The following is a 72089-nucleotide window of genomic DNA, read 5'->3' as shown; positions in this document are numbered from 1 at the left end:
TTGTCACCAACATTGAACACCTTCCGCTCTATTTTCCGGTCATGGAACTCCTTAGATCGGGACTTGTATAGGTTCGCACTGTCATATGCGTCCATTCGAAGCTCCTCCAATTCATGAAGGTCCAACATCCGTTGCTCTCCCGCGCTTGCTAGATCAAAATTTATCTTCTTGATAGCCCATTGAGCGCGGTGCTGTAGTTTGACCGGGAGGTGACATGATTTCCCGTAGATCAAACGGTATGGGGTGGTGCCTATTGGGGTCTTGAAAGCAGTCCGGTATGCCCAAAGTGCATCATCAAGCTTATCGGACCAATCTTTCCTATTCTTCGCCACTGTCTTCTCAAGGATGGACTTTATCTGTCGATTGGAGACTTCCGCTTGCCCACTAGATTGAGGGTGATAGGTTGTCCCGAACCTTTGATGTACTCCATTCTTTCGAAGCATCCTTTGAAAGGCCCCATGCACAAAGTGTGACCCGCTGTCACTTATAACCGCCCTAGGAACCCCGAACCTTGGAAATATAATCTTCTTGAAGAGTTGTACAACCACCTTGTGATCATTTGTAGGGGAGGCAATTGCTTCCACCCACTTAGACACGTAATCCACAGCCACAAGTATGTATTGGTTCCCACGGGAGGAAGAGAAGGGTCCCATAAAGTCAATGCCCCACACATCAAAGATCTCAAGTTCAAGTATGGGTTTTTGAGGCATTTCATTCTTCTTGGAAATGTTTCCACTCCGTTGGCAAGCATCGCAAGTCTTCACAAATGCCCACGCGTCCCTAAAGATATGGGGCCACCATAGCCCACATTGCAAAACCTTTTGGGCTGTCTTATTAGCCCCCATGTGACCTCCGCAAGGGTCGGAGTGGCACATTTTCAGCACACTATGAACTTCTTCCTCTGGAACGCACCTTCTTAGGAGACCATCTACACCTCTCTTGAACAAAATTGGATCATCCCATATGTAATGCCTTGCATCTCTCCTAATCTTCTTCCGTTGGTGCTTGGAGTAATCGGGGGGAAACTCCGCACAAGCTAAGTAGTTTACCAAATCCGCAAACCATGGTAGAATCTTCTCTTTGAGGAGGTATAAAACATCATCCTTCAACTCATCACAAATGGGCAGCCCATCATCTTCTTGTTGCTCCCTCTCCATGCGCGAAAGGTGATCCGCAACCACATTCTCGGCTCCCTTCTTGTCCCGGATCTCCACATGAAATTGTTGTAAAGAGAGGACCCATCGGAGGAGGCGTGGTTTGGATTCCTTCTTCGAAAATAGGTACTTAATGGCAGCATGGTCGGTATAAACAATCGTTTTGGAACCAATGAGGTAGTCCCAAAATTTCTCAAATGCATGAACAATGGCTAGGAACTCTTTCTCTGTAGTGGTGTAGTTCCTTTGTGGTTCATTTAAGGTCTTGGACATGTAATAGATCACGTGAACCCTCTTCTCAACTCGTTGCCCAAGAACACCTCCAATAGCCGTGTCACTAGCATCGCACATCAACTCAAAAGGTAGATCCCACCGTGGTCCTTGCACAATCGGTGCCGAAATCAAAGATTTCTTAAGTGTGTTAAAAGCTTGAAGGCACTCTTTGTCGAACTTGAAGTCGACTTCCTTTTGCAATAAGGCAGTCAAAGGCTTGGCTATAAGAGAGAAATCTTTTATGAATCGCCGGTAGAACCCCGCATGCCCTAGGAATTGTCTTACCCCTTTTGCATTGACCGGTGGTGGTAGCTTTGCTATAACTTCAACCTTTGCTTTGTCCACCTCTATGCCTGCATTTGAGATCTTGTGACCGAGAACAATACCTTCTTCAACCATGAAGTGACACTTCTCCCAGTTCAGGACTAAATTCACTCTCTCACACCGTTGTAGGCACTTCCCCAAGTTCACTAGGCAATCATCAAAGGAGGCTCCCCCAACAGAAAAATCGTCCATGAAAACCTCCATCTCGGCCTCCAACATGTCCCCAAAAATGCTCATCATACACCGTTGAAAGGTGCCCGGTGCATTGTAAAGTCCAAAAGGCATTCTCCTGTAGGCAAAAGTACCATATGGACAAGTAAAAGTCGTCTTCTCTTGGTCATCCGGGTTTATAGGTATTTGGAAAAACCCCGAATAACCGTCAAGAAAGCAATAATACTTGTGCCTAGTTAGTCTTTCGAGCATTTGATCAATAAAAGGGAGGGGAAAATGGTCCTTTTTGGTAGATGCGTTTAGACGTCTATAGTCTATGCACATCCGCCAGCCGGTCACCGTTCTAGTTGAGATGAGCTCACCATTCTCATTCTCAACTACAGTCATTCCCCCATTCTTAGGGACAACATGCACAGGGGAAACCCATCTAGAGCTTGAAATGGGGAAGATGATACCTGCATCAAGAAGTTTGGTGATCTCTTTCTTCACCACCTCCCCCATTTGAGGATTGAGTTTCCTCTGCCTCTCAATAGAAGGCCTCGCACCATCCTCGAGAGTTTTGTGATGCATACATATAGCGGGGCTAATACCCTTGAGGTTATCAATGGTATAACCTATGGCACTTTGATGCTCTCTCAATACATCACACAACTTCCGAGTTTGATCCGCATCTAAAGAAGTATTCACAATGACAGGATAAGTTGAATCAGGGCCAAGAAATTCGTACCTTAGATGTAATGGTAGAGGTTTCAATTCTATTTTAGGGGCCTCGTTTACCTCTTTTGTGGTGGCCTCAGCAAGTGCATACATGGGTGTAATTTCCTTGAAACCGTTATCACCATCATCTTCCTCTAGCATTTGCTCCTCTATGTACCTGCTCTCATCGGTATCACTTGGCTCGAGATCATGGTTAGTAGAAAGCAATAGTGTATGCATACTAGAGACAATCGAATCAATAGTGTCAATCATCATGCAGTTTTCGGAAGTAGACAAAGGATATTGCATGCTTTTGTTCAGATCAAATTCAAGGACCTCCTCTCCTACCTTTAAAGAAATATTGGCACTCTTCGCATCAATGAGAGCACCAGAGGTAGCTAGGAAAGGTCGCCCAAGAATAATAGGTATATGATTATCTTCATCCATTTCCAAAACTACAAAATCCACAGATATCACAAATTTCCCAACTCGTAGGGGAACATCTTCTACCTTACCCTTAGGAAATTTGATCGAACGATCAGCTAACTGTAGGGTAATGTTGGTAGGATGAAGTTCTCCTACCCCTAATCTTTGATATACAGAATATGGCATAAGACTAACACTAGCCCCAAGATCACATAATGAATTATCAATTTTCATTTTATTAATAGCACAAGGGATTGAGAAATTACCTGGGTCTCCCAATTTGGGAGGCATCTTGTTCATGATTATTGCACTACAATTCGCGGTGAGGTTAACAGTTTCCACCCCATCACAATTCCTCCTGCCACTCAAAATATCTTTCAAAAACCTAGCATAGTTAGGCATTTGTTTTATAGCGTTGGTGAATGGTATGGAAAGGTGAATTTGCTTCAAAGTATCTAAAAACTTACCGAATTGAACATCCAACTTATGTCTCACAAACTTATGGGGGTAAGGAAGTTTTTGCAATAGATTGGGCTCTTTGACTTGTGTTACTTCCTTTTCATTTAAGACCTCTACAGTTTTATCATTCTCTCCGGTCCTCTCCTCCTCACTCTCTATAACAGTATCAGTGGTAGGTGTAGTCACAGATTGACTCCTAGGGGGTACTACTTCATCGCTCCCCCTCAATGTCTTTCCACTCCTACTGGTGATAGCATTTACAGAGTTTTTAGGGTCAATACCTTAAGGTGGGAGTTTTGACACTCCAACCCCATCCTTTATAGCACTAGCCAACTGAGAAATCTGGGTTTCAAGCATTTTATTATGTGTCATCACTTCATTAAACTTTTTGTCACTGGTGGCCATGAAAGTGTTGAACATTTTGGTATGTGCTTCCATCATCTCCTCCAAACTAGTCCTTTGCGATGGTCCTTGAGCATTGTAGTTGTCATTAGAGGCTCGGGAGCCACGCGCATTAGACTGTTGGGGATTTTGATTTTGGAAGTTGTTCCTGTTACCATTGTTATTTCAATTTCCCCTGTTATTGGCATTCATGCTCTGATTGTATTGCCCTTGATTACCTGCATTTTGTTGGTAATTATTCTGATTACCAAAATTACCATGTTGATTATAAGACCCTTGGGGATTTTGGTCCCTTTGGTTCCTGTTTCCCCACTGGTTTTGCTGTTGGTAGTCAGAATTATTACCCTGTTGATTATAATTGTTCCCTCTTTGATTAGGTGGTAAATATTTGTTATTGTCATTCCTAGGTCTATTATCATAAGACAAGGCATTGACTTGTTCATTATCCCACTCATTACCATCATTATAGTTGGATTGAAATTGGGAATCTACGTTACAGGCAGAGGTATCATGGTCATAAGACCCACAGTTTTCACAGAATATACATCCAGCAGGCATATTATTAGAGTTAGAGTGCATACCTGCTCCCTTAGAATAGGATGGAAGATTTTGATGCGGTGGATCGTTGAGCTTCTCTTTGATAATTGACATTTCCTTACCTAGATTTACAATTTGCGATGTCAAATTCCCGATTGCATTAAGATGGTCTACCGAATAGACCGCTCCTCCACTCTTGCTCATGGCCTCTCGCTCTCCATCTTGCCAATCCATGTGGTGTCGTACCACATCTTCTATGATATCAATGACTTCTTCTTCGGTTTTGTTCATAATGGGGCCACCTGCTCCCGCATCCAAACTGGTCTTCCCTTGAGGACTCAATCCTCCATAGAAAATCTGTAAAACTTGATATGTTGGGATTCCGTGGTGTGGGCACTCTCTTTGATACACCTTGTACCTTTCCCAGGCTTCGTAGATTGACACCCCACTCCTTTGCCGAAATCCCTGGATCAAAGCTCTAGCATCGGCCGTCTTCTTTTGGGAATAAAATCTTCCCAAGAATGCTGTCGTGACATCATCCCAAGTGTGTAGAGAGTTCGGCTTCACCTCCTTCTCTAACCATTCGAGAGCTCTCCCAATAAGTGAAAAGGGGAAAAGCTTCAATCTCACGAACTCTTGATTCACCCCATTAACCTTGATGGTATTGCAGTACTTCTCAAATTCGTTCAAATGAGCCAAAGGGCTCTCATGCTTGGCACCACTAAACTGCCTTCTCTCGATGAGGGTGATCATAGCCGGCCGGATCTCGAAATCATTGACCTCAGTAGTGGGTGGAGCAATCCCACTTGAAGCTCTATACGCCCCAGGAGTTCCCAACTCCTTAAGGGGTCGTGGTGCTGGCCGATTGGGTTGGCGCGGTATGTCTGCCATTGGAACCTGTTGTGTGTTGTGTTCCTTTCCTTGAGAGTTTGATGACGTCAATCGAGATTTACGATTGCTGTTCAAAGTTCTTTCGATTTCTGGATCGAAGGGTATTAATTCTCTCTTTTTAGACCTGCGCATACACACTAACCAAACCAATTAAATAGCAGGGCTACAAGTGTAGCCAAAAGGGAAAAATCTTTTTGTGATTTTTACGATGAACTAGACTCAAGAAATCAAAAAGCAATTAACAAACACCGTTCCCCAGCAACGGCGCCATTTTGACAAGGGTTAAATCGGTCGCTACAATCTAAATCTCAATCAAACAATACTTATACGAACACCCTATAACCAAGTACAATGGCAAATAAAGGTTCGGTCCACGAGGAACGAGAGTAATTGCAAATCAATCTTAAACCTAAGCTAGTTCGAAATCAATGAAAAATGGTGTTCTAAAATACTACTAATAAGATGGAATAAATCAATAAACTAAGACACTAGGGAGAACGGGAATCCGCCTAACCATTGGTAACTAAGCAACAAGGAATCACAGAGACAAACGGGATATGCAAAGACTATAAGTCTGATCAATATCATGTGATAGGAAGACAGCGGGCAATACTAAGCTTGGATTTCTCATGCACTTAACATTACTCGATACATAATCAAACCACATTCAATAATGAAATACTCAATTCACAATCTCTTGTTCATATCAAGAATATCATGCAATCAAATTCAAGATTCTAGGTTAGCTACTCCTATTATAATGAATTGACATGCAATCGCATATAATCAATTTAATCACAATCCGTTTATCAAAATCAATCCTCAATTACATAGATTACCTAGGCCGGGTTTCATCCCGAAACCCTAGCTAGGAGACTACTCACACATATTCATAATCAAAGCAATAATGAATTCCAAAAGCATAATAGATATAAACATGAATTCTGATTAAGGAATAATAAAGCTTGATTAATAAAAAAGAATGAATAATACCAATTTTATTGATGCGAATCAATGGAAAAGTTCAGAACTTTGATATCCGTCGTCAATGAATAATACAAAGAACCTTCGCAAATCTTGCTTCAAATCAATCCAAGAAAACTAAAATCTCTAGGAAATTCTCTAAGAAAACTTATGAATCTCTAATACTAAGAACGTTCTCCAATAACTCTCTACAAAGGCTCTCAAAACTATCTCTAAAAACTGTCTTTTAATCCTCTTAAAGTCGGGCCTTATATACGTCTTCTAATTCGGAGAAGTCAAGCGCGCAGTTAACCCTGGATCAGCACGGCCGTGCTGTATTTGGCACGGCCGTGCTAGCTTGTTTGTAAGTAAACCGGGTTTCTTCTTCAAATTGGCACGGTCGTGCTATATATGGCACGGCCGTGCAGCTTCCTGGCACGGCCGTGCTAAAAATGACACGGCCGTGCTGAATATGCTCTAGCACGGGGCTCATACTGAAGCTGACACGGGCACGGGCAACATCTGGCACGGCCGTGCTAATGGCCTTCACGGCCGTGCGGGTGCGTGGATACTGACACGGCCGTGCTATTGGCTTGCACGGCCGTGCTTCCTTGCCTGGGGTTGCTTGCTTATAGGCCAGCACGGGTGTGCCTATGGTAACACGGCCGTGCTGCCTGTGCTATGTAATCAATGCACGGCACTTGAACTTCCTTAACTCCTCGGACTCCGGTCAAGGCTAGCTTGGTTACGCATCAAGGGCTCGGGATCCGATTAAACTCGGTTGATATTACCTGAAAACACATCAAAAACAAACCAAAAACCCGTGAAGCACGTAATATGGGGAACGTAAGCATAACAAGGTAATAATCGGCCAAAGCGGCCCCAAATACATCCAAAATCATCCCAAAATATGCTCTAAAGCGCGCCCTAAAGTGCGCTTGTCAACGCAACCTTGTCAACCGGGGAGACAATAAAAGTCCCCAAGAACTGGATCCCTAAGAGCGCCTGGTTCAGGGATGAGTGTTTCTTAGCCGCCTGCGTGCTAGGAAACATGTTTACCAAACGTATGCGCCTGAGTTCACATTTACCTGTAGTACTTTTGTATCAAAATTGCTTGATGATATATTGATAAAATTTTTTCTTTTTGCAGAAGAAGCTTTGAACATGTTGCCAACTGAGAAGACACCCAAGTGGTCCTCTAAAACCATCCGCAAGGAGCTTGCAGAAAAACAGGTGGTCGCGCTCAGGGCCAAGGTAAAAAACTCTTGACTCTTTCTTAGGTTGGCCTCAAAATTTACTTTCTCCGGATGCTAACTTAAACATGGTTATTTTCACAGGGAGAAGAGGTAGGGAATGTTGGGTTTTGGTGAGTCCGACTCACCGTGGAAACAACCCCAACCCAAGGAACCACTCGTAATTAATAAAATCATAAAGCATAAATAAATAATCACAAGAAAAGGAAGAACGAATCATACCCTTGAAGCGAGCTTCGCCCTCTCAAAACGGGATCTTACTTGAAAGCCTTTAGCACCACAAATGTCGTGCCTCCAACGGTATCCACCCACAAAGGACGAACATGACTTTTTAGGTCCGCTACCATGGAGTTAGAAAGGTCCGACCAAAACCCAAGTGTTAAAGGAGTTTAAGAGTTTTTCCCAAAATATGGAATGCTCTTTCTAACTCCCACTCAAGCAAAGAATTTTCAAGCCATGCCATGACTATTGATAAGGAAGTATGCTTTGTGAATTCCACTCATCTTTCAATGTGGGACTTTTCACAAAAAGATCCCACATGGAAAGATTGGTGAATTCAACCCTTAGTTAAATAAACCAAGGAACAAGTAACAAGTGTCACATGGTTAGGAGTGGACCACTTTCTCACTTGGTCCCCAAGGCATTTCACATGCAATGTGAACTAACCATGTGTCACCCAACCTTGAGCCCCAAGTTAGGTTCGGCTGGGCCATTTTATTTTAGCGCTTGACCATGACACTTCACCCCGGGTCCACGACCCCTTGCCACTTGTGACGCCTACGTGGCGCACCGCTACCATGGCGCGCTGCCACGTGGCATGCTGCCACTTGGTGGCTGCCACTTGTCGTTTTGGAAACGTGTTACTTTCCAGAAAGACATTATGTTCTCAATTAGGATGTGGAGGTAATGCCCGTAGTCTCACTTGAATGCTTACAAAGAGACATGTATATTGTCTTTGGGTAAAAGTTCGTTGTGAAACAAATAGTTAGCTCCCACTTGAGCTATCTTTAGTCTTTATTTAGCCATTGAGCTCCCATTGAGCCACCTAGCTCCCACTGAGCAACTTAGCTCCCACTGAGCTAGTGAACTCCCACTGAGACTAAGAGCCTTAGACATATACTTGAAAAGACTTTTAGAAGTTATTTCTATCCATAACTGGATATGGCGTCCTTTCTTAGCTTCGACATATTGTTTAGTGTATTATTAGTCATTTGTGCAAATCTTTAAGAACTTTATAGGAAGGGTTGTGAACCATCATCGTTTGAGTCATTTTCCAATGACATCGAGGTCTCCGTGAGGACACACTATGTTCTTTGTGGAGTTCTTTATGAAAATTTCCATTCATAATTTTGAGATGGTCACGCTTGGCTCAAGCAAACATTGCTCGATCTAATCTAGAAGTTTTGATATCTTGCCAAGTCGATTCTGTACTTCACTGGACTCTTGAGCTACTCAGGTCAAGATTTTCACATTTGATGAATGTAGTCATATCCTTTCAAATTCTTTGTGAAACGTTGAAGTAATTGATTCCTCTTTAGCCTTCGGAGTCAATTCTCTATACCAAGAACAATAGCCCTCTGCTTTGTCGGTTTCAACAACTAAGACTTTCTTGTCTTAGAATGATTCCAAATCCAGCAACTATCAAGAGCCTATCTAATAGAATCTTGAGTACGTTCTTGTCAATATGACATTGCTAAAGATGTTTGGAACGCAAATCAAGCCCATGACTTGAACTTAGTGAGTTAATCATCTTAGGGAAATGTTTGTTTATAATCAAGCATTTTTGACTCAACGCTTGGATAACCATGCCATTAAAATAAATCTCGCAACTATTGCTCATTACTTTGAATGTGAGTCTTTCCGTGTGTAAACGGATCAATTGCTGATTATGGAACATAATAACCATTATTTGTTCCAACCTTTGTCTTAAAAGGTCTTTAAACAAAACATACGACCTTAAAACTGATGTAGCTCTTCTTGCTTCATTCTAGGCTTGTAAGTCGATAACTTAGCTTAACTTCAATAGTTTGAGATCACTATCATAGTGGAACACTCAAGCAGTATCCGATACTTGTGAAGATAATGAATTGCTAAGTTAACAACAATAACATGAACTCATGAGTTGAAATGGAATCTAATTCCTTTTCTTTGTTCCTTCTTTCCTATATTTCTTATCATACAATATCTCATAATCTTAATTTAAGAATTATTTCTTTAAGTACCTTGACTCTTATACTTTGTTAGGAATAATCAAGCACCTAGTGCGCCGTAAAATAAAGTTCCATCTTTTCCATTAATTCTTACTCGAATTACTACATCAATGAGTCCTACTTAATTATGTATGATACGAAAAGATACATTGGTTGTCAAATATTGACAATCTTGATTTTGCAACTCAATACCTCATGTTTTATAAAAACTACCTAGTATTTTGAATACATGATGTCCAACCGTCCTTTCGGACTTAGTTATAAAAGTCATTTATGAGAATTGTATTTTAGAAATGATTTTCCTGTCTTTTAGAACTATTCTCAAGGATTTCCTTTACCAATCATGGAAACAATATTATTTGATTTAGAATACTATAAATATAAGTGCAAAGTATAACCATTTATCAAGAACATAATAAGTTTGAAATTTAATAGCATTCATGCAAACTTCAATCTTATTAAACGTCTTATTTACGCATAAAAATTGTCCCTATTTGGCGAAAATAAGGCGATTCCAAGTTCCGAAGAAACAAAGAGTGGTTTAGCATGCTTTGACTTGTCCTAACACTCAATCTTCTAAGGTAAGCATTGCCTTGCTAATGGCTCTAAACCACTCTTGGTTAGATAATCGTCGCATCTAATGCATCTTTGATGATGTATCTCTTTTGCCACGGTATGTGAGGACTCCTCACTCATACCGATGAGTTCAACCAAAACCAACGTGCACACCCGATGTGCCTTATGAGCCTTGGAGTAGTGATGGCACCTCGCTTTGGCATAGCCTACCATCACACTCGTTCGGTTGGTAAGTGTTGTTTTGGAAAGGCAAATTTGACTCAATATTATTAGGGACCTAGGATTTCTATGTTGGTTGATTTAAGTGAACTTAACTAATCATCGCAACATAAAGAAAACCTAAACATGCATCTAACGAATAATTCACATGTATATAAGCATAAAATATAAAGCGAAATAATAGATGCATATTGGCAACTAGCATGACCCCTTGAATACTTCAAGTCTTCAAAAGGTCTTCATTTGCAATTCAAGGCTTTGTCTTCCAAGATACGCCGTCTTCAAAACTTAACCAAACTATGCAAATACTAGTGTCTACGACTAGCAATAATCTAAATATTAAGGTACAAAACTACTTAACGGTGCACCGACCGTATTTGGATTTACAAAAATACATAACAACACGTAGTCCGTATTTTCTATCCTAATCGGGTCCCACTAGTTGCCATTTCATGAAACCTGTGAGAGAGAATATACATTCCATTCATCCTTTCACTATTTGTGAATGGTCCATGCAATTTACAATATCAAACAAGTAAAAAGCATTTAAACAACGCGCGCACTAGTAACTATTCTAGGTGGTTAATCCGATTAACACGCCTAATTAAAATTAGTCAAAGTTGTTTAACCGATTATGTAATTGACGTCATTAATAATTGAAGCTCCCACTAAATTCCGCATTTCCCTTAATTAATCCAATTAATTAAGTCGGTAGCACCCAAACTTGTCAAAATAAAATTTTGTCAATGCCGCTCAAAACCGAGGCCTAGCCTCCCAAAATTTTAATTAAAATAAACAAAATTAATTAAAATAAATAAAACGGCAAAGTAAGCAATTATTAAGCCAACCGCATTTCAAGTGGCTTTCGCTTTAAGCGTTTTGCCAAAGAAACTCGAATAAATGCAGCTCGTGCAAACCAAGCACACTACGACCATTCGCCTCACCGCACCAAGCACATACACACACAAAAGCTCCGCACACACGGCCCGCGGCAAGTAGTCTTGAGCTGCTGCCACTGCCGCACGCACTGTCATGGCTGCTGCTGCGTGGCTACTGTGACCGTGTGCTGCTGCCGCGCATATGGCCACACGCAAGGCGGGGCAGCCACCTTGATAGCCACAAGCGGGCTGCTATGCAACCCGGCTAGCCAAGTGTGGTTCTTGCCTCATTTTGCGTGCCATGGCCTCGGGATTTGATCCCATTTCGTGAGACATAATTTATTAATTCTAAATTAATTTTAGAACTAAATTTATGAGCAAAAATGAATTTTTTTTAAAGAAGTCCAACTTAATAAAATTTTAAAGTGCAAATAACCAAAATAATTCCAAGAACCATTCTTAATTAAATTGGTTTAGCTTGGTGCAATAACAAAGTTGAGGCAATTTCTCACTTTTAATTTAATCAATTTAAATTAAACTTGAGAATTTGACAAAGTAAGGGGAAGTTGGAAAAATATGAACTTTAATGTTCAAATAAAAATTCCAACATCTAAATTTTGTGAATCCTTGAAAATTATATCTTCCAACATGAAGATAACCAAATTTCTATCACAAAAATTGAAACTTTATGTTTCCAATCAACTCAAAATGATTGAAACAACAAAGTTTAACACAAAATAACATAGAATTTAGTGGTTTTTAAAGTTTCAATCACTTATCACAAATAAAGATTGAATATTTAACACTTAGGAAGCATCAAAATAAAAAATTTCACACAAAAAAGCAATTAGTTTGCAATTATGTGAAAATAAATCAACCTTTAAGCATCAAATACTACCAAGTAAGTGTGCTTTAAGGGGATTAAAAATTGCAGAAAATAATACAAATAATCAACCACATAATCCCCAGTTACGGCAGACGTTTGGCGGATACCAAAGCGGACTAGTACTCAAACAAGTGACCAGCCACTACTCATGGTCAAGGAAAAGAGTTCCGATAGTAATAATGAGAAAAATACTTATGACGATTTTAAATATCTTAAAGTATTCTCATAGATCGATCCAGTATGGTTCTAAACCAATACCTGTGCAAATGATTAATATCCTTATAGCACAAAAAACATTGCTATAAATCATACTACACACTAATCTCTAATGGTCATTAATCGTCCACAAAATATATGACCTTGATTAGGGATAATTTTCGATTAAAATATTCAATGTTCACATAATAGGTGTTTCTTTATCCAAGCCATTGACTTGATACCCTATTTTGAATATTTATTAAAATCGAATGGACTCATTATTTAATTCTAAACCACAATTAAATAGTTTTGTGGATTATTTAGAAATATTTTATTCCACTATGAAACTTCACAATGTTTCATATTATGATAAATGGTTTTTCCCAAATGTTTTAAGAGTAGTACTCTTCATAAAACATTCATAGAAATAACACTCATATTTGATATGCTTGATTTCTTTCATGCAATTATGAATGTTGTCGTTCACTTATTGCATAGGTTTAGTTATAATTACTTTGCAAACCTTAGCATCTTCATTATCCACCAATTCCATAATAAGATGATAAAATTTTGAGAGTGTTAATGGATTACATGTGATTAAGGATTTATTGTTCAAGCATATGCGGATAGGGGGGCGAAATGAGAGGGTAGGCGGCAATCTGGGCCTCAACCTCGCCAACCCCCTATCAGCAACTAGGAGGTTCACCACGCCTGGAAGCGGCTCCTGCTTTGCCGGTTCTGAAGGTATGAACCCATTTGAATCCCCGCCTGAGCTGGGGTGGCCATTTCGAGTAAAATCCCACTCCCAACAGACGTCATCCTCAAACGGTCGGTAACAGATAGGTGCTGCCTTAATTTCGCACTCATCACCTGTTGATTATGGTGCAGATCAATCTCCTCGCTGGCCAGACGTCCAGAGGCATGCTAAGGCCATGCTGGAGGCGGTGAGCAGGAAGGACAAGGACACTATCCCTAGGATAGAGACGTTCAATCTGGAACAAATCCTGTCCCTTCTGGTTGAGGTAAGATACTTGAAAATTTTTTCAAAGTGCTTTACTTTGCCTGCAATACTAACTTGATTCGCTTTTACAGGCTCTGCTGCGGGTAGACGGGCTCAAGCGTCCTTATACCCGCAAACGGGAAGAGGTAAAAAGGGCCAAGAAGTCCGCCACATACGCTAATAATGTTTTTTTATACTCTACTATCGTAAATGAACTTGAAACTAAAACAATCACCATGACACAGGCGTCGAAAATCCAGAAGATGGAGGCGGATTTGAAGACGACCAACCAGCGGGTGAGCGACGCAGAGACGGCTCAGAAGAAGGCAGAGGAGGCTCAAAAAAAGGCAGATGAGGGCCTCAAGAAGGCTGATGAGGCGCTCAAGATGGCCTAGGCGGACCTTGGCACACTCCAAGGTGTTTCTGAAGAGAACACCAACTTGAAAGCCAAGGTTCAGAAGCTGGAGAAGGAGGCTGCCCAAGATCAGTTAAACTTTATAGCAACTTTGGAGGCAGAGCAAAACCTCTTGGTTGCTTAAAGCAATGCTGACAACGACGCCAGAATGAAGATCGCCTGGGATGTCTTGTACCCAGACATGGATTATGGCGTCTGGGCACTGGCTCATAGGTACGCTGAAGACGTGGTGTACTTGAGAGAGAAAGGTGACCTAGAGCCTGAGTCCTTCGCCGTCTAGGCCAACGCCAACACAGAGCTTCCCGCGCCTAAGCTACCCGGTCCTGGTCAAGAGCATGTGATTCCCTTAGATGATGAGGAAGAGGAGGACCAAGAGAAGCCGCCTGTGGGCCAGAAGTGATTTCAGCGGCAGTATGCCAACTTTTTTACTTTTTATTTATTTTATTTGCGGCAATATGCAAAAAACTTGCTTTTTCGGCCTGCGTGTCTAGTATTCTTGTATTTACCGGCTGAGGAGCCGGGTTAATGAACAATTTCTCTCTTACCGGTTGGGTGGACTTTTAATGAATGTAACGACTGAGTTGGTTTTGATCATTCTGTGTTTGTGTTTGGATTTCGTTTTTGCATTTTTGCGTATATGCCTGATTTTTCCTAACTTATCAAAAGCATGTGGCGATGCGATTTTTTGCCTAACTTATCAAAAGCATGCGGCAATTTTTTGCCTAGCTTACCAAAAGCATGCGGCTATCCTTGCCCCTTAACGGCTGTGTGGTTGGTTTTAAATGGAGTTAGTTGATTGACTTGGGAACGTTTGATGCTGCAAAGAGCATGATGCGTTTGTAAGTCAATCAATCACAGAAGTGATTGCCCCAAACCAAGTGCACAGCCGTATACCAACAGGCGTTCTAGTCACCTAACATACAGTGTTTGTCCGTCTAAGTAGATATTGCATATCCATTGCACAACTCTTTTGCTCCAAACGGGTGAATTGGTGCAACTTACAAACCAAAAAACTTCGGTCGGTCACCGGCTGATGTCTTTTGGTCATCCGGCTCCCGAAGACTTGGTCGTTCGTTAGATTACCTAGGTCAGGCGGCTATGAGTTGACCAATGAGGTCGTTCAATTTTTTGCCGCCTACATATGTACGTAAAGAAAACAATAAGAGTTCTTTTTGCGACGATTGCACCCGGAAGGGTGTCGCCGGACGCCATATTTCACATTGGAGCAGACGAATTTACAAAATTGTATCCATCCGGCCAATTGCCTCATGTCTTTTTCAAGACGGTTGTATAGCCATTTCCCAACTCTTTTTGCCCCAATGGGAGGGTCTGCAACTTTGGAATGAAAAGCCTAAGTAAGAACTTCGGTCGGTCACCGACTGATGTCTTAGAAAATCCGGTGTTCAGAAAACTTAGTCGTTCTTTAGACTGTTCTGGTCAGACGGCTATGGATGGGCCGATTTGGCCACCCAATTGTGGTCGTCTACATGGGTACATAGAGTAAGCAGGTTGGCTTCTCTCTGCGACGATCGCACCCGGAGGGGTGTCGCTGGACGCCTTTGTCCATGTTGGGACAGACAAATTTGTGAAAAAGCAGCCATCCGGCCATTGGTCTCTTGTCTAGGTTGAGACTGGCTGTATGGCCACTAAGCGGTTTTGTGCTTAGCTTAATTATCTGGGCATTGGCCTCTCATCATACAGACGCTAATTTCTTTTCCAAGACTCAAACTCAGGAGATTTAACAAACGACCGTCTGAGCATTGCTCCAGGCGCCGTACTAAACACAAACAAAATTGAAAACAAAAAGCAATTTTTCATTAATATACTTCTTGTTTACAAACATTACAAATCTCAGAAGTAGTACTTTTTCAAATTGTCTACATTCCTAGTTCTAGGCAGGTACCTGCCGTCTGGAGTTTCCAGGCGGTAGGTGCCGTCTCTTACTTCTTCATAAATCCGGTAGGGGCCTTCCCAATTTGGAGTTAGCTTTCCCAGTTCATTGACCCTATTGGTTGCTTCCATTTTCCGTAACACTAAGTCGTCAACCTTCAAGGGACGCTTGTGTACTTTCTTGTTGTAAGCTCTGGTAATTCTCTGACGGTAAATCTCATGTCGCAAGGCGGCATTGCCTCTGCGTTCTGGGAGTAAATCCAATGCCAGGCGAATTGCTTCCCAGTTTGCCTCTTCATCATATAACATGACTCTGAGAGTCGGCTTGTAATGTTCATTAGGCAAGACGGCTTCAACACCATAAACCATGAGAAATGGGGTTTCACCGGTTGACCCCTTTGCTGTTGTCTGGATGGCCCATAGGACATGGATTAACTCTTCTTCCCACAAGCCACCAGCTCTTTCAATTTTCTTCTTAATGCCTTCTGAGATCAGTTTATTGAAGGCTTCAAGTTGGCCGTTTGCTTGGGGTCGGCCGACTGATGAAAAACAGCTTGAGATCCGTTGATCTCCCAACCAAGTTTAGAGCTGAGGCGTCTCAAATTGAGGACCATTATCGAACACCATAGACATAGATACCCCATACCGGGTGATAATGTTCTTCCAGATGAAGGAAATTACGTCTGAGGTCTTGATGTTCTTAATCGCTTCAGCCTCCACCCACTTGGGGAAATAATCCACAACCACTAAGATGTAGCTCTTTCCACCTGGTGCAGGCGTGTAAGGACCTAAAATGTCCATGCCCCATTTTGCAAATGGGATTGGGCTGTGGATGGCCGTCAGATCAGTAGCTGGACGGTGAATAAGTTTGCCAAATTTTTGGCACTTGTCACATTTCTTCACCAACTCCTTGGCGTCTGCCTTAAGAGTGGGCCAAAAATAATGTCGTCTGGTTCTGACAGCTAAGGACCTGCCGCCTATGTGGGAGGCGCAGAATCCCGAGTGCAAGTCTTCGAGAACTTCCTTCCCCTTTTATGGGGTGACACACTTCAATAGAGGCTTCAGAAACCCCGCCTTGAAGAGTTCTTTGTTTCTCAACTCGAAGCTTGCAGCTCGCTTCTTCAGGACGGCTGCCTCCTGTAGCGAATCCGGAAGTGTACCGTCTGAAAGGTAGGCCCGAATGCCATCCATCCAGGTAGAGCTTTGGTCAAGAATCCCAATGGGGTCTTCATAGATGCTTCTTTTTTCAAGAACTTTCCAGAAGACTGACCGAGGCGTATCACGGCAGGCGGAAGATGCCAGCATTGACAATGCATCCTTCTGGTTGTTGTCCGACCTGGGTACTTGATTCAAGTGAAACCCTTCAAGTGACCCAGCCTCCTCTTTGACGGGCTGAAGATACTTGATCATAGCCGGATTAGTTGCTTCAAATTTTCCCTCATACTGGCTAACGGCCAACTGTGAATCAGATTAGGCGTCAATTTTCATTGCCCCTGCCGCCTTACACATACGGATACCGGCTAGCAGGGCTTCATATTCCGCCTCATTATTAGAGGCCTGAAACTTGAACCGTACTGCATACTCATATCTGTCCCCTTTAGGAGACTCGTAAATTACACTTGCACCACAGCCGTTCTTTGTAGAGCTCTCGTCTACATACACTTTCCAAAACTGATTGAGATTATTCGGAGCCGCCGGACGGGTCATTTCAGCAATGAAGTCGGCAAACGCCTGACCTTTCACTACCTTTCTTGGTTCGTAAGTGATTTCAAGACTTTGCATTTCAATAGCCCATTTCAACATTCTCCCGGATGACTCCAAGGTGGACATCGACCGCTTGAGTGGCTGGTCGGTGTAAATCACCACCGGATGTGCCAGAAAGTAAGGCTTCAGCTTTTTGAATGCCATATACAAAGCAAGGCCAAAATTTTCAACCATGGGGTACCGGAGTTCATCATGTTTGAGAACATGGCTAATGAAGTAAACCGGGAGCTGAACGCCGTCTCGCTCAGCAAGGAGAACGGGGATCGAGGGTTGAAGTAGGTCGTTGGACTACTAAACCCCAATCAAATTAATCATTTATAATACCTAAACCTACACTAAACTAGTTAGTGGCAAGTAAAGGGTCGAACCCAAAAGGACTAAGTGTATCAATTTGTGCTAATTAGACTACTAGGAAATCTTGTGAGATAGAGAGAGATTCAACTAAACACAACTAAGAACAAATAACTAAAACTAGGGAAAGTGGAATCTAATTACATCAATACATTCAATAACATTATACAATTAGATGAAAACGACTTGATTAGGAACAATCAACACATTTAACTCACTCTCGCACAATTAAGCATGTTAATTATCCTACTAAACTAATTCACTCTCGTGCAACTAGCCTAGCAAAGGTATGGAAGAAATTAGGGCTCTCAACCTACTCACTCTCACACAATCGATTGAAAGCACAATTAAGAACATATAATCAATTAGCTAGAAAGATTCTAATCCATAAAAGCATCATCCATACACAATAATCAAGAAACAATTCCATACTAATCACAATTAATCATTCAATTTATTAACATAACCTTCATTTATTTCCCTAGAACAAAATCTAAGCTAACATAATGAAGAAAGACATGGAAAATAAGGTAAAATAAGAATAAAAAAAAGATTAAATAAATAAACTAATTAATTTACTCAAATAAATAAACAAAAAGCAAAAACTAAGAATTAAGCAAGAAATAAAGATGAGAGAAAGTTAGAAATTGTTCATTGAATAGATGAGAAGAAGTTCCACAAAGTTGTTTCTTCAACCTCTCAAAAACTCTATGGAAATCCAAGCTTTCTCTCTCTACACTACTCCTAAACTAACCCTAAGAGAGAGAAAAAATAAAAGCTAAACTAATCTAAACTCTCTAAAATAAAAATGTTGATTCAAAAATTTAGAAAATAACCCAAAGAGGGTATTTATAATACAAGCTAAAATAATACAAAAGAAATTAAAAAGAAATATAACTAAACTAAAACAATTAAAATACTAAACTAAAAACCTTAAAAAACAAAACTACCATAAAATAAAATAAAAGGAAATGAAAAGGAGAAAGAAAATCCCCAAAACCCCACTAAAATTTGCACCCAAAACCCACGAAAACATCAGACTCCTTTCTCCTTCCCTTTCGAATATGGCTGCTCACATTCTCCATCATCAAAAGCAAACAATCATCATCGTTCATCGAAAATCATCATCAAGCATCACCAAATCGCAGCCTTTGGATTAATTGATGAAATCGTGGCTGTCCGATATTCATAAAAATCACGTGAAAAGCTCGTGATTGACCCACAATTGCGCGCCCGCACAAAAGTCGCGCATAGGTCGCGCGAAGCTTCTGCCTCGACTCTGATTTTGGATCCCAATTTGTGCGCTTTCTGACAGGGCTGCGCGGCCGCAAATTGGGGCTTGAGATGGTGAGTTTGGGTGTTGTGAGTTGCGTGGCTATGAGGTGAGTAATTTGGTGGTGATTTGGGTGGTTGTTGTTGATTGGAGGTGGCTAACGGTGGTCTTAGTTGGAGTGGAGTGCCGGTGCGGTTGTGGTGGGCTTATAGGTGGTATTGGTGGTTTAATTGGTGTTTGTTTGGTGTGTGGAAGAGGTGTGGGTGTCAAAAGGAGGATCAGGGGCTGCTGGAGGAGGCATGGCTGGTGCAGGTTTTGGGTGGCGCTGCTGATTATTGTTGTTGTGAGTGGAAACAGGGGAAGGTGGCGGAGGTGAGGTGCTGGTGGTTGTAGTTGTGGTGGCTGAAGATTGCTGGCGGTTTTAATGTTGTTGGGCTGATTGGTGTTGCGTGGTGGAGAAGGGGCTGTTGTTGTTGCGGTTCGTGGGCTGGTAACGAGGTTGAATTGGGTGTGGATTGGTGGTGGTTGATTGGTGGTGTTTTGGTGGTGGCTGGTGCTGTTGTGGTGGGTTGCTGGGGCTGGTTTGGTATGGTGGCAACAGCAAGGAGGTGATGAGTGGCTGTTATTGTTGAAAAGCCTCGGCTTGGACCTTAAACACGAATTGAACTTGAAACTTGGAACACCTACAACCAAAAACACGAGGTTATTACCACGAAATAAAATAAAATAAAGATAAAATAAAATAAGATAAATAAAATAAAATAAAATAAGATAAGACAAATAAATTAAAATAAAAAGGTAAAACTAAATAAATAATAAAATAAAATGAAATAAAATATAATGAAATAAAACAAACTAGAAACTAAAAGAAAATAAAATAAATAAAATGAGAGAAGCAGGAAATTATTAACTAAAACTACAAAAATAAACTAAAAACTAATAAAAACTACTAAAATACTCAAAATAAAGATAAAAGACGAGAATAAGCAAATAAAAGAAATAAAGAACAAAATGGGCTAAATTATTATAAAATAAGCCGGAAAGCGACTCAATAAACACCCTAAAAGTGACATAAAAGTCACTTATCAAACGGCACTGAGAGCATGATCTGAGACGACTAAATACATGTACAACGTCTCCCTAGGCAAAGGACTGACCAACCTAGGTAGAGAATGCAAGTGTTCTTTTAACTTCTGGAACGCCGTCTCAGCATCGTCTCCCCATTCAAACCTGGTCTTCTTCCTTATTGCTTGGAAGAAGTAAAGGCATTTGTCGCCTGACCGGCTGAGGAACCTCCCCAAGGCGGCCTGGCAACCAGTGAGTCTCTGAACTTCCTTGATAGAACGGGGTGACTTCATGTCAATCACCGCCTATATCTTTTCGGGGTTAGCCTCTATCCCCTTTAATCAATCAGGAATCCGAGAAACTTCCCAGACTTAACACCAAAGCCGCATTTCTTGGGGTTTAACATGACCTTATGCTGCCTGAGGGTGGTGAACGTTTCTCGGAGATCAGCAAGGTGATCCGCCTGTTGCTTGGATTTGACTATCATGTCATCAATGTACGCCTCCACATTCCTCCCAATTTGATTAATGAATACCGTATTAATCATCCGCTGGAAAGTGACAGACGCATTTTTCAAGCCAAACGGCATAACAACATCACAGAATAACCCCAAATTAGTGACGAAGGTCGTCTTCTCTTGATCTTTCTTACAGAGGGGTATTTAATGGAAGCTAGAATAGGCATCCATAAAGCTCATCAAGGCGTGACCGGCTGTAGAGTCGACCAGATTGTCGATCTTTGGAAGCGGGTAACTGTGCTTTCGACACGCCTTGTTGAGGTTTGTGTAATCAACACAGATGCGCCAGGTCCCATTCGGTTCCTTAAAAAGGACCACATTGGACACCCAGTCGGGGAAATTACAAGGCCGAAAGAACCTGGCGTCTAGCAGCTTTTTGACTTCGGCAGCTGCCGCCTGACATCTTTCCTCGCCGTGGTTTCTATTCTTTTGCCGGATGGGCTTCTTTTTGGGGTCCATGGCGAGTTTGTGGACAGCGAGATCCGGGCTGACGCCTGACATCTCTTCCACTTTAAAGGCAAAAATGTCTTTGAATTCTTTCATCAAGATCAATGTTTTCACCAACCGGTTGGGGACGGAGCACGTCTGACCGTTCACCGGTCAGTGATTGCTATTTTTTCTCTTTCTTCACCTCCACCAGCGGAGGTGTCTTTCTTTTCTTCCCGACTGCTGGTGGGGCGGGTACTGGGTCGGCATCCTTGACATTGTCAAGGTCTATTGGTCCTGGCTGTCTGGGGCCATAGTATCTTTGACGGCTAAGAGGTAGCACTATCGGGCCGTCTTACCGCCTTGGCTTCGTTGAGGGTTGGCCGGCCCAAAATAAAGTTGTAGGGTGGTCAGCTCCTCAACGACCAAGAACTTGACGACCAGGTGTCGCCCTTTCCCTTTCTCATCCAGCCGGATTGGTAAATCAACCCTTCCGACTGGGTAAACTATTCCACCCCCAAAACCAACTAAAGGGTGGGTTATCAAATGCATGATGCTGTCATTGTATTTCAGCTTTTGCAGGCACTGGAGGCTGATGATGTCTGATGAGCTACCGGTGTCAATAAGGATCCGTCCAACCAGATGGTTGGCAACCTTACATTCAATGACGATCGGGTCATCATGCGGACAGCGGACACTGCCCCTGTCCTTCTCAGTGATCAGGACGTCTGGGAAGGAGGAGCTTGCAGACGCATGTTCATCATCATCTTTGTCCATCTTTCAAAGATGGCTCTTGGTGCCCCGGATGGTAGGGTCACCACATGAGAACCCGCCTGTTATTGTGTAGACCGGCTCCTTGTCGGTGTCCGAGCTACTAGCAGGCTGGTGGGTAGTCTTGGAGGACTGACCCTTGTTCTTCTTCTTTGCCCTGGCTAGGGACTTAAAAATTTAGGACTTCAACAGCCCTTTGTTAGCCAGACAGTCCAACGCCCGCTGAAGACTGAAGCAGTCGTTGGTGTCATGGCCAACCTCCTCATGGAACTGATATTATTTATTTTTGTTCCGTGACTGGACGTAACTCTTCATTGGATTCGGCTTGTCAATGGACAGCCGGTCCTTTACCTCCATGAGGATGGAGTTGTAGTCTTTGTTAAACTCGTATTTTGGGACGTACGACTTAAACTCTCTCTTTATCTTCTAGGACGGCTGGTCAGAATCACTAACCGCCCAGACTTCTTTTCTCTTTTTGCTCTCTTCTTTCTTGTTGGCTGGCTTAGCAGACTGACTTTCCTTTTGTTTGTCAGACTTCTTGGAGTCTGACTGACTACTAGACGTGTAGAGGTCGGTAGCCTGAATATAGCTCTCCGCCTCCCTTAGGGTCGCCTATAGCGTGAATGCCCCTTTTCTGACGAGGTCAAATTTGAAGTTTGACCCGTCTCTCAGACCTTTGAAAAAGTCTGTAAATGCTACCTCGTCAAACAGTCCCTGGATCTGGATTCTGACCAGGTTGAACCGCCTGACATATGAGCGTAGCCCTTCTCTCTCACCCTTCTTAGCGGTGCTCAAATCAAGGAGCGTTTTCTTAGCAGGGATGTTCATGGAGAAGTTGGTGGCAAATAAGAAGGCTAGCTTCTTGAAGCAGTCAATTGAACCGACTGGAAAGTTGCCAAACCAATGGTGGGCAATGCCCTTCAATGTAGCCGGGAAACATCGACACCAGGTGGCATCATCCCAACCCTGTAAACATATGAGGTTGGTGTATGCCATCAGGTGGTCTTTTGGGTTGGTGGTACCATCATAGGTGCCCACCAACACATTCTTAACCTTGGACGGCTGAGCCGCCTCGGTTATATTCTTGGCAAACGCAGAGGGTTGTTCACCAAGCTTGAGCAGCAGGAGCTGCCAGTCCAGAGGTTGGACGTTGTGATATGCCACCTAACCTCCGAAGAAAGCCGGCTGCATATAGTAAGGTGGGTACTGACCGTAGACTTGAGAAGGTACATATGGTGCTGTCCCGATCATCTGAGGGCGACAGTGGACGGTATTACCGCCTGTCTGACTCTCATGCAAGGAAAGTGAATTCCCTGCAGAAGTATTGTTAAAGCTGTCTGGAAAATTTGACGTAGAAGCCGACTAAGACAACTGTTGATTTCTTTTCCGGTTGATGATCTCCCGGGCATCAAGAGTTGATTTTGGACCAATCAATGGTCGTGGCTGCCTTCTTCTTTGGATGAGGAGTGGGCTGCCAATCACTAACTGACTTCCCCTTTTCCAGATAAGTCTTCTTGACCGTCTGACCCTTACTTGGGCCAGCCCGGCTCTTAGTTATCAGTTCTTTAATTTCACCCTTGAAACTTGTCATAAATCTCATGAGTTCGTCTCGGGTGACAGGTGCTGATCCAGCTGCCGTATGGGTTTCCCCTTCCGGCTTCCCAGGGGGTCGATTTGCACCCGCCTGGGAGGCACCCCCCTCCAGATTCTCTCTCGGCCGGATGCGCTTGGTTATCAGGGAGCCATCATCGACTGTATAGGTTTCGACTTGAGGATCTTCATCCTCCTGGTCTGTAAAAACTTTCGAGGCATCGCCCAGACGTTTAGGAGGTGGTACAGACTCTTGAACCATCTTCGAGGTACTCTCCCCACAGACGGCGCCAAATGTTTTGGGTATTTTTGTTCCTCAGGAGAGTTACAACACAAAGACTTGACCGGCGCGGCATGTACCTGCAAAAAAAACGGAGACACCGGTTGGGTGGTGCTCCGCCTCCGTCGAACAAGTTAGTAACCTGAAGGGAGAGAAAAAGGTGCGGAAATTTAGGTGAGTATCTGCTCGGATTCCAAGCTCAGATGTCTCTATCACAGGGATAGTTTGTAATAAATGGTAAAACATGCCCTCGAAAAGAGGGGAATCTCCCTTTTTATAGGGTCCTTGGGATTGGTGCTCCTGATTAGGTCATTGAACCCTAATCATTGGTAGGCTGCGTCGCATTGTGCCTTTCTTGGGATTTGGGCCAGAAGTCCGCCATTTCCCCCAAGTTTCTGGAGTGACACGTATCAAGCAGGAATAGGTCCACGTTGGGCCATCCTAAGGCTGACACGTGTCATCCTCTAATTGGACCACGTGGCGGGGTAAAATTACCCTAAACATATACCACTTCATTTCCCGATGTTATCATCACTAAAAATGAACATGGCTTAGTCCACCGTATGCATGATGACCCAATCGTCATTGAATGCAAGGTCGCCCATAATTTGGATGGCCGGATTATGATAGATATTGGTAGCTCATTTGACATCATCAGCTAGAAGTGCTTGTCCAGGCTGAAGTATAAGCCCGACAGCCTACGCAAAGTCTCCCACCCCTTTGTCGATTTTGGGGTGGTGTGGTACACCTACTTAGCAAGATTAATTTGCCCATCCCTCATGCCGATAAAATTTTAAAAAGATGATGGCTCTGTTGGCTCCTTGAATGGGGACCAGAAGACGGTCACAGAGTATTATCTCTTAGACATCAAGCCTACGGCGCCGACAGCCAGCCAAGGGGAGGAGCCAATAGACCTTGACGAATTTAAGGAAGCCGAGCCTGCTCATCCAGCAGCTGGTAAAAAAGAGAAAGGCCAGCTAATTGGTGTTTGTGATATAAGAGAAGAAATATCAATCATTGACTAGGGAACGATCAGATGATCTCATTCCCTTATCGACTGGTGATCACATTGATATAGCTCTTGATCACAACCGTCTAGAGCGTACTGTTAAGGTGGCGACGGCTGCTTTTTGAAAGCAGGTTGTAGACTTGCACCACCTACTAAAAGAATTTAAAGGTATTTTTGCCTTTGAAGTGGAAGAGGTGCTTAGCATCAGCCCAGATCTTTTGTCCACAAACTCGCCTTGGATCCAAAAAGGAGCCTACCAGGAAATATAAAATAAATCACACTGAGTAGAGAAGTTATGCGGCAACCATCAAGCTAAAAAAGTCGTTAGACGCTGGGTTTAATCGGCCATGTAACTTCCCTTATTGAGTTGTTAACATTGTTCTCATAAAGAAGCCGAATGGTACCTAGCACATGTGTGTTTATTACACTTACTTGAATAAGGCATGTCCAAACGATAGTTATCCACTTCACAAGATCGATAGTCTGGTCGACCCTAAAGTCGGGCATGCCTTGATGAGTTATATGGAGGCCTACACAGGCTTTCATTAGATAACCATGTGGATAAAAGATCAAGAAAAGACGACATTCGTCACTAATCAAGGGTTATTTTGCTATACTATGATGTTATTTGGCTAGAAGAACGCGTTACTACTTTCCAACGAAAGAATAATATTGTCTTCATTAATTAGATTGGGAGGAATGTAGAGGCGTACCTTGATGACATGATAGTCAAATCCAACCAACATGCAGATCACCTTACTAACCTCCGAGAAACATTCACCACACTCAGGCAGTACATGGTCATGCTCAATCCCAAGAAGTGTGTCTTTGGTGTTGATTTTTGAAGTTCCTTGGATTCCTTATTGATCAAAAGGGGATAGAGGTTAAACTTGAAAAATACAGGCGGACTTTGACATGAAGTCACCCCAAAATTGTCAAAAAATTTCAAAAACTAATTGGTTATCTGGTGGCTTTAGGAGATTCCTCAGCCGGTTAGATGACAAGTGCCTTTATTTCTTCCAAGTGATCAGGAGTTAGACAAGGTTTGAATGGGAGGATGATTTAGAGGAGGCCTTTCAAAAATTGAAAGAATAACTACACTATTTGCCAAGGCTTGTTAGCCCTCTTCCCAAAGAGATTCTTTAATATTAATTAACCATTTCAGATCATGCCCTTAGTGTTGTTCTCCTTGTTGAGAGAGATGACATCCAGCTCCCGATATATTTCATTAGCCATGTACATAGAAATGCTAAACTGAGGTACCCCATGGTTGAAAAATATGGCCTTGTACTTTACATGGCTGTTAAGAAGTTGAAACCTTACTTCTTGGCACATCCGGTTGTGGAATATACAAACCAACCTCTTAAGAGACCATTGACAACCTTGGAGTCATCCGACAAAATGCTCAAATAGGCTATTAAGATGCAAAGTCTTGAAATCACTTTCGAACCAAGTAAGGCAGTGAAGGGCCAAGCGTCTACCGCCGATGAGTGTCATTTATGACACTCAGAGGCTAGTCTTTTAGGATGTTTTCATCTCCTTTTTAATTCTTTCTTATCTTATTTTTGGTACTTTTTCCTTTAATTCCTTTCTTTCTTTCTTTCCTTGTGTTTTTGGTGTTTTCTTCGTGTTTTCCGTTTATTTGGTTCTTTTTCCCTTTTATTCCTTCTCGCTTTTTGTTCTTGTAGGTACCTAGGATTTGTCTTGGCAAGGAGATTAAGATGGGCTATATAGACTAAGCAAGGAGGAAGTAATCGGCTTGGAGAGGGCTTAGAGAGGGCATGGAGAGGACTTGGAGAGGGCATCAAGCTCTACCTGTTTGCCGCGGGCGCAGGTATTTAAGGCCGCGGGCGCGGGCTCGTATGCACCAAATTTGCCAATTTTGTCATGGAACTCTCCGCGGTGTGGCCGCGTGCTCCCCGCGGGGGCGGGTAGTCTAGAGAGACCGCGACCCTTTGATCACCCTTTGGGAATAGGGGATTCGCCGCGCCCTTACCACGGGCAGGGAGGCCTTTACCGCGGGCGCGGGTTCCGTACCCATTTCCCCGCCGGCGCGAGGTTTACTAGAGAGGGCGCGGGGATCCCTTTTCCTTCTATGCCTATGAATACACTTGTAATTCCTTTTTGAAAACAACTTTTATATAATTTTCATTAGATTAGTTTTAGAGATAGAAGTTAGAGAAAAGTTCTTAGTATTGGATTTGTATTTCAACATTTGATCAATTGTGCTTGGATTCCTTCATTTTTAATCATTAATGTTAGTAAGAATTTTTTCTTTTAGTTCATTTCTTTACTTGTTTGTTTTAGTTTCATCTTTGATTGTTTGATTTGCTTGGATTTTAATTGGATATTGTAGTTGATATTGTTTTCCCTTGATTTTGATTTAGAATGATGATCAATGCTAATTCTAGTGATTTGTTCATGAGTTACACCATGATTAGTGAGTAGATTAGTTGCTAGGGAGAAGGGGAAGCATGCTTGATTGATAATTGTGCTAGTTGATGATCTTTGATTGATTGAATTGTTGCAATTATATTGGTTGACATAGTTTTGCATGTGATTAATTAGATTAGGAATGAGCAACCTATAAGATTAATCTACATTGCATTGCAATTGTTAATGACATAACCCATCAATTTGAGAATTGCTTTAATTGATTGAGTTTGATTGTGAATTTCCTTGATTAGCCATTCATAGTGACCCCTAGCTTAGCCTCTAGGAGATAGCTCTTGAACTCTCTTGATTTCTACTATTGTTTATCCTTTGCAATGCTTAAATCAAGCGAAGAAACTATCAATTAGCATGATTATTGAACTAGCGTGTGGAACTTATATCCCTAGTATTTGGCTTCTTGAATTACTTGATTAGTCTAATTTTGTTTCCATAATACCTACCATTTTCTCACTACAATCTTCGAAATAGCTTGACTTAGGCTATAGTTAATACCGACTCATTCCTTTGTGTTCGACCTGATACTTACCTTATACTTGTATTAGGTTGGTTTAGGATTTTATAAATTGTGTTTGATTTTGGGATAGACAATTATCGACTCGTTTATTCCTCTATCAACCGCCTTCATTGTCGAAATGAAAAGGCCGATTGCACTACATAATCCTGATCAGGTTTAGAAGTTTTACGTAGATGGGAGCTTTACCCTAAACGCTTGTGGTGCAGGTCTGCAGGCATTATCTGCCAATTCTGCGAAGGGGACAAGTATGAGTATCCACTATAGTTTAAGTTGCAAGTCTCAAATAATGAGGAAGAGTACGAAGCCCTACTAGCTAGTATCCGCTTGTTATAGGCAGCAGGAGCAACTATAATTGATGCCTGCTCGGATTTCTTATTAGTTGTTAGCCATTACAAAGGTGACTATAAAGCCACCCATCCAAATATGTTCAAATACCTACAAGCGGTTAAAGTAGAAGCCGGGACACTTGAAGAATTTCATCTGAGTCAAATGCCAAGTCAGTCTTTTGGGAAGTTATGGAAAAAGGAAGTATTGTTGAGGAAGATCCCATTAGAATACTTGATCAAAGCTCAACCTAGATGGATGGCATCCGGGCCTATTTGCTGGACGGTACCTTGCAAGACTCAGCTTTAGAAGCAGTTGTACTCACAAAGCGTGCGACAAATTTTGAGATGAAATATGGAGAACTCTTCAAAAAGGGTTTTCTGAAGCCTACTCTGAAGCGTATAACCCTTTGAAAATTGCATGAGGTTTTGGATGAACTACGTTCGGGCCACTACGCCTTTCATATATGTGGCAGGTCGCTAGCAGTTAGGGCCAAGTGACAAGGCTACTTTTGGCGTATGCTCGAGGTAAACACCATGTCAATGGTGAAAAAGTGTGATAAGTGTCAGCGGTTTTGCAAGCTAATCCACCGTCCAACCATAGATTTGACTGCTATTCATAGTCTAGTACCTTTCTCCAAATGGGGCAGGGATTCTTGGGGCCATACACTCATGCGCCATGCGGACACCGGTACATCTTACTGGATTTTGGGTACTTCACCAAATGTGTAGAGGCGCAGGCCGTAAAAAACATTAGGACACGGGATGTCATCTCTTTCATCTGGAAGAACGTTATTACCCGATTTTTGGTACCTACGTCTACGGGTTTTGATAATGGCCCTCAATTTGAAACGCCTAAGCCCAAAAACATGTTGGGAGATCCATGGATCTCACATTTGTTTGCATCAGTTGGCCGTCCCCAAGTAAAGAGCCATGTTGATTCCTTCAAAAAATTAATCTCAAACGACATCAAGTAGAAAATTGAAAGAGCTGGCGGCCTATGGGCAGAGGAGTTAACTGATTTCTCATGGGTCATCAGAACAACTAAAAAAGGGACAACTGGTGAGACCCCATTTCTCATGGTGTATGGTACAGAGGGCATCTTGCCTATTAAGCATAATAAACTGACCCTCCAAGTCATGTTATATGATGAAGAGGCCAAATGTAAGGCATGAGACTAACACTCGACTTACTCCCAGAATGCAGAGGCAATGTGACCTTGCGTTATGAGATCTACCATCTGAGAATGACGGTAGCCTACAACACAAGAGTATACAAACGTCCCTTGAAAGTAGGGGACTTTGTGTTATGAAAAGTGAGAGCGACTAGTAGTGCCAATGAGCAAGGCAAGCTAACACCAAATTGGAAAGTGTAGACACCTAAAAATCTGTTCCCCAAACCAAACCCGATGATGAACCACATTTCACCGCCATTATTGGTTGGGTTCAGTATTTAATCACGGGTGTTTTAAAAATACATATTCAATCAAATTCAGTTCATAAAGTAGTTAACGGATCAGTCCTCATGTTTAGTCAAAGCGTAGTCCAGTTTTTTTTTTACCTAAACCTTTTTTTTCATTTCACATTATTAATTATTCTAGCCTAACTAATAAATAATAAACCCGAAATAGCCTAAAATTATGTAGCGCCACTTAAAAATGCTAAACGTAATTAGGGTTAAAATGTATTTAGACGGAAAAAAAGGAAGCAGAGTCTGTCGCGTCACGGCAAACTGTGTCGCGTCAAGGAAAATATTGTCGCGCCGCCACGGTATATTCTCCCGTGACACGGTGCATATACCGTGACACGGGACTGCTCCGTGTTTTCTTCGCGTAAACCCTTCACACGTTTTCACTCCCATATGTTAATTATTTCCCGCGTCACACCAAGTTCCCCCATGTCATGCGATTTTGTGTTGTGTCGCAGCATTATTTGTCGTGTAGCGGTAGTGTTTTTAGGGTTTTTATCCTTTTTAGGGTTCCGTGTGTTCCCTTTGCTCATTTTCCATATAAATACCCCCTTATTTTGATGTTTGGGGCATCAATTAATTCTCTCATTTTCTCTTATATGTTCTAGCCTAAACACTAGTGTACCTTATTAATTAAAAATTCCTTTCTTAATCATTCCAAGGAGTCCGTTCTTTACCCGAGGTTCTATCCTTAAACCAAGGCGTGAAAGGTAGAACTATTTTAGGGTTTGGCCCTAAATCAACCCTATTAAATTTAATTTAATTATATTTTTATTTGTTTCCTTGAAGTTACTAACTCGTTTATTGTTTTATAGTTGCAAGCAAGCAAAATCAAAGTTAGAATTATGTTCCTTTAATTTCTATTATATTCCTAACGATTATTAATTGCTGGATTATTGTTAAATTGCTTCCAATATTAATGTGAATTCTATTATTATTTATGATCGTCATATTACATCTTTAAAGGGAATATTTAATTAAAAATCACGACTAATAAGATAATTCGGACAACTGGTTTAGGTTCCTTTTTAATCTTGTTGTTTAATCAAGTGATCACAAATATTTTAGAATAATTTGTTGCATTAGTATTCAACAAATTTAGAATGATCATTGTTTGGAGCAAATTGAATCTTTGTTTTCATGCCTGTTAGGTCGCAGGATTCACTTTTTACAATGAGAATCGATTAGAGGCCAACACGGGCAAATGTGACTCCATGACTCACTTCTTACCATCATCCTCGATCCTCCTTTCGTGGTTTCGAACCATAGAGATTCAGCAATCTCGTGGATTATGAATGGGGTGTCACCTTCATGGGTTAATCGTTGTTGCCTATCGTTGTCCCTTAATCTTGGTTGCCTTTTATTATCTGTGAACAGTTTACAAGTTCGTTAACACATGTTGGCGGCTCCCTAATTTCCTTGTCCCTAATCATAATATGTCAATTCCAACTTCCTAAGAGTACCAAGCATATTCACACATGCTTTAACATAGGCACACTTCGAACAATGCCTACAATTTGGCGACTCTAGTAGGGAGGATTGTTTGTTATATAACGATTTGAGTGATCGGTATCTAATTAAGATGGGTTGATGAGACTTGAAAGATTCTTGAAAAGTATTTTTGTGATTGATTTGGCATTTTTTCATATGTATAGACGTTTTAACGTTGCATTTAGGTCTGTCCTGTACGAAAAATTGAATAACTTGATTGCGGACGAAAGACAAAAAGGCACCAGTCAGGTTTTTTTACTGCCACGCCACGGTAGAACATGTCGTGTCACGGCGCTGGGCACCGTTACGCGGTCTTCAGCACCGTGACACGGTAAATTTTACATTGTCACGGCAGTCTTAAAATCTTTCTAGTGGCTTGTTTTCTATTCTCACAATCAGCTTCCTTTGTTTTTTTTATAAAACTGTTGTAGACATTTATTTTTGGCCTCCTGTCCTGTAAAGAAGTGCAATGACGATAAATAAAACCATCTTTGTGTTCGATCGAAGTGAAGAATACTTACGGATGACTGGCTAACAGCAAAGACACAAAACGACTAGCCTAACCCAAAAAAATAATACAAACAAAGTCCAATTAACTAAACCCGATCATAATTAGGCTTAAGCTTGTGCTTAAGACCCAATAATGATGAATTTAGAGGCACCTAGGTTAAATTTAATGCTACCGTAAAAAAGCCGCGCGCATCTCAATGGGTCACGTTGGTCTGGCACGCGCAACTTATTCAGTTGCGTGTAACACCTAGCGCAACTGTTATTGATGCGCTTGCGGAAGATTTTGTATTTCATGAAAATATAAAATCGAATCTTACCATAATGCCGCACGCAAGACTTTTAGTTGCGCTACCTATAGCAGTGCAACTAAATTACTTGATTTAGGATGCCGCGCACAACTCATCAAGATGCGCGCGACACATGCTGTAGCAAAATGGTTAAAATCCGAATTGCATTCATTCCCTGTAAATGTGGGCTTAATACGAGGCTTAAACACACAGAAATTAACCTAAAACTCTGGCAGAAACTCTTGTGAACTTGTGCTACCCAACCTTCTTGTCCTAAACAATCACCCCTCTTAAACTTTGTTACTATGGTGGAGGTTCCCGAACAAGAAGGAGTCCTTAAGTGTTCTAAACGGAGATCTAGCGAAGAGAAGTGGTGAAATCCTTAGCACTTGGATAAATCACATCTACTTTTCCTGTTTAAAAGAACCTTAATCAATAAAATAGTGTTGTTCAAGGATATTATTTAATTAATCAATTTCACATATTATCTTGTGTTAAAGAAGTCTAGAATTGAATAATTAAGTGACTAATATCACTTAAGCCAAGGCGAATCTCGTTTACTTTTTCTCCTTTCATGAATTTGAATTAAATAAAGAATAACGACTTCGCAATGTAATTCCTACGTGATTGATGCATGTAAATAAAATTAACTAACTTAGTTTTAGGTATCGCGTTTCATATATTGTTTGGTGATGAAATTGTTAAAAAGTAAGAGCTAGTAGAGGCCGCACTAGGGCTAGAATAATGATTCTCCTTTTAAGGGAATGTTATTTTAGTACCCTCGCTCCCGAACTAATTTCTTGTTTGTGTAGACTAATTTGGGCATGGGTAAACTTATGATTTGTGCTAATTATCCCATGAACTCCACATGGGAGAAAGGCATGAATGAGGTTTATGAGTTTTCCCAAAACTCAAATGCGACTCCTACTTGTTTCTTTTAAAAAAGCGTAAAGATAGAATCAATTCTTATTCTAGGTCCCCCAAATAGTCATGAGATCAAATCCTAATACACCCTAACAAGTGTAAAGTTTTAGGCTTTAAAAGGGTCATGGCCATCTAAGGAAGGGTCCCCTACGATGGGAACACCCTCCTTACAGTGGAGACTCCACTGAGGACTTAGTGGTTACAAGATTAGTTCTTAGTTATGGTCCAAGGTTTCCAACACTAGGTTTCCTATGGGTTGAAACGAGAATTAACTTGGATAATCTCTAGTAAGAGAGCGAGACTTGAACGCATAATATCTTCTTTTTGCACAAAAGTAAAACCAAACAAGCAACATTGCATCATGCATAATCATAGCACACTTTTACCTTTGGGGATTGGCTCATTAACTTGGGGTTTCCAACACTAGGCTTCTATCCCGAAATCAATAACTATCATCCCATTCATATCGCCCACAAAATGTTGGGAGAGTGATGCCATGAGTCAACACGTTGAGTGATTGATTTGTGCATCGTTTCTTAAGATATGGTACCTTTGGACACCCAAGCCTTTTATCATAGAATGGCATTGTGTGTATCTTGGCTTATGGTATGCTTATGTGATTACGTGAGTATATGCGACGTGTTAGCATAGCTTTCTCTTTTTTTTTTTTAGTTTGGTTTAGGTTCCCAATTACAAAGCTGTCTCTTTGTAATTTTGAGTCATATTCGAAGGGTAACATAAAAAAATTAAAAAACAAATGATGGCAAATTAAAAAAAACGCTCAAATTAAAAAAAAAAATTTACGAGTTAGTGGTCACGCAACTCAATGAGCTGCGCGACCACAGCCAATGCAAGTGATTCAGATGCGCGCGGTAGTCGTGCGCAGCAAAGTTACTTGCGCGCGCCTACTATTACGAGCCATCTTGATTTCCTCGAAAAACAAATTACCTCGTTCAAACAATATCTTCATTGAAGAACTTTTTAATGGTGTTGTTATCCGTTTGTATATATCTTGCGCTCTTTCCTCTTCTTTTTTATCTAAACAATTTACTAATCCTTTTGTACTTCTATTAAGGCAGGTTTTCAAGCTCGGGAACAAAGACTCCCGGGCACTTGCATTCTACGTTAATCGCCAAACAATCCAACCCTTTCAAACCACCTTCCCTCAACAACTAGTTCTAGTCCAACAACAATGTCGATCATTAAAGAACTTCAAGAAGATATTCTTTGTTTGAGAAGAAAAGGCTCAAGAAGCCGAGGAGAAAAGAATTAAGAAACTCGAAAAGGCTGAAAAGAAAAATGCTGAAACTTTAGCCTTGAAGCGAAAGATGGAACAACTTTCCATCAAAGAAAAGTCGTTGGAGAAGCTAGTTCTTCATTCTACTATGGGGAACAAATACTTCGACGCAGAAGAGTTCGCTCCTCCCGCAAGACTTGCTTTACCGGATAAGTTCGTTAGCTACGGACATGGAAATATTTAAGGTGACCAATAATCCACAAAACCATTTAATGTGTTTACTGGCACCATGGAATTAAAGGGAGTTGATCCTAAGCTTTACACTTTGACTTTTCCTTTATCTCTAGTCCCAACCGCGAGAGTGTGGTACTATGGGCTAGATCAAAAATTCAAACCAACGTGGGAAGATGTAGTTTTGGCTTTCATTACCAGATATGAGAGTAACGTAGAGTTTAAATCGACTCTACGTGAACTTGAAATGCTTAAGCAAGAAGGCGATGAAGGTTTCTTGCTTTCTATGGCTGATGGCGAGAAAAGGCGGCTCACCTTGCCCAAAGGCCACCTGACTCGAGTTAGTACAAAAATTCATGGCGGCTCACCTTTCCCAAAGGCCACCTGATTTCGATTTAGTACAAAAATTCATGGCGGCTCACCTTGCCCAAAGGCCATCTGAACTCGAGTTAGTACAAAAAATCATTGACAATTGTCATGAAAAGTACACAAGCATCTACGTTACCTTGGTTTTGACACTTTTCAAAAGGTCTATTATGTGGCTACAAGGATTGAAGATGATCTTGCTAAAGAAAAAGTTAATAAACCTTATCATCATCAACCTAGGAATAACTACAAAAAGGGGAATGATAGTATCTCATCCTCAATTGTTGTACTTCCAACCACCACACAATATAATAATACGAATCAATATAACAGTAATGATCCTCGGAGAAGATGGACAAAAGAAAAAAATTTACACCATTTCCTATGAGCTACAAAGAATTATTAGAAAAATTGAGCGAAAAGGTCTACTTGCACTAACAAGGCCAACACCACCAACTCGACCAGAAAGAAGGTACGCTCAATGGTATGGAAGTGCTTATTGTGCTTATCAATGGGGCATTGGGCATGATACCAAACGTTTCTATGTCCTAAAACACAAAGTACAAGATCCAGTAGACGGTGAGAGAATTCCCACGCCTAAAGCTAACAACAATGTATCCCCACTAGGGGCATTTCAAATTAATGAGGACCATATGGGAAGTGACACGTTCGATCCTTTGAACTATTTCAAACATATAAGAAATTCTCTAACCACAACACTTCAAGGGGAAACTAATGAAGTCTGTGGGTTATGGGACGACGACTTTCAAGAATTATATGTTTCTAACTATGCTGCCATTCTACCTCCATCTTGTCTTCAAAATGAGACAAATGGAGTGCTTGATTGGGATCATTTCTTGGGGAAGTGACAAGACTTATCAAATCTCTTCTTGGATTAATAATGGCATTAAGCACAACTCATGAAACGTTTTGTAATGGAGGCACATTCAAAGCCTCTAGAAGAATGTTGGTTCACAAATTCTACAACTAACCCAAATGAGATAGATCATCTAACTCGTTTTGTGCGAGTTTATCAAACACCACCAAATGGATCTTCAACCACACAAAATCAAACTCAAGGTCAAGTACAAAACCCAATACCACCTCTACTTGAGGTGGAGGATCCATTGGTCAAAAAACTTCACCAATCAAAGGCCAATGTTAGCATTTCGGAACTCCTAAGTACTTCTAAAGAATTTAGGAATTCTCTTATGAATGCTCTAACGGCTTTGTCAATAAGCACAAACACAACTCCCCAGGATCTCGTTAGCTTTCTTACTAGAGAGAAATCCCACAAATCAATCATTTTCAATAATGATGATTTGCCTTCAAAATACACTACCCATAACAATGCGTTATACATAACTGTGGGGTGCAAAGGATACAATATCCCTCTTACTTTATTAGACAATGGGTCAGCTATGAATGTGTGCCCATTACGAACAGCAAAATATTTAGTCCTTTATTCAGAAAAAGATTTTCAATCAACAACACAAAGCATTAGGGCCTATGACAACTCGAGGAGATCGGTGTGTGGAACTGTTAAACTACCAATTACCACAGGCCCGATTTAAAAGATGGTTGAATTCCATGTCATGGACATTAAAATCACATTCAACCTTCTACTTGGACGTCCTTGGATACACAATCTTGGTGCAATACCATCCTCACGTCATCAAATGATTAGGTTGAACTATCAAGGGCTTCCTATGAATATACATGCTTCTCCTCTGAATCTTGGAACCAATCTGAACAATTGAAATGGATGAAAGCCTAGAAGAACCATTCAAGTTTTATCCATACTCCACTTAGATAGTAAACAACATCTTGTTTAAGAGTAGTTACTTTCATGGGATGCCTTTGGGAATAGGAATGAAGAAATCTCTTTTACTTCCTATCCCAAAGAAAAGTTTCTCTTTTTGATTGGGATACAAACAAACCAAGGAAGAACTAGAGTCTCACTATGTTAAAAACAAATCACGTAGAGACAACAATAAGAAAGGGATGGTCACTTTGCTCCCATCTTACCAACAAACCCTTAATGGACAATTTATTAGGGAGGGTGAAGATTACCCATGCTATGACTTTTTAGAACCATTAGTTTTGGAAGGAATCAAGAAGCCTTGATTTGAAATATTTCTTGATTGCTTCCTGTTGAATAACGATATTGAAATCGTTGAATCAAAACACCCAACCCCAAGGTGCTACGATAGGCAAGAATTCAACTTGCTATTTGCACTAGAGCAAAACCATGTTGCCACCATGACTAATAATAATTCCATCCAAGATGAAGCTTTTGACCCAACTTCGTTGATCACCCCTTCTAATTTCACCATCGAGCATGGATGGAGGTAATTTTTCAAGTGGACTAATCTGAAAGGTGATAAGCTGGAAATCGTTACAAGCGAAGGGAAGATGTTGGAAGAATAGGACGACGAGGTTAGCTGGAAATTGTCACATATCATGGCATACATGATCGATCCAATAAGCAAAGCATATGGAATCAGATTCATCTTTTCCCGCTCATCAGGTGTCTGTGGATGCTACTTCTTGCTTAGGGTTATGCCATGTGACATTGGCAGGTGACCTCTCTTGGCCTCCTTCATGCTAAATCGTGCAAGTACATTATCAATATAAGTACTTTGACTCAATCCAACCATACTTTTTAACCTATCCCTATAGATCTTGATGCATAGAATGTACAGAGCCTCTCTTAAGTCTTTTATTGAGAAGCATTTTCCAAGACAGGCCTTTAAAGAATCTAACAATGAAATGATGTTTCCAATGAGCAATATGTCATCGACCTATAAGACTAAGAAGGCGATGTCACTCCCACTGACCTTCTTGTAAACACAAGATTCATCTGGATTCTTAATAAAACAAAAATTCTCGATGGCTTCATCGAATCGCAAATTCCAACTTCTGCTAGCTTGCTTTAGTCCATAAAAGGACTTCTTAAGCTTACAAACCTTCCCAGCATTGTTTTGGTCGAAAAAACCTTCAGGTTTTGTCATGTACACTGTTTCTTCCAAAATACCATTTAAGAAGGCGGATTTGATGTCCATCTGCCATATTTTAGAGTTATAATATGCAGCAATCGCTAGGAGGATCCGAACGGATTTAAGCATTGCGACTTGTGAAAAGGTTTCATCGTAGTCAATACCATGAACATGTATGTAACCTTTTGCCACCAATCTAGCTTTGTAAATGAATACATTTCCATCTTTGTCAGTTTTCATCTTGAAAATCCACTTACATCCGATAGGTGTATAACCTTCGGGTAAGTCAACCAAGTCCAGACTTGATTTTCAAACATGGAATCCATTTTAGATCTCATTGCCTCATGCCATTTAGCAGAGTCGGTGCTTGCCATTGCTTGCTTGTAGGTTGCCGGTTCATCTCCATCCATAATCAGGATGTCCTCTGATATATTGGTTAATACTAAACCAAGATATCTATCAGGTTGAGATCTCGGCCTCTGAGACCTACGTAGGGTAATGGATTGAGCATTTGCATTGTCAGTTTGACTTTGCACATTTTGATCAGTTTGACCTGCGTCAACAAATGCTGTTTAAGCACTTTGACTGAGATTCTGATTTTGTTGCTCATCCTCACGAACTTCATCGAGTTCGATTTTCCTCCCACTTGTCATTTTGGAAAGGTGTTCCATCACCAAAAAGACACCACCGTGAGCAACAAACACTTTGTTCTCCGATTTGTTGTAGAAGTAATACCCTTTGGTTTCTTTTGGTAGCCTACAAAGTAAACCTTGTCAGATTTGGGATGAAGTTTGTCATAAATTAATTTCTTGACATATGCTTCGCATCCCCACATCTTTAGAAAAGATAACCTAGGAGGTTTCTTTGTCCATAATTCATATGGAGTCTAAACTACAACTTTTGATGGTGCACAGTTCAGTGTTAGTGCCGCAGTTAGAAGTCCGTGTCCCCAGAAAGAGATAGGAAGATCACTAATACCCATTGTTATTCGTACCATGTCTAACAAGGTCCGATTTCTCCTTTCGGATACTCCGTTCCATTGTGGATTTCCTGGAGGTGTCAATTCTGAAAGTATACCCTTTTCTTTCAAAAGGTCATCGAATTCGCTCAAGTATTCACCACCTCAATCCAATCGAAGGGCTTTGATTTTCTTGCCAAGCTGATTTTAAACTTCACTCTGAAATTCTTTGAACTTTTCAAACGATTCTGATTTATGCGACATTAAGTAGACATAACCATATCTACTATAGTCATTTGTGAAGGTGGCAAAATATCGGCGTCCATATCTTGTGGTGGAGCTCATTGGTCCACATACATCAGTGTGTATTAGACCTAATCAGTCTCCTGTTGTTTCTCCCAACTTGGAGAATGGTTGTTTAATCATCTTGCCTAATAAAAATCCCTCGCAATTCTCAAACGATTCTAAATCGAAAGAGTCAAGAACACCTTCCCGTAGAAGTCTTGATACGTTTACTGTTAATATGGCCAAGATGACAATGCCACAAGTAATTTGGTTTGACTCCATGGTCTTATCCTTTTATCATAAAAAAAATTTTCTAAACGCACAAAAGGTATAATTTCCATAAATATAAACAAGACATTTAAACAAAAGGTCTTGTGATCAAGGCTAAAATGACGTCCAACGTTGCAAGATCAAAGTATGGTAGATAAAACTTAACAAGTTTTAGAATTTAGACAAAATACATGAGATTACAAGCTTTCATTTGATAGATTTTCTTCATCTTCCACTTGTGTACTCATGACCACTTGAAAAACAACGCTCATTTAGTTCCTGAAATATGAGCATAAAATGAGTCAATTATCCGACATCTAATATCTTATAAATTGCTTTTTTCAAGTGTGTAGATGATACCTGAGATTGAGGCTATATTTCCTCTTGCCTCGTCTTTCTGATACTCCCTGCATTCTCTTTTGTAGTCTCCTTGCTTACTAAAATAGAAGCAGTGCATCTTTGCCTTGTTTTTTAACTCCTTTTTCTTGAGCCTTAGAGCAAACTTAGCCGCCTTGCAGGAATAGGTTTTCTGGAGCTCTTGGACAACTTCCTTAAAGGACAGTTTGTTCCGATTGTGGCATCCCGGGTTTAAGTGGAGTGAGCTTAAAAGCATATGAGTCGCTTGCTCATCCTCCACCGGTTTACCAATCAGTTCCAGATGGTTAAATAACCTTGTCATATTTTGCACATGGGCTGAAAGTGGCATCCCGGGTTTAAGTCTTGCACTATAGACCCTAGCCCACACTTCTTGCCTTTCTTTGCTAAGACATCCATTTTGGGGTACATCTTCTAAAGCCTAAAGAAGTACATCCGCAAGGTAGTTGGAGAATTTCTTCTTCCACTGTTCCGTAATGGAGTTTTCCATGAGGGGAGAGACTCTCTTGCAATCATAACTCCACTCCTCATGAGCCATATCGCTCATAATCCCTTCTGAGTAGAAACTCAAGATGGGAGTATCCAAGATATGCTCTAGGTAGCAATTGCGGAGGGTCAAACGGAGTTCCTCTTCCCATTCCTTGAAGTTTACCAAATTCAAGCTAAATGATAACTTCTCATGAAGTTTTGGGAACATAAGATTGTTGTCGATAGTTGAAGACATGATTCTACGTTTGAAAGAATTTGAAATGAAAAACCATTCATGATATTTAAATAAGATTGAATTCATGCATTTTTAATCAAACTTATTTAAAACGTCTTATTCACACATTTAAAGTTGTCCCCATTTTGGTGAGAATAAGTCGATTCCAAGATCCGAATAAACATAGAGTGGTTAAGCATGCTTTGGCTTATCTTAACACTCAATATCCTAAGGTAAGCAACGCTTTACTAATGGCTCCAAGCCAATCTTGATTGAATAAATCGACGCATCTAATGCACTCTCAACAATTTATTCACTTTGCCACGACATGTTAGGACTCCATCACTCATATCGTTGAGTACAACCAAAACCAACATGCATAGTCGGTATGCCTTACGCTCCTAAGAGAGGAAGTGATGCCTTGCTTTGGTGTAGCCCACCACTACCCTCGTTCGGTTGGTAAGTGTTGTTTTGGAATGTCAAGTTTTTACTCAATATTTAGGGACCTACGGTTTCTATGTGTGGTTGATTTAAGTGAACTTAATTAATCATCACAACATATAACATATGTATCGAAAAACATAAATATAGATGTATTTGGCAACTAGCATGACCCATTGAGATCTTCAAATCTTCAAAAGGTCTTCATTTGCAACTTCATGGCTACGTCTTCCAAGAACCTCTATCTTCAAGACTTTCCCATAATTAAATGCAACTACTAGCATCTACGATTAGGACTAATCTAAATATTAAGGTACCAAAATACTCAACGGTTCGCAGACCGTATTTAGATTTACAAAAATACATCACGGATCGCAGTCCGCATTTTTTATCCTAATCGGGCCCCACTAGTTTCCATTTCATAAAATATGTGAAAGAATATACATTCCATTCATCCATTCACTATTTGTGAATGGCCCATGCATTTTACAAAGATAAACAACTAACAATCCATAAACACGCGTGAACTAGTAACTAATATAGTTGGTTAATCCAATTAACACGCCTAATTAAAATTAGTCAAAATTGTTTTAGCCAGTTATGTTAATAAGCGCAATTAACATTTCAAGCTCTCAATAAATTCCGCATCCAAATTAATTAATCCAATTAATTAAGCCGATAAAACCCAAAATTTGTCAAAATAAATTTTGCCAATGCCGCTCAAAACTGAGGCTTAGCCTCCAAAATTTACTAAAATAAGTAAATCAAATTAGATTAATAAAATAATTAAAATAACAATTTAAACAAAAAGTACTTAGTCCAAAGTGTCTAAGTGCCTAACACTAGACATGGAATGCTCACATTTCGCACAACCGTTTGATGCTCAACGAACGTGGGAATGGGCCCGATGTCGCTAAGCGTTACACCCCCCACATTAGCGAACATTCACACATCAATAACGTGGCCCTTGATGGCCATGTTGAACGAACTCATTGCACTACATTGCTTCGCAAGCAACGTCTACGCATATCCCTAATTACACGACGCATGCACCAAGTCCCAAGCCAAGCACCATTGTGCTCGTGCTTGCACCAGTCGCGGCTAGCTAAGCAAGCCAGCACGCACAGCGCGCACAACACCATGTTGCTGCTGCGCCGTGCTGCTGCTTGGTGCTTGCTGGCGAGCCATGCTGCTGGCAGCAAGCATCAGCCACGCATGGGCTTGAGCGCAAGCACGGGGCACCATCCTTTGCTAGCCAAGGGATGTTCTTACCTCGTTTTGCGTGCCATAGCCTCGGGATTTGATCCCAATTTTGCGTGACATAATTATTAATTCTAAATCAATTTTAGAACTAATTCATTTGAGCAAAATTAAAAATTTTAACAAGTCTAACTTAAATAAAATTTTCAAAGTGCATGTAACCAAAATAATTCCCAAGAACCATTCCTTAATTAAATTGGTTTTAACTTAGTGCAACAAAATAAGAGGGGAAATTACTCACTATTAATTTAATTAATTTAAATTAACCTTGAGTTTTTGACAAAATAAGAGGGAGTTGGATAAATGAACATAAGGTCAATAAAGATTCCAACTTTAGTACTTGTGAATCCTTGAAAAATTATATCTTCCAATATAAAGAAAAACAATTTTCTATCACAAAGTTTCAAAATTTATGATTCCAATAAACTAAAAAATGATTAAATCAACAAAGTTTAAAAAAGCCAACAATTTCACACTTAACAGAATTAAAGATTGAATCTTTAATACTTGAAGCCTAAAAGAACAACAATTTCACACTTAATGCAATTAGTTTGCAATTATGTGAAAAATAAAACCAAGCTTTCAAGCACAAATTACTACCAAGTAATCATGCCTAAAGAGGTTTAAAATTTCATATAAAATATGTATTGAACCAATTACATAACCACCACAAATATGTAATTAATTTTCAAGATTAGAAAGACTTAAAATTTTTCGTAAAAACAAAAAAAACCTCAAAAATTGCATTTCTGGTCTTTTTTGGCTAAAAACCGTATCCTAAAAGGGTAAAACCATTTCCAGAACACATTTTCCACCCAAAATTCACTAATTTTGTGTCAAAATCTGGGTTCGGGGCTGAAGATAGCTTAAATACGAGGTTAAAATAAACAAAACGAGTTACTAATCTAATTAGCACTTCAAGACCAGAAAATTAACCCATAAAAAATACCTTGAAAAAATTATTATGATTTTAAAAATAAACGAGCGTGGCTCTGATACCGTTGTTGGGGTTTGGTAAGTCCAACTTATCGCGGAAACTAACACGGCCCAAAGAACCACTTGCAATTAATAAAACCATAAAACATCAATATAATAAATTAATCATAAGATTTAGGCAAGATAATTACCTTTGGAGCGTGCTTCGCCCAAACGAAACGGGCTCTTACTTCGAAAGCAAGCCTCAAAAATACGACGGCCTCCTACGATAGTCCACCCATAACCCAACCACCGAAAATGGTACAATGCCTTGGAGTTAGCAAGGCCCGACCAAAAACCCGAGCGATTAACGAGTTCAAAGGTTTTCACAATGGTGATGCCTTTTTCAACTCTCACTCAAGTGTTTTTCCCAATATCCCAACTTGGGTAATTATAGGTTTAGGGAATAAATTTCAAGCGTTAATCCCCTTGCTTGAACCCCACTGTGATCATACACTAACACTAGTAGAATAAAAGCATTAGGCACCCCCCATATGGCACCGGTTCATCCTAAACCGGTGCCAAAAACCGATCAAGAATTGGGCGGCTTTTTACCAAAGGAGAAAAGGCACCGGTTCAGCCTTAACCGGTGCCAAAAACCAAAAAGGCACCGGTTTGAACCGGTGCCATTCAAACCGGTGCCAAATTCAAAACAAAAAAAAAACGCGTCTTTTCCTCTTTTCTTCCTCTCTTTCTCTTTCCTTCCCTTCCCTTCATTCGTTCATCCCTTAGCTTCTTTCGTTCTTACTCAGAGTAGTCGTGCCTCCACCTTTTCCCTCCACCACAGCCGCCACCTTCACCGGCGCTTTCAAGTGTCGAAAACCACCGCCGTGAATCTCCCTGCCCTGCCCTCCACCGCCTTTCTCTGTGCGAAACAAACAACAACAGCTGCAGCGCGCACCGCCTCCACCTCCACCAGCGTGCACCGCCTCCACCTCCACCAGCGCGCACCGCCTCCATCTCCACCAGCGCGCACCGCCTCCTCCACCAGCGAGGGTCTTTTCATAAACAAACAAACAACAACAGCTGCAGCGCGCACCGCCTCCACCTCCACCTGCGTGCACCGCCTCCACCTCCACCAGCGCGCACCGCCTCCACCTCCACCAGCGCGCACCGCCTCCTCCACCAGCGAGGGTCTTTTCATTCTCTCATCCCCTTAGCTTCTTTGAAGGTTCAATGGGCACTCAAGAGGGGGGGGGTGAATTGAGTGTTAAGTAATCGTTGGCTAATTTTGCTTCTTTTCGGATTATGTGTGAGGAACCAGTTGTGCTGGTTCCCGTACGCAGCGGAATATAAATAAGCAATAAAGAAGACAACAAATTTAACGAGGTTCAGCCAACTCAGGCCTACGTCCTCCTATCCTAAGTTCTTTATTAATCTACTCCGAAAAACAAAGACAAAGAACACTCTGCTGTTTCCCTACTCCGGGAACCAGCAAACCCCACACTCTACTCCGAGTGTGCTCTCGACTTACACTCGTAAGCCCAATGTGTTTGAACTCACAAACACTCACCCAACCTTTAACCCCTTTGTTAAAGACTCAATACAAGAATCAAGAACTCTCCTTTGATCTCACTTCTACGAAGCTAATTAAGAGAAAAAGTTTAAGTACTAGAATGCTCTTGTATATAACTTGATGAATTGGATTAGTGCTTAAGTATATGCTCTCAAATAATTGCTCTTTTAATTTCTGGAGAGGCACACGAAATATGTGAAAAAAGATGAGTTTATATAAGCTTAGATTCCTAAAACCTAGTTTCCTTAAATCACACAATCTTAGAGAATAAGATATAATGTAATTTTAGGAAAGTTTTTATCTTATTTGATTTAATCACAAAGATAGAATCAATTAAGATAAATACTCCTAGTTTTTAGGTAACCAAGAATATTTCATCTTATTTCCAGCTGCACAAAATATTTTCAAAATAATCTTTTCGAAAAAATCTTTTTGTAAAATCTTTTTCCAAAACAGCATCTCGAATATTTCGTACAGTGAACCTGGTTCCCGACCTGGTTCCCTGAATTGAAACATGTTATGAAACCTGTTCCAACTTTGTACCAGATTTCATATCATACTTCAATATACTTTTAAGCACTTATATAACCCAAACATGCAAGCATACTACGGAGCATATTACATGAAAACCTAGATAACATATTAAAGCATAAATTGTCTTTTCTTCATGTAATCTTCAAGACTTGAATCTTCCTTGAATACTTCTATTATGAGCAAACAATCTTTCTTCGAAATATCTTCGAAAGGCTTCTATGCTCCAAGTCTTGGAATCAACTCAACTACTGCACATGTAACATGGTTAATGCACAATAAAGAGTATGTGACTGCTTTTCCGCATAGCAGTCAAGGAAACGGTTCATACTGGTTCCCCACCAGTACATAGCACATTTATCATCTAACTGTTTCCTGTATATAGATAAGTTAGTTCAATAGATAACTCATATAGTCAATAACTTATCTAGGGAAACAGTGTTCTATTATAGCTGGTTCCAACCAACTGTTTTCAACACTTATTAAAACCTGTTTCCCATAGCTGTTTGTCATCATTCAAAACCATCATTCAAAACCTAAGGGACTCAACAAATTCCCCCTTTTTGATGATGACAAACTTTTGAAGTTCCTGAACCTGTGGACATGCTCAAAAAGAAAACCGTCAAAAACTTCAAGGACTCAAAACTCTTTGGAACAAGTCAGTTAGGCTAACTGGTCCCCTAAACAGAAAATAGAAAATACGAAATAAAGAGACTCAAACTGACTCAATCTAAACTAGCTAAACCTCAAACTGACTCAATCTAAACTAGCTAAATCTTAGGCTTCAACTTCAGACTACTTCCCCCTTTTGGCATCATTAAAAAGTATCCACAAGTAAAAGCAGTGTGCACAAGTTAATGTGCTTATCCATACAATGGCATCAACCACCATTCAAGCATTATGCTGCAAAAAGAGATTAGTCAAACAGTTCATACCATAGCAGAGTTAGTAGTTCATACAAGCCAACAAAGTTCAACCAAAGAAGCCCAAATCCATCCAAAAAGAAAGTTCATGGAATGGAGAGAAGTAGACAGACCAACAAAATCAGTTATTTGAGAATAAACATGAGGGTGAGGAAACAAGAACAGAAACAGCATCACTCCTCATCATCATTCCCGTTCCCTTCCTCCTCCTCGAACTTTGCAACATCTTCTGTATTATCATCTGATTCCTCTTCATCCTTGTCACCATGCTCTGCTTAAACCAAAATCATTATATTACTAAGCATATTCTCATGGTTCTCCAATCTGTTTCAGAACCACTTCCTGACCTGCTGGTTCCTCTATTTTTTTTTTTTTTTTTTTTTTTTTTTATAAATCATGAGAGATCCGCACTTATTCATAAAGTTCTCCTTGTTGCATAACGAGTACAAGACTAGCATCACATCAATCAAGCAAAGACCTCCACCCTTTTGTGGTGTGAAAGGTTCTTGCTGGTACCCTTTTTCTCTTGGTTTCCGGAAGAGAATTAATGGACTGTTCCTCCTACACCTTCTCAGTGAACTTCTTTAATGAAGATTGAGTTACTCTACTTCGTACCATGGTCTTAACAATGAGTGTCTCCTCATTGTAACCAACAATCTCTATTTCATCCTCTTCACTTTGACTTTTCCGAATTTCCTCTAACTTCGGGCTTAAGGACATTTGAGCTTCCTTCTGATGTTCCCCCTGAGACTGAGCTGGTTCCTTGAGTGAACAGTAACCGAATGAACAATGATGAATTTAAAGCATACGAGAGAGAGAAAGAGAATTTCGAGTGATGATGATTGATGATCTGCACAAAGGGTTAGTGTATATTTTTAACAATGAAGCACAAAGAGAGAAGAAGGAAAGAAAAGAGTTAGTTGAGCCAATAAAAAGCAACTGTAAAGGATATTTTTAAATTGAAATAAAAAATTTGGTAATTACCTTTTACCATAATTATCTCAACCAACTATAAATAAGGCATATGATATGTTTGCCTTTTATATGGGATTAAATAACTGAAATAAGATAAATTCCTTCCAAAAGGAAATATCTTATAGTAATCTTCCGAAAATAAAAGATATTATCGGATGACATATCAGAGCTGGTCTGCTGTTTCCCTTTGCTGGTACCTGTATAGAACCATGTCACGCTATTTCTGGCAATTCAGCCTGATTTCACCTGTTTCTTACAACAATGATTCTCAATCCTTTTGAGATTTTGAACCATCTACACAACACTTGAAAGATATCAACATAAGTATGTACACACACTATACAAGAGAATATCATTCTAACCAATCATTGAAGAAAGTAATTGAAGCCAATACCTAAAATCTAACTAGACCTAAAAGGACTCTTAACCTACAAAAAGACTCTCTACACAAAGGCTTTGTGAAGATATCAGCAATTTGATCTTCACTTTTACAAAACAACATCTCCACCAATCCTTTTTCCACATTGTCTCTTAAAAAATGGTGTCTTATTTCAATGTGTTTTGTCTTGGAGTGTTGCACAGGATTCTTTGAAATATTGATTGCACTAGTGTTATCACAAAAAATAGGAACACTTTTATAAATAACACCAAAATCTTTCAGCTGGTTCCTTATCCACAGTAGCTGGGAACAGCATGAAGCTGCAGCTATATATTCAGACTCTGCTGTGGATAGGGCCACTGAATTTTGCTTTTTAGAACCCCATGAAATTAGACAAGAGCCAAGAAAGTGTGCCATACCTGATGTGCTCTTTCTATCAACTAAGAAACCAGCATAATCTGCATCTGTGTATCCAATAAGATCAATGGTGCTGCCTTTGGGGTACCACAATCCCAGATTTGCTGTTCCTACAAGATACCTAAGTATCCTTCTAACAGTCTTCAAGTGAGATTCCTTTGGATTGCTTTGAAACCTAGCACACAAACCAACAGAAAACACAATGTCAGGTCTACTAGCTGTTAGGTAAAGTAGAGAACCTATCATTCCTCTATAAAGAGAAGCTTCAACATCTTTTCCCTTAAGATCAGCATCTAATTTTGTAGATGGGGGAACAGGTGTATCATAAGCTTTGCTGTTCTCCATGCCGAATTTTTTCAGCAACTCTTTTAAGTACTTTTGTTAATGGATCATTATTCCATCATCCATTTGCTTAATCTGCAGCCCTAGGAAGAATCCTAGTTCTCCCATCATGCTCATTTCAAATTCACTCTGCATAAGATTAGCAAATTCATCACATAAAACCTGATTAGTAGCACCAAATAAAATATCATCAACATAAATTTGTACTACAATCAAGTGTTTCCCCCTGGTTCTTATGAACAAGGTCTTGTCTACTGTTCCCCTCTTGTAATCATTTGCCATCAAGAAATTGGACAATCTTTCATACCAAGCCCTCGGAGCTTGTTTCAACCCATATAATGCTTTGTCCAACTTGTACACATGTTGGGGGAACAGTGCATCTTCAAAACCAGGTGGCTGCTCCACATATACTTCTTCCTTTAAATATCCATTGAGGAAGGCAGTCTTTACATCCATCTGAAACAGCTTAAAATTCATGTGAGCAGCATAAGCAATTAAAATCCTAATAGCCTCTAGCCTAGCTACTGGTGCAAACGTCTCATCATAGTCAATTCCTTCTTGTTGATTGTACCCTTGCACCACTAGCCTTGCTTTGTTTCTGACTATAGTACCAAGGTCATCTAACTTGTTTCTAAAGACCCATCTAGTGCCAATGACTGATCTTTCCTTGGGACGGGGAACCAGGTGCCAAACCTGGTTCCTCTGAAACTGATTTAACTCATCTTGCATAGCTAGTACCCAATCAGGATTAGTCAATGCCATTTTATAGTCAGTAGGCTCTACATTAGACAGGAAAGAATAGAAAGCACAAAAGTTTTGAAAAACATTTGTTCTCGTTTGAATCCCCTTATTTATATCACTAATTATTTGATCAGTGGGATGAGAAGATTGATATCTATAACTTTTAAAATTAAGACTGTTTCGTGCTTTCTCATTAAGTTGGGAACCAGCATGTTCATGGATCTCTCCTTCTTCTGAGGAGCCAGGAGGATTCACATTCATGCTGTTTCCTCTATCATTACTTACCTCAGGTTCAGGGGTGGTACCTTCTTCTGTTCCCCCTGAACTCATTACCTGTCTATTATTTGAGGAACCATCAGGACTTGGTTCCCCTTCAGAGTCCTCATTATCTTCATTTTCTTCTCTAGGCACTTCATCATTATCATCTGGTGGAGTATTTGGTAGGCCTAGATCTGCTTGCACTTCATCCGTGGGACCAGTATACTGGTTCCCCGTGAAATCCATCAATCCAATCACTTCATCAGGTTGTACCTGCGCAATCTCAGAAGACATGTTAAATTCATCAAAAATGACATGGACACTCTCCTCAACACGAAGAGTCCTTTTATTAAAGACTCTATATGCTTTGCTGTGAGAAGAGTATCCAAGGAAGATTCCCTCATCACTTCTAGGATCAAATTTATCAAGCTGGTCCTTCCCATTATTATGCACATAACATTTACATCTAAAAATGCGAAAGTATGTAATGTTGGGCTTTCGACCTTTAAGCAGTTCATAGGGAGTCTTATTTAACTTTGGTCTAATGAGACCTCTATTCAATATATAGCAAGCAGTGTCAACAACTTCTCCCCAAAAACTCTTTGGGAGACCACTCTCAATGAGCATCGTCCTCGCCATCTCCTCAAGAGTTCTATTCTTCCTTTCTACAACACCATTTTGTTGAGGTGTTCTAGGGGCTGAGAAGTCGTGATTAACTCCATGTTCCCTACAATAATCAATAAAGTTAGCATTATCAAATTCAGTACCATGGTCTGATCTTACCGAGACCAGCTTGTGGGTGAGCTGGTTCTCCACTTGTTTCACCAATGTTACCCATTCTTCAAACGTTTCATCCTTTGTGTGTAACATCATTACCCAAGTGTACCTGGAATAATCATCAACCATAACACAGACATATCTATGACCTCTTCGACTTTGTACTCTCATGGGACCACACAAATCAATGTGTACAAGTTCGAAGGGTCTGCTGGTACTCAAAATAGTTTTAGGCTTAAAAGAAATTTTGACCTGTTTCCCCCTTACACATTCAGAACAAACTTTATCAGCTTCATACTTAATGTTAGGAAGGCCTACAACTAAGTCACGTGTTTTAAGTTTGTTTAGAAGTGTTAGGCTAGCATGTCCAAACCTCTTATGCCAAATCCATTGATTATTGTCAGAAACAGCTCTCAAACAGATGGACTTGTCTTGAGGGATTTTATCTAAGAAGGTGATGTAAACATCATGCTTCCTGGTTCCCTCACATACAAGTTCTCCTGTTTGTGAGTTAACTATGTGACATAGGTTGGCTTGAAACTCAACTATATTACCTTTGTCACATAATTGAGAAATACTCAAGAGATTATGTTGCAAGCCTTCAACATAATAAACATCATCTATTGCGTTAGAAAGTGTCTTACCAACCTTACCTAAACCAGTGATGGTTCCCTTGCTGTTATCCCCAAAGGTGACACTTCCTCCATCAAAGGCCACTAGTGAAAGGAATTGATCTTTATCCCCGGACATGTGTCTTGAGCAACCACTGTCCAAATAACAATAGGTGTCTCCCTTCACTCTAGCCTGTAAGAGCAAATCAAACATTAGTTTTAGGAACCCAAACATACTTGGGTCCCTTTTCAACAACATTAACATCTTGTTGATCCTTTCTTCTCCACACATATTTTACACCCTTGCTGTTCTTATTAGCACTAATTTTCTTAGCTGGACATTCATGTATCTTATGTCCATTTTTACCACAATGAAAACACACATGCATCTCTTTAGTCATGACATACTTGCCTCGTTGATATTCTTTGATCCAGGTGGTTTCTCTGGGAGACCAGTTAGTCCTGGTTCTCTGTCTAGTATAACCAAGACCAACTTTTCCTCTGTTTCCTCTTGATGAAGTCAGGTAATTTAAGGATTCTTGAGCATTCAATAATTTGTCCACATGTCTATGACTATCATTAAGTTCTTTTTCTCTGGTTTCAAGTGTTTTAGTTAACAATTCGTTTTTCTCTTTAAGAAAATCAAAGTTACTTTTTAAAGCTTCGAATTGTAGATTAAGTTTTGAAACCATAGAGTCAATAGACATGTCAACAACCACTGGTTGCTTGTCCTTTTTCAGTTGATTGATTTCCGCATGCAAATCACAAATATTACTTTCATACTTATCAATCGTATTACTGACATCTACACTGGTACCTGTAGGGGAAACAGTGAACTGTGCAGCTTTAAGTGAAGCAATTTCCTTGTGAGAGTTTTCCAGGTTGTAAGCCAATGTTTCAAAGGCCTTCAACAAGGAAGTTCTAGTACACGAATTTGCTTTACTTATAGCTACTGAAAAATCAAGAGTATCACTAGTGGTTGATAAGTCTCTAGGGAACCAGGAGGTCAGATCCTCTTCACCATCAATTGGTTCAAACGATCTTTCCTTTTCTAGTTCCACTTTACACTTGTCCAATTCAACCTCTAGTTCTGCTACTTGATTTTTTAGTTCATAACAGACTCCTTCTAGATGATCACAACTAGCAATAGCAATATTACATTCACCACGTTTTTCTTTTAATTCTCTTTTGCAAGTTATGTATGTTTCACTTAGTTTATAGCATTCATCTAGTAAGGAATCAATACAAGCAAGCATATTTTCTCTATCATATTCATGCATATCTTCTCTAATTTGCTCTAAGCTTACCTTGCGTTCATGTAGTACATCCTTCTTTGCCATAAAGCATTTGTTGAATGTACTGGTTCCCCCTCTGGTTCCTGGACCAGTGCTGTTTTCCTTGATGTTTGTAAAGGCAGTTAGGCAAACATCTGAGTTGGGTGATCCTTCTTCTTCATCTGACCCTGAGTCAGAGTCTCCCCACATGGAAGCTATCATGGCATTCTTGTATGCTTGTTTATCTCCGGATTTAGACTGTTTGTCATTCCACTTAGGACAATCTCGAATAAGATGTCCTTTTTCTCCACACTTGAAACATCCTGTAGAAGAAGAATTAGAGTTAGATTTTTTATAGTTTTTAAAATGCTTACCTTTGAAATTCTTTCTTTGATCTCGAAGAGATCTCTCAAATCTTTTTGCAATCATGCTAATTTCATCTTCATCATCTTCTACTGTTCCCTTAAGCGCCATGCCTCTTGCTGGTTCCTTCTCAGACTTAGAGTCAATCAGCATCTCATGAGTCATAAGGGAACCAATCAGCTGTTCCAGAGACAAGGTAGACAGATCCTTTGCTTCATATACTGCTGTTACCTTGGCTATCCATGCATCTGTTAAACTACGCAATAATTTTCTCACAAGATCCTCGTCAGATAAATTTTTACCAAGAGATCTAAGATCATTTACAATAGTCATAAACCTACGAAAGCAATCATTGATTTTTTCATTTTTATTCATGGAAAACAATTCATATTTAGACATGATTAAATCAATTTTAGACCGTTTTACCTCACTGGTTCCCTCAAACGCAAGTTCAAGGGTGTCCCATATCTCCTTAGCACTACTGCAGCCAGATATACGATTTGTTTCGGTCTCACCTATTGCTTGTTGTAGTATTGACATTGCCTTAGCATTCTTCTCCAGCAACTTGTAATCAGCAGTGACCAATTCGCTATCTTTCTTGGGAACCTGGTTCCCCTCAACATCTGTCTTGAGAATGATATTAGGACCATTTTTAACTACGAGCCAGCATTCATAATCAATACCCATGATAACATTCTGGATCCTGTTCTTCCACCAAGCATAATTATTTCCATTAAACTTGGGTGACTTGTTGTCATAACCGATTGCACTTAATTCTTGAGTACTCATTCTTAACTCCTCTAGATGTTACTCTTTCGAGAATCTTAGGCTCTGATACCAATTGAAGGTTCAATGGGAACTCAAGAGGGGGGGGGGTGAATTGAGTGTTAAGTAATCGTTGGCTAATTTTGCTTCTTTTCGGATTATGTGTGAGGAACCAGTTGTGCTGGTTCCCGTACGCAGCGGAATATAAATAAGCAATAAAGAAGACAACAAATTTAACGAGGTTCAGCCAACTCAGGCCTACGTCCTCCTATCCTAAGTTCTTTATTAATCTACTCCGAAAAACAAAGACAAAGAACACTCTGCTGTTTCCCTACTCCGGGAACCAGCAAACCGCACACTCTACTCCGAGTGTGCTCTCGACTTACACTCGTAAGCCCAATGTGTTTGAACTCACAAACACTCACCCAGCCTTTAACCCCTTTGTTAAAGACTCAATACAAGAATCAAGAACTCTCCTTTGATCTCACTTCTACGAAGCTAATTAAGAGAAAAAGTTTAAGTACTAGAATGCTCTTGTATATAACTTGATGAATTGGATTAGTGCTTAAGTATATGCTCTCAAATAATTGCTCTTTTAATTTATGGAGAGGCACACGAAATATGTGAAAAAAGATGAGTTTATATAAGCTTAGATTCCTAAAACCTAGTTTCCTTAAATCACACAATCTTAGAGAATAAGATATAATGTAATTTTAGGAAAGTTTTTATCTTATTTGATTTAATCACAAAGATAGAATCAATTAAGATAAATACTCCTAGTTTTTAGGTAACCAAGAATATTTCATCTTATTTCCAGCTGCAAAAAATATTGTCAAAATAATCTTTTCGAAAAAATCTTTTTGTAAAATCTTTTTCCAAAACAGCAGCTCGAATATTTCGTACAGTGAACCTGGTTCCCCGACCTGGTTCCCTGAATTGAAACATGTTATGAAACCTGTTCCAACTTTGTACCAGATTTCATATCATACTTCAATATACTTTTAAGCACTTATATAACCCAAACATGCAAGCATACTACGGAGCATATTACATGAAAACCTAGATAACATATTAAAGCATAAATCGTCTTTTCTTCATGTAATCTTCAAGACTTGAATCTTCCTTGAATACTTCTATTATGAGCAAACAATCTTTCTTCGAAATATCTTCGAAAGGCTTCTATGCTCCAAGTCTTGGAATCAACTCAACTACTGCACATGTAACATGGTTAATGCACAATAAAGAGTATGTGACTGCTTTTCCGCATAGCAGTCAAGGAAACGGTTCATACTGGTTCCCCACCAGTACATAGCACATTTATCATCTAACTGTTTCCTGTATATAGATAAGTTAGTTCAATAGATAACTCATATAGTCAATAACTTATCTAGGGAAACAGTGTTCTATTATAGCTGGTTCCAACCAACTGTTTTCAACACTTATTAAAACCTGTTTCCCATAGCTGTTTGTCATCATTAAAAACCATCATTCAAAACCTAAGGGACTCAACATTCTTTCACCTTTAACTAATTTAGGGTAAGTTCATGTTTTCAAGTTAATTGGTTCATCTTATTTTAGATTAAAATTGTGCTTAGATTGTATATGAAATGCAAAGAAAATTAATGGGTTCATCTTATTTTAGATTAAAATTGTGCTACATTGTTGGGATTAAAATTGTATGTTTGTGCTACATTGCTGGCTGTGAAATTTGTTTATGATGCCTTGTTTTGGGGAGTTTGGTTTTTGATAATTTAATCAGTTTAAGGATTTATTACTGAATTTTGTTGCTTTGGATTCGATTTCAGCTGAATTCTGGCAAAGTTCTTGCAGTTGGACCTGGCCTTCGTGACAAGACGGAGAATCATATTCCTGTTGCTGTCAAAGAAGGGGATACCGTGAATACAAAGGAACTACAGTGAAGCTTGGTGAAAAAGAGTGAGTTTATTTTTCTCCATGCACTTTTCTTTTTGTTCCAGATGGTGATTTCTTAGTCAAATTATTGTGATTGAATGCTTTGACTCTTGATCCTCAATTGAATATATTAGAAATTTTGCATTACCTTGTTCCTTAGTCGAGTTTTTATATGTTTTAATGTGTATATTAGTGACCTTGCTTCTAATTAGTTGTGATTAAATTAGAAAACTGTGAATAAATTAGAGAATTGTGATTACATTATAGATTTGTGAATAATTTAGAGAATTGTGATTAAATTAGAGAATTGTGCATAAATTAGAGAAATAGTAATATTGCCACTTAATTTGTTGTGAATAAATTAGAGAATTGTGAATACATTAGAGATTTGTGAATTTATTAGAGAATTAGTGACGTTGCTAATTTTTGTTTTTTTTAATATATAGATTCATATGTGAATTGAAGCAAGAGTTTAATTAGCTTGAGGACTACATATTGAGCTCAAGTGGGTAGTTGTTATATTGGTATGACTACTAAACTTTACTTACCTATATTTCTTTCTATTCATCCATTTAATAAAAGTTTATTCATGAAATTGCAACTTGTGTATTGTTTAATTGCAAATAAATACAACAATATATAGAATACTTGAATTGCATCATCATATGCCTAGATACCCGTTCAAGGCTTTCTCATTAGGAGAAAGTCTTGAATAGTCCCCGGTTGGGACTGTTCTTGAATGTTTACTCTCACTTAGGTGGTGAATGTATGTTTTCTTTTCGATTTTAAGGAACATCTTGGCTTACCACTTCCTCACTATGTTCTCTGGGTACATATGTGGGTAATTAATTATCTATATCGTGTACTTGGAGAACTAGGGGGAAATGCTGCCGGATTTTCCTTAAAATTGGAAAGTTGACATATATTCACTAGTGAGAGTAGACATTTAAGGATGGGTTAGGTTGGAGTGATAAGGACCCTTTGGAAACATGCATTTTTTCACTATATGAATGGTATATTCACGTTTTGTACTTGAATTTGATTTACATAAAATATGTAGCACTTACACATTATAATTATATGGTGCTATATATATGTTTAGAGACAATTTACTAAATGGAGAAGGATCGTGGTTGGATGTATGGTAGACGCGATACATTGGAATTTTTTAATGGGGTTCAAGAGTTTTGCGAGAGGGCTTTAGCTTATCAACGCAAACTGGGAGGCAAAGGCCTTTATTGTCCTTGTGTTGATTGTAATTGTGTGAATGTGGTCGATAGTGTTGAAATCATTAGAGAGTGGAGAGTACAGTGGGGATCTTGATCGGAATGATGTGCGTGTTAGAAGAACTGAGATTCATGTGGACGAGGAATACGAGAATGATGAGTATATTGTTGATAATGGTGAGGATGGAGCCGATGAAGATCAGGCGGATGAGGTCGAGGATGAACAAGTGGATGAGATGTTGCAAATTGTTGAAGGTGAAGTGTTTGAATTATTATCGGAGGCTTCCAAAAAGCCTTTGTATTCCGGGTGCAAAAAATACTCCAAACTATCGGCCGTGCTAACACTTTTCAACATTAAGTCGAAGCATGGGTGGACGGACATCAGTTTTACTTCTTTGTTGACCGCATTAAGTGTTATGTTGCCTGATGGGAATGAAATTCCTAAGTCTTATTATTACGCAAAGAAGCTCATGTGTCCCTTTGGTTTGAAGTATAAGAAGATACATGCATGTCCTAATGACTATATTTTGTATCGAAATGAGTATGAAAAACTGCAGGAGTGTCCACGATGCAAGAGGTCGCGGTACAAGCGCATGAGTTGCAATCTTGGCACGGAGGGACCTCCTGCTAAGGTGTTGTGGTATCTTCCCATTATTCCAAGGTTTAAGCGTCTGTTCTCAATACCAAAAGACGCTAAAAACTTGAGGTGGCATGCAGAGGGAAGAAAGAAAAACAGAATGCTGAAGCATCCAGCTGACTCTCCAGAGTGGAAGAACATTGATTTGAAGTTTGAGGAATTTGGTAATGAAGTCAGATATTTAAGGCTTGGGTTATGCACGAACGGGATGAATCCATTTGGCACTCTTAGTACCCAACACAGCACATGGCCGGTACTTTTAGTAATTTATAATTTGCCTCCTTGGCTGTGCATGAAACGTAAGTATGTAATACTTTCATTGCTAATAACTGGTCCTAAGCAACCTGGAAACGACATAGATGTTTACCTTGCGCCGCTTATTGACGACTTGAGAAATATGTGGGACGAAGGGGTTTCCGTTTTCGATGCTCATCAGAACGAGATGTTCACATTGCGTGCAGCCCTTATGTGGACCATGAATGACTTCCATGCATATGGCAACTTGTGTGGGTACAAGGTAAAAGGGAAAAAAGCATGCCCCATATGTATTGATGACACATCAAGCGTATACCTGACTCATTCTCACAAAGATGTCTACCTACGGACTCGAAGATTCCTTAGGCGTGATCACCCGTACCGTAGGCAGAAAAAGGCATTCGATGGAACCGTAGAAGAGGATACTGCAGTTTTCTATTCCTAATGATCCCGAGAAGAAAGGGTGTTTGTCTCTTTATTAGCGAAAAGATTCAAAGGCTTTAAGACCAAGTTGACTAATCGGTGGATCCACAAGAAGAAGAAGGTGCAAACAAAGAAGAAGAATGCCAAAGAGGATGACCGTCTCCCGTGGCAAATATGGCCGACCGTGTCAAAAGATGATTGGGAAGAGTTCGTTAGAATGAAGTGTCAAAAGAAAGCCATTGTAAGTTTGTGTAAATCTGATCTTAATTGAATAATAGCTTGACACATTTTGTATTAATGAGACTAACATTTTTTGCTTTGTAGGAACTTCGAGAGCAAAATCAAGCGAATGCAGAAAAGAAGGAATACGTCCATCGTATGGGTCCTAAGACTTTTGCTGAAAAGAGACCTGAGTGGGCCGCTTCGGGTTTATACCCTAAAGCGCTTCTAGTGGCATCAAAGGAATCCTCTAGTTCCACGATCACTACATTGGTGAGTCGTGCCAGTGATTTCTTTTGTTCTCTCCATTCGTTTGATAAGAAAACCGGAAAATGGTTCATCAAGGGTCCGAAAGCCAAAAAACTGGCAGATAAGCTTGTAAGTTACCTATGAATTGTTGAAATTAAGTCACTTTTGCATCTAATCACTGTACAAACCATTAACTGTTTTACTGACCTCATTTTTCCTTATGCTATAGCTTGAGCACACTCAAGAGATGGTGGAGGGCAAATTTGAACCAAGTGTGGAGAATGACCCTTTCACCATGGCTTTGGGAAGGCCATACCATCCAGGACGAGTAGTAGGTTCGGGAGGGTCATTGCTTGGATGGAATAAGGTGATGGATCTCGAATACACAAAATCGGGTAGATCTCAAGCCAGTGTTAACTCACCGGGGGAGTTGGATGCCAAGGTGGCATCAATTAAGGAACAAGTACGCAACGAGTTAGTTGGTGAATTGAATGCTTGGGCGAAGCTGATGAACTTACCGGCTTTGCCGTTCCACACTAGTACCCCGGTCGACTCATGTTTAGAACGAAAAGGACAAGGAGAAGGTGGTAGACATGGAGGAGATGAGATACGTGGTGAAGATGTTCCGTCTGAGGTAAAATCAATTGGGTTAATAGAAGTTTTAAAATACCGAGTTAACTGAGATTTGCGGTGCAATGATTGATGTACTATTGCAGGTTCCTACTCCTACACATGCGGACTCCAGGGAGCTTGAAAATCCAACACCGCATGAATTTCCAGAGTTACAGGTGATTTGTAGCCCTCTACCTTAATGAACCGGTTTGTTATATCTATGCTGTTGTAAAAGTCCTATTTAACTATCTTCTTTTTATATATATACTTGTGTAGGAAGACACCCGGTGTGCAGTTCTAGCCCCGGGGCATGCAAATAGTACCGCGTTGAGTTTGGTGGCGTATGGTAGTGCCCAACCGACGACGGGTGCTACGGCGAGGCCACATCATTACTCGGTTGGGATCGATTCAGTGGTTGCGGGGTTTGAAGACATCCCAATACCTGTACCGATAGAGAAGGTTGAGATAACAATGCTTTGGCAAGCTGTAGGTAGCTTCGTTAATTGGCCACGTGCATGGGTGAAGTTGATTAATAAGGAGGTAAATTATTTACTTACTTGCCTATTTTCTTCATTTCTCAACTTATAAACTCCTTGCATCTCAAAACAATTCATAATCCCATATTTATAAGTGTTTGTCATTTGAAATTACATAAAAATCACCAAGTTCTAAGTTTTTGGGTCCAATTCGTCAAAATAAAGCCAATTCGAGATGAAATGGCTACTTACTTGCCTATTTTCTTCATTTCTCAACTTATAAACTCCTTGCATCTCAAAACAACTCATAATAACATATTTATAAGTGTTTGTCATTTGAAATTACATAAAAATCGCCAAGTTCTAAGTTTTTGGGTCCAATTCATCAAAACAAAAGCCAATTCGAGCCGAAATGGCTACTTACTTGCCTATTTTCTTCATTTCTCAACATATAAACTCCTTGCATCTCAAAACAAAACATAATAACATATTTGTAATTGTTTTTCATTAGAAATTACATAAAAATCGCCAAGTTCTAAGTTTTTGGGTCCAATTCATCAAAATAAAGCCAATTCGAGCCAAAATGGCTACTTACTTGCCTATTTTCTTCATTTCTCAACTTATAAACTCCTTGCATCTCAAAAAAACTCATAATTACATATTTATAAGTTTTTGTCATTTGAAATTACATAAAAATCGCCAACTTCTAAGTTTTTAGGTCCAATTCAGCAAAACAACAATTCGAGCCGAAATGTCTACTTTCTTGCATATTTTCTTCGTTTCTAAACTTATAAACTCCTTGCTTCTCAAAACAACTCATAATCACATATTTATAAGTGTTTGTCATTTGAAATTACATAAAAATCGCCAAGTTCTAAGTTTTTGGGTCCAATTCATAAAAATAAAGCCAATTCGAGCCGATATGGCTACTTACTTGCCTGTTTTCTTCATTTCTCAACTTATAAACTCCTTGAATCTCATAAAAATTCATAATCACATATTTGTAATTGTTTGTCATTTGAAATTACATAACAATCGCCAATTTCTAAGTTTTTGGGTCCAATTCATCAAAATAAAGCCAATTCGAGCCGAAATAGCTACTTACTTGCCTATTTTCTTCATTTCTAAACTTATAAACTCCTTACATCTCAAAACAAATCATAATCACATATTTATAAGTGTTTGTCATTTTAAATTACATAAAAATCGCCAAGTTCTAAGTTTTTGGGTCCAAATCATCAAAATAAAGCCAATTCGAGCCGAAATGGCTACTTACTTGCCTATTTTCTTCATTTCTCAACTTATAAACTCCTTGCATCTCAAAAAAACTCATAATCACATATTTATGAGTGTTTGTCATTTGAAATTACATAAAAATTGCCAAGTTCTAAGTTTTTGGGTCCAATTCATCAAAATAAAGCCAATTCGAGCCGAAATGGCTACTTACTTGCCTGTTTTCTTCATTTCTCAACTTATAAACTCCTTGAATCTCATAAAAATTCATAATCACATATTTGTAATTGTTTTTCATTTGAAATTACATAACAATCGCCAATTTCTAAGTTTTTGGGTCCAATTCATCAAAATAAAGCCAATTCGAGCCGAAATAGCTACTTACTTGCCTATTTTCTTCATTTCTAAACTTATAAACTCCTTACATCTCAAAACAAATCATAATCACATATTTATAAGTGTTTGTCATTTGAAATTACATAAAAATCGCCAAGTTCTAAGTTTTTGGTTCCAAATCATCAAAATAAAGCCAATTCGAGCCGAAATGGCTACTTACTTGCCTATATTCTTCATTTCTCAACTTATAAACTCCTTGCATCTAAAAACAACTCATAATCACATATTTATAAGTGTTTGTCATTTGAAATTACATAAAAATTGCCAAGTTCTAAGTTTTTGGGTCCAATTCATCAAAATAAAGCCAATTCGAGCCGAAATGGCTACTTACTTGCCTGTTTTCTTCATTTCTCAACTTATAAACTCCTTGAATCTCATAACAATTCATAATCACATATTTGTAATTTTTTGTCATTTGAAATTACATAACAATCGCCAATTTCTAAGTTTTTGGGTCCAATTCATCAAAATAAAGCCAATTCGAGCCGAAATAGCTACTTACTTGCCTATTTTCTTCATTTCTAAACTTATAAACTCCTTACATCTCAAAACAAATCATAATCACATATTTATAAGTGTTTGTCATTTGAAATTACATAAAAATCGCCAAGTTCTAAGTTTTTGGGTCCAATTCATCAAAATAAAGCCAATTCGAGCCGAAATGGCTACTTACTTGCCTATTTTCTTCATTTCTCAACTTATAAACTCCTTGCATCTCAAAACAACTCATAATCACATATTTATAAGTGTTTGTCATTTGAAATTACATAAAAATTGCCAAGTTCTAAGTTTTTGGGTCCAATTCATCAAAATAAAGCCAATTCGAGCCGACATGGCTACTTACTTGCCTATTTTCTTCATTTCTCAACTTATAAACTCCTTGCATCTAAAACAACTCATAATAACATATTTATAAGTGTTTTTCATTTGAAATTACATAGAAATTTCCAAGTTCTAAGTTTATGGGTCCAATTCATCAAAATAAAGCCAATTCGAGCCGAAATGGCTACTTACTTGCCTATTTTCTTCATTTCTCAACTTATAAACTCCTTGCATCTCAAAACAACTCATAATCACATATTTATAAGTGTTTGTCATTTGAAATTACATAAAAATCGCCAATTTCTAATATTTTAGGTCCAATTCATCAAAATAAAGCCAATTCGAGCCGAAATGGCTACTTACTTGCCTATTTTCTTCATTTCTCAACTTATAAACTCCTTGCATCTCAAAACAACTCATAATCACATATTTATAAGTGTTTTTCATTTGAAATTACATAAAAATCGCCAAGTTCTAAGTTTTTGGGTCCAATTCATCAAAATAAAGCCAATTCGAGCCGAAATGGCTACTTACTTGCCTATTTTCTTCATTTCTCAACTTATTAACTCCTTGCATCTCAAAAAAACTCATAATCACATATTTATAAGTGTTTGTCATTTGAAATTACATAAAAATCGCCATGTTCTAAGTTTTTGGGTCCAATTCATAAAAATAAAGCCAATTCGAGCCGAAATGGCTACTTACTTGCCTGTTTTCTTCATTTCTCAACTTATAAACTCCTTGAATCTCATAAAAATTCATAATCACATATTTGTAATTGTTTGTCATTTGAAATTACATAACAATCGCCAATTTCTAAGTTTTTGGGTCCAATTCATCAAAATAAAGCCAATTCGAGCCGAAATAGCTACTTACTTGCCTATTTTCTTCATTTCTAAACTTATAAACTCCTTACATATCAAAACAAATCATAATCACATATTTATAAGTTTTTGTCATTTGAAATTACATAAAAATCGCCAAGTTCTAAGTTTTTGGGTCCAAATCATCAAAATAAAGCCATTCGAGCCGAAATGGCTACTTACTTGCCTATTTTCTTCATTTCTCAACTTATAAACTCCTTGCATCTCAAAACAACTCATAATCACATATTTATAAGTGTTTGTCATTTGAAATTACATAAAAATTGCCAAGTTCTAAGTTTTTGGGTCCAATTCATCAAAATAAAGCCAATTCGAGCCGAAATGGCTACTTACTTGCCTGTTTTCTTCATTTCTCAACTTATAAACTCCTTGAATCTCATAAAAATTCATAATCACATATTTGTAATTGTTTGTCATTTGAAATTACATAACAATCGCCAATTTCTAAGTTTTTGGGTCCAATTCATCAAAATAAAGCCAATTCGAGCCGAAATAGCTACTTACTTGCCTATTTTCTTCATTTCTAAACTTATAAACTCCTTACATCTCAAAACAAATCATAATCACATATTTATAAGTGTTTGTCATTTGAAATTACATAAAAATCGCCAAGTTCTAAGTTTTTGGGTCCAAATCATCAAAATAAAGCCAATTCGAGCCGAAATGGCTACTTACTTGCCTATTTTCTTCATTTCTCAACTTATAAACTCCTTGCATCTCAAAACAACTCATAATCACATATTTATAAGTGTTTGTCATTTGAAATTACATAAAAATTGCCAAGTTCTAAGTTTTTGGGTCCAATTCATCAAAATAAAGCCAATTCGAGCCGAAATGGCTACTTACTTGCCTGTTTTCTTCATTTCTCAACTTTTAAACTCCTTGAATCTCATAACAATTCATAATCACATATTTTTAATTGTTTGTCATTTGAAATTACATAACAATCGCCAATTTCTAAGTTTTTGGGTCCAATTCATCAAAATAAAGCCAATTCGAGCCGAAATAGCTACTTACTTGCCTATTTTCTTCATTTCTAAACTTATAAACTCCTTACATCTCAAAACAAATCATAATAACATATTTATAAGTGTTTGTCATTTGAAATTACATAAAAATCGCCAAGTTCTAAGTTTTTGGGTCCAATTCATCAAAATAAAGCCAATTCGAGCCGAAATGGCTACTTACTTGCCTATTTTCTTCATTTCTCAACTTATAAACTCCTTGCATCTCAAAACAACTCATAATCACATATTTATAAGTGTTTGTCATTTGAAATTACATAAAAATTGCCAAGTTCTAAGTTTTTGGGTCCAATTCATCAAAATAAAGCCAATTCGAGCCGAAATGGCTACTTACTTGCCTATTTTCTTCATTTCTCAACTTATAAACTCCTTGAATCTAAAACAACTCATAATAACATATTTATAAGTGTTTTTCATTTGAAATTACATAAAAATTTCCAAGTTCTAAGTTTATGGGTCCAATTCATCAAAATAAAGCCAATTCGAGCCGAAATGGCTACTTACTTGCCTATTTTCTTCATTACTAAACTTATAAACTCCTTGCATCTCAAAACAACTCATAATCACATATTTATAAGTGTTTGTCATTTGAAATTACATAAAAATCGCCAATTTCTAATATTTTAGGTCCAATTCATCAAAATAAAGCCAATTCGAGCCGAAATGGCTACTTACTTGCCTATTTTCTTCATTTCTCAACTTATAAACTCCTTGCATCTCAAAACAACTCATAATCACATATTTATAAGTGTTTGTCATTTGAAATTACATAAAAATCGCCAAGTTCTAAGTTTTTGGGTCCAATTCATCAAAATAAAGCCAATTCGAGCCGAAATGGCTACTTACTTGCCTATTTTCTTCATTTCTCAACTTATAAACTCCTTGCATCTCAAAAAAACTCATAATCACATATTTATAAGTGTTTGTCATTTGAAATTACATAAAAATCGCCATGTTCTAAGTTTTTGGGTCCTATTCATCAAAATAAATCCATTTTGAGCCGAAATGGCTACTCACTTGCCTATTTTATTCATTTCTCAACTATTTCAGATTTCCAATGGAAGCAAAACTTCAAAGAGAAAGAGGGTGGAGAAGCCTAAAAGAATTGATCAACCTATGAAGAAGCTAAGTGAACAACGGTCCAAGAGTGAACAAGCGTCGAAGTTGCACTCTTCGAAAGGTTCACCCATGCCACCTACTTCACTTGTTGAAGACATTGTTCTTCAATCGCTCTCTACTGACATAACCTTTCTTCACAACCGTGCTTGTCATTTGGTCGATCCCATGGAAGTTGCACTTCCTAAGGCAATGTTCCACTATGATGAGGATGCAATTGCATGGATCAGCAAAGAAGATGTGAAGGAATTTCTACGTGGTGCAAAGCTTAACATTTCCCTCATTCAAACATTCATGAGGTACTTCAATGCCCACATAATCTATACTTTTTTCAAGTTATTCAAATTGATGGTGATTATCCTACATCTGATAAATTATTCAATGTTCATGCACGCAGAGCACTACAAGAGCACTTAACTGACACTGCTTCTCCTTGTAAAGTTGGGTGGTTATGCCCCGAGCAGTTATCCACTACTAAAATCATAGGCAACCCCCATGACGTGTTATACTATGTTGAACAGAGTATATGGGAATCAGCGCGTGCGGGATACAAGTTCATATTCGCCCCATGTTATAGAGAGTAAGTCTAAACATGTCAAATCGATTTGGCCTCATTATATGTTGAGTCCTAAATATTAATTACCTTGTCTATTGTGAACTTATGTAGGGAGCATTGGAGCCTCATGGTGATTTGTAATTCCACTAACACAATTTATCACCTTGATTCAGCTCGATCATCGGAGAAGTGGCTCGTGAAGTCTATATTGCAAAATTAAATATATATAGCAACCTAGTGATGATTATTGCTAATAATAACTAATTTAGTAATCATAAGACTAATCAAATTTGATTGTACTTTTTTATACTACAGTGTTATGAAGAAGCTACATTGTCGTGCTCCAAAGGGTCCAACATGGAAGACACCGTTGGTAATTTACATGATATTGTGATTATCTTGAAAATCTATGGTAGTAAATATTTTCTCATTTCCTTTGCATGTTTCACTAATGTGATTTGTTTGTCATATGCTAGTGCGCACAACAAGAGAATGGACTTGATTGAGCTTTGTATGTGATGAGATTCATGCTTGACATTGTGACTCATTGTACGGACACTCAACAGCTTGATGAGGTAAGTCCTAAAACTTCTTGAAATGATATATTGATGTGATTTCTAGCCTTAGACACCTAATATTATCCAACAATGACATGTTATGAGAAACAAAAAGGCTATTTCACAAGAAAGGTAGAAAATGGGCTGAATAGAAGTCATATGGGCCATATTAGGGCCATTTTGTGTTAATATACTCTTTTGATGTGATTTCTTTCCTTATACACCTATAACTAGATAATATTGACATGTAATTAGATAAATAAAGTTCATTTAATAAGAAATGTAGGAAATGGGCAAACGAAGGTCATATAGGCCATATTCGGGCCATTTTGAGTAAAAAGCGTCATAAACCTTAATAAAATGCTCTCCTATACAATTTTAGGGCTTACAAACATAGAAATACCTAACATTGAAATTTTATGAGAAAGAAATAGTTCATTTGATAAGAAATGTAGAAAATGGGCTACATAAAAGTCATATAAGCCCTATTTGGCCATGTTGAGTAAAATACGTTGTTAAACTTCTTGAAATGCTATATTGATGTGATTTATAGCCTTAAACACCTAATATTATCCAACAAGACATGTTATGAGAAACAAAAAGGCTATTTCATAAGAAAGGTAGAAAATGGGCCGAATAGAAGTCATATGGGCCATATTAAGGCCATTTTGTGTTAATATGCTCTTTTGATGTGATTTCTTTCCTTATACACCTATAACTAGATAATATTTACATGTAATGAGATAAATGAAGTTCATTTAATAAGAAATGTAGGAAATGGGCAAACTAATGTCACATAGGCCATATTCGGGCCATTTTGAGTAAAAAGCGTCATAAACCTTAATAAAATGCTCTCCTATACAATTTTAGGACTTACACACATAGAACTACACAACATTGACATGTTATAAGAAAGAAATAGTTCATTTGACAAGTAATGTAGAAAATGGGCTACATAGAATTCATATAAGCCTTATTTGGGCCATGTTGAGTAAAATGCGTTGTTAAACTTCTTGAAATGCTATATTGATGTGATTTCTAGTCTTGGACACCTATTATTATCCAACAATGACATGTTATGAGAAACAGAAAGGCTATTTCACAAGAAAGGTAGAAAATGGGCTGATTAGAAGTCATATGGGCCATATTAGGGCCATTTTGTGTTAATATGCTCTTTTGATGTGATTTCTTTCCTTATACACCTTATACACCTACGTCTACGGGTTTTGATAATGGCCCTCAATTTGAAACTCCTAAGCCCAAAAACATGTTGGGAGATCCATGGATCTCACATTTGTTTGCATCAGTTGGCCGTCCCCAAAAGAGCCATGTTGATTCCTTCAAAAAATTAATCTCAAACGACATCAAGTAGAAAATTGAAAGAGCTGGCGGCCTATGGGCAGAGGAGTTAACTGATTTCTTATGGGTCATCAGAACAACTAAAAAAGGGACAACTAGTGAGACCCCATTTCTCATGGTGTATGGTACAGAGGGCATCTTGCCTATTAAGCATAATAAACTGACCCTCCAAGTCATGCTATATGATGAAGAGGCCAAATGTAAGGCATGAGACTAACACTCGACTTACTCCCAGAATGCAGAGGCAATGTGACCTTGCGTTATGAGATCTACCATCTGAGAATGACGGTAGCCAACAACAGAAGAGTATACAAACGTCCCTTGAAAGTAGGGGACTTTGTGTTATGAAAAGTGAAAGCAACTAGTAGTGCCAAAGAGCAAGGCAAGCTAACACCAAATTGGAAAGTGTAGACACCTAAAAATCTCTTCCCCAAACCAAACCCGATGATGAACCACATTTCACCGCCATTATTGGTTGGGTTCAGTATTTAATCACGGGTATTTTAAAAATACATATTCAATCAAATTCAGTTCATAAAATAGTTAACGGATCAGTCCTCATGTTTAGTCAAAGCATAGTCCAGGTTTTATTTTTATCTAAACCTTTTTATTCATTTAACATTATTAATTATTCTAGCCGAACTAATAAATAATAAACCCGAAATAGCCTAAAATTATGTAGCGCCACTTAAAAATGCTAAACGTAATTAGGGTTAAAATGTATTTAGACGGAAAAAAAGGAAGCAGAGTCTGTCGCGTCACGGCAAACTGTGTCGCGTCAAGAAAAATATTGTCGCGCCGCCACGGTATATTCTCCCGTGACACGGTGCATATACTGTGACACGGGACTGCTCTGTGTTTTCTTCGCGTAAACCCTTCACACGTTTTAACTCCCATATGTTAATTATTTCCCGCGTCACACCAAGTTCCCCCATGTCATGCGATTTTGTGTTGTGTCGCAACATTATTTGTCGTGTAGCGGTAGTGTTTTTAGGGTTTTTATCCTTTTTAGGGTTCCGTGTGTTCCCTTTGCTCATTTTCCATATAAATACCCCCTTATTTTGATGTTTGGGGCATCAATTAATTCTCTCATTTTCTCTTATATGTTCTAGCCTAAACACTAGCGTACCTTATTAATTAAAAATTCCTTTCTTAATCATTCCAAGGAGTCCGTTCTTTACCCGAGGTTCTATCCTTAAACCAAGGCGTGAAAGGTAGAACTATTTTAGGGTTTGGCCCTAAATCAACCCTATTAAATTTAATTTAATTATATTTTTATTTGTTTCCTTGAAGTTACTAACTCGTTTATTGTTTTATAGTTGCAAGCAAGCAAAATCAAAGTTAGAATTATGTTCCTTTAATTTCTATTATATTCCTAACGATTATAAATTGCAGGATTATTGTTAAATTGCTTCCAATATTAATGTGAATTCTATTATTATTTATGATCGCCATATTACATCTTTAAAGGGAATATTTAATTAAAAATCACGACTAATAAGATAATTCGGACAACTGGTTTAGGTTCCTTTTTAATCTTGTTGTTTAATCAAGTGATCACAAATATTTTAGAATAATTTGTTGCATTAGTATTCAACAAATTTAGAATGATAATTGTTTGGAGCAAATTGAATCTTTGTTTTCATGCCTGTTAGGTCGCAGGATTCACTTTTTACAATGATAATCGATTAGAGGCCAATACGGGCAAATGTGACTCCATGACTCACTTCTTACCATCATCCTCGATCCTCCTTTCGTGGTTTCGAACCATAGAGATTCAGCAATCTCGTGGATTATGAATGGGGTGTCACCTTCATGGGTTAATCGTTGTTTCCTATCGTTGTCCCTTAGTCGTGGTTGCCTTTTATTATCTGTGAACAGTTTACAAATTCGTTAACACATGTTGGCGGCTCCCTAATTTCCTTTTCCCTAATCATAATATGTCAATTCCAACTTCCTAAGAGTACCAAGCATATTCACACATGCTTTAACATAGGCACACTTCGAACAATGCCTAAAATTTGGCGACTCTAGTAGGGAGGATTGTTTGTTATATAACGATTTGAGTGATCGGTCTCTAATTAAGATGGGTTGATGAGACTTGAAAGATTCTTGAAAAGTATTTTTGTGATTGATTTGGCTTTTTTTCATATGTATAGACGTTTTAACGTTCCATTTAGGTCTGTCCTGTACGAAAAATTGAATAACTTGATTGCGGACGAAAGAAAAAAAAGGCACCAGTCAGGTTTTTTGACTGCCACGCCACGGTAGAACATGTCGTGTCACGGCGCTGGGCACCGTTACGCGGTCTTCAGCACCGTGACACGGTAAATTTTACATTGTCACGGCAGTCCTAAAATCTTTCTAGTGGCTTGTTTTCTATTCTCACAATCAGCTTCCTTTGTTTTTTTTATAAAACTGATTGTAGACATTTATTTTTGGCCTCCTGTCCTGTAAAGAAGTGCAATGACGATAAATAAAACCATCTTTGTGTTCGATCAAAGTGAAGAATACTTACGGATGACTGACTAACAGCAAAGACACAAAACGACTAGCCTAACCCAAAAAAAAAATACAAACAAAGTCCAATTAACTAAACCCGATCATAATTAGGCTTGAGCTTGTGCTTAAGACCCAATAATGATGAATTTAGAGGCACCTAGGTTAAATTTAATGCTACTGTAAAAAAGCCGCGCGCATCTCAATGGGTCACGTTGGTCTGGCACGCGCAACTTATTCAGTTGCGTGTAACACCTAGCGCAACTGTTATTGACGCGCTTGCGGAAGATTTTGTATTTCATGAAAATATAAAATCGAATCTTACCATAATGCCGAACGCAATACTTTTAGTTGCGCTACCTATAGCAGTGCAACTAAATTACTTGAGTTAGGATGCCGCGCACAACTCATCAAGATGCGCGCGACACATGCAGTAGCAAAATGGTTAAAATCCTAATTGCATTCATTCCCTGTAAATGTGGGCTTAATACGAGGCTTAAACACACATAAATTAACCTAAAACTCTGGCAGAAACTCTTGTGAACTTGTGCTACCCAACCTTCTTGTCCTAAACAATCACCCCTCTTAAACTTTGTTACTATGGTGGAGGTTCCCGAACAAGAAGGAGTCCTTAAGTGTTCTAAATGGAGATCTAGCGAAGAGAAGTGGTGAAATCCATAGCACTTGGATAAATCACATCTACTTTTCCTGTTTAAAAGAACCTTAATCAATAAAATAGTGTTGTTCAAGGATATTATTTAATTAATCAATTTCACATATTATCTTGTGTTAAAGAAGACTAGAATTGAATAATTAAGTGACTGATTGATCACTTAAGCCAAGGCGAATCTCGTTTACTTTTGCTCCTTTGATGAATTTGAATTAAATAAAGAATAACGACTTCGCAATGTAATTCCTACGTGATTGATGCATGTAAATAAAATTAACTAACTTAGTTTTAGGTATCATGTTTCATATATTGTTTTGTGATGAAATTGTTAAAAAGTAAGAGCTAGTAGAGGCCGCACTAGGGCTAGAATAGTGATTCTCCTTTTAAGGGAATGTTATTTTAGTACCCTTGCTCCCGAACTAATTTCTTGTTTGTGTAGACTAATTTGGGCATGGGTAAACTTATGATTTGTGCTAATTATCCCATGAACTCCACATGGGAGAAAGGCATGAATGAGGTTTATGAGATTTCCCAAAACTCATATGCGACTCTTACTTGTTTCTTTTAAAAAAGCGTAAAGATAGAATCAATTCTTATTCTAGGTCCCCCAAACAGTCATGAGATCAAATCCTAATACACCCTAACAAGTGTAAAGTTGTAGGCTTTAAAAGGGTCATGGCCATCTAAGGAAGGGTCCCCTACGATGGGAACACCCTCCTTACAGTGGAGACTCCACTGGGGACTTAGTGGTTACAAGATTAGTTCTTAGTTATGGTCCAAGGTTTCCAACACTAGGTTTCCTATGGGTTAAAACGGGAATTAACTTGGATAATCTCTAGTAAGAGAGAGAGACTTGAACGCATAATATATTCTTTTTGCACAAAATTAAAACCAAACAAGCAACATTGCATCATGCATAATCATAGCACACTTTAACCTTTGGGGATTGGCTCATTAACTTTGGGTTTCCAACACTAGGCTTCTATCCTGAAATCAATAACTATCATCCCATCCATATCACCCACAAAATGTTGGGAGAGTGATGCCATGAGTCAACACGTTGAGTGATTGATTTGTGCATCGTTTCTTAAGATATGGTACCTTTGGACACCTAAACCTTTTACCATAGAATGGCATTGTGTGTATCTTGGCTTATGGTATGCTTATGTGATTACGTGAGTATATGCGGCGTGTTAGCATAGCTTTCTCTTTTTTTTCTTTAGTTTGGTTTAGGTTCCCAATTACAAAGCTGTCTCTTTGTAATTTTGAGTCATATTCGAAGGGTAACATAAAAAAATTAAAAAACAAATGATGGCAAATTAAAAAAAAAAGCTCTAATTAAAAAAAAAAATTACGAGTTAGTGGTCACGCAACTCAGTGAGCTGCGCGACCACAGCCAATGCAAGTGATTCAGATGCGCGCGCTAGTCGTGCGCACCAAAGTTACTTGCGCGCGCCTACTATTACGAGCCATCTTGATTTCCTCGAAAAACAAATTACCTCGTTCAAACAATATCTTCATTGAAGAACTTTTTAATGGTGTTGTTATCCGTTTGTATATATCTTGCGCTCTTTCCTCTTCTTTTTTATCTAAACAATTTACTTATCCTTTTGTACTTCTATTAGGGCAGGTTTTCAAGCTTGGGAACAAAGACTCCCGGGCACTTGCATTCTACGTTAACCGCCAAACAATCCACCCCTTTCAAACCACCTTCCCTCAACAACTAGTTCTAGTCCAACAACAATGTCGATCATTGAAGAACTTCAAGAAGATATTCTTTGTTAGAGAAGAAAAGGCTCAAGAAGCCGAGGAGAAAAGAATTAAGAAACTCGAAAAGGCTGAAAAGAAAAATGCTGAAACTTTAGCCTTGCAGCGAAAGATGGAACAACTTTCCATCAAAGAAAAGTCGTTGGAGAAGCTAGTTCATCATTCTACTATGGGGAACAAATACTTCGACGTAGAAGAGTTCGCTCCTCTCGCAGGACTTGCTTTACCGGATAAGTTCGTTAGCTACGGACTTGGAAATATTTAAGGAGACCAATAATCCACAAAACCATTTAATGTGTTTACTGGCACCATGGAATTAAAGGGAGTTGATCCTAAGCTTTACACTTTGACTTTTCCTTTATCTCTAGTCCCAACCGCGAGAGTGTGG

This window comes from Chenopodium quinoa, unplaced genomic scaffold (assembly GCF_001683475.1).
Source record: "Chenopodium quinoa cultivar QQ74 unplaced genomic scaffold, ASM168347v1, whole genome shotgun sequence".
Taxonomy (NCBI): domain Eukaryota; kingdom Viridiplantae; phylum Streptophyta; class Magnoliopsida; order Caryophyllales; family Amaranthaceae; genus Chenopodium; species Chenopodium quinoa.
The sequence above is the reverse complement of the archived record's forward strand: the minus strand, read 5'-3'. Positions refer to the sequence as shown.